The sequence below is a fragment of the Dendrobium catenatum genome, unplaced genomic scaffold (genome assembly GCF_001605985.2).
Source record: "Dendrobium catenatum unplaced genomic scaffold, ASM160598v2 fragScaff_scaffold_1520, whole genome shotgun sequence".
In the NCBI taxonomy this organism is placed as follows: domain Eukaryota; kingdom Viridiplantae; phylum Streptophyta; class Magnoliopsida; order Asparagales; family Orchidaceae; genus Dendrobium; species Dendrobium catenatum.
In genome coordinates, this window is record NW_021319982.1 from 927117 (window position 1) to 987927 (window position 60811).

At 33.4% G+C, this 60811-nt stretch overlaps 3 protein-coding genes across 8 annotated transcripts; 1 reads left to right on the forward strand and 2 right to left on the reverse strand.

The window, feature by feature from the left end:
• Positions 1-951: 951 nt before the first annotated feature.
• Positions 952-15334, reverse strand: LOC110110471 (flowering locus K homology domain-like). Of its 2 annotated transcripts, none has more exons than XM_020841960.2 (7): positions 15179-15334; positions 13103-13392; positions 5893-6139; positions 3375-3523; positions 2983-3255; positions 2690-2884; positions 952-1343 (listed from the first exon to the last, which is right to left on the reverse strand). In XM_020841960.2, the coding sequence occupies exons 2-7, from the start codon at positions 13379-13381 to the stop codon at positions 1152-1154; spliced, it is 1335 nt and encodes a 444-aa protein (XP_020697619.1). In that variant the 5' UTR covers positions 13382-13392; positions 15179-15334; the 3' UTR covers positions 952-1151. The 2 variants fall into 2 exon arrangements, with proteins under 2 accessions (XP_020697619.1, XP_020697620.1); XM_020841961.2 differs by having other exon boundaries at positions 15058-15190.
• A 9193-nt stretch (positions 15335-24527) lies between these two features.
• LOC110110475 (putative glycerol-3-phosphate transporter 5) lies at positions 24528-34083 on the reverse strand. The gene is made up of 2 exons (XM_020841968.2): positions 32983-34083; positions 24528-25489 (listed from the first exon to the last, which is right to left on the reverse strand). The coding sequence occupies exons 1-2, from the start codon at positions 33974-33976 to the stop codon at positions 24942-24944; spliced, it is 1542 nt and encodes a 513-aa protein (XP_020697627.1). The 5' UTR covers positions 33977-34083; the 3' UTR covers positions 24528-24941.
• A 4570-nt stretch (positions 34084-38653) lies between these two features.
• Positions 38654-50504, forward strand: LOC110110476 (F-box/LRR-repeat protein 14). 5 transcript variants are annotated; one of them, XR_002304715.2, is made up of 3 exons: positions 38654-38774; positions 38992-40514; positions 50246-50504. XR_002304715.2 is itself a non-coding variant. In XM_020841970.2 (2 exons), exon 2 carries the CDS (start codon positions 39021-39023, stop codon positions 40413-40415), a length of 1395 nt encoding a protein of 464 aa, XP_020697629.1. In that variant the 5' UTR covers positions 38654-38774; positions 38992-39020; the 3' UTR covers positions 40416-40667. The 5 variants fall into 5 exon arrangements, 2 of the variants coding, with proteins under 2 accessions (XP_020697629.1, XP_020697630.1); XR_003702922.1 differs by lacking the exon at positions 50246-50504 and adding an exon at positions 44393-44408; XR_003702921.1 differs by lacking the exon at positions 50246-50504 and adding an exon at positions 43425-43776.
• Positions 50505-60811: the final 10307 nt, after the last annotated feature.

Consider the following 60811-nt stretch of genomic DNA (forward strand, 5'->3'; position numbering starts at 1 on the left):
CCCCCCCCCCCTCGAGTTCCGTCCAGATTGGATATATAATAAAATATTCAAATATTCAGTATATATATTAGCATAATCAATATATATATATATATTCGGATTTTAGCATATTAACCAAATTTTATATTGGAATGCACACATTATATTAGCCCATAGATTACAGTTGCGTAATGATTCATTCGAATATCATTATTGGAGATTGCGTGGGTTGACTTGACTTAAAGGTTTTCTCCTAAAGTCTTTACTATATTTAAAAAATAAATATAATATTAATTATATATGTATTACAACAAATTCAAAATAATAATACGAGTTTTGAGACTATCAATATTAAAAATTTTAATGAGAATATATCACCCCAATTTCTCATTAATTCATATTTATAGGCTATAAAAATGTTTAAGAGACCTTATATTAAATTTACAAAGACCAGTATAAAACAAGGGTTATTTATTTTATGTTATTATTAATTTTTTATTAAAACATTTTTATTTAATCATAGTTATTATTTTATTCATCCTCTTATAAAACTTATTTTTATATGAAAATAAATTATGATCTCAATCATTAAAAAAAAATTTTGAAGTAATTATATTAGTTCAAATCAAGGTGAAGATCTCGACAAAAAAAACCACCAATTGCATCAATACATAGTGACCTTACAATTAATTGAAATACCACAACTTCAAAAATAATTACAATGTCTGTGTTATAAATGTCAGTAGTGTATAAATCTTTAATTTAATTGAAACCTTTCACTCTATTTAGGCCTTGTTTGATTGCGGCATTCCTTTTACATAAGTTGAGTTTAAAGAAAAGAGTAAGAGGAATTTGGGTAAACGGTATTTTTTTTTCTTTTGAGATCGGCAGTATTACGGAGATATTACAAATGAAGCTGCAACCAAAGCTTTCAGAATTCAAATTGTTTTAGATGCAATTTCACATTATGTATAAGAGAAAACAAACGATTGGCAATCACAAGTTTTAAAAAAGCTACATATTGCACACAAAGACAACTAAGCATAAATGTTCAAGACTCAATTAAGACACATTAGCATTCCCCTAAATTCATTCATACAGTTTAATCATATATTGTTCGATAAGTTTCTTCAATCATCTTAAAATAGCATTGATCACATCTCATGCCTACCTTAATAGCCATAAGTAGAACCATAAGCAGACGCATATCCTGCTGCAGCATGAGCAGGAAGCCCAGCATTGGCTGCCGGAGATGAATAAATATGACCATGTTGGTAGGAAGTGTAACCCTGATCAGCTTGGCCCAACACGGTCGGCGCAGCTGCAGCAGCAGCGGCTGGTGCGGCAGCTTCAGCCATGAAATTCTGCAATATAAATATGATCAGCAGAATTTTTACCTGTAAATTAGAAATTTCAGGAACTAAAAGTCTACCAGAAAAGAACTTCCAGTTGATGCCTGTTCAAGGTAAAGAATCTATTGCTGGACAAATTTTCATTTTCAACCCATGTTTTGACTTTTATAGAGAGAAGATCTAAAGCACTGCAGCTGCTACTACGCTAGTTCTAAAACAATTTTGCAAAGGTCCACGAAACAAAGGCATTTTCTTCATATAATTATTTCTTTTACCTCACAGATAATAATGTTAAGATATTTACAGCAAAGTAAATGCAGCAAATAAGTCAATTTTACTATATATTAAAAAAAGGGCAACACAGAAAGGTAATCATATCAAAGCAATAAGCATCAACTATTAAAGGATGCAGAATAGTGACATCAACAACGACATTAAGCTTTTGTCCCACTACGTGGGGTCGGCTACAAGAATTTTTTTTCTCCATTAAAAGTCAAATTCTCGTTTAAATCTAATAATGAAAGATCATTTCTAATATTCTCTAACCGAGTCTTTTTTTTTAGGTCTACCTCTACCTTTCCTAACATATGTCAAATCTAATACCTCTACTTTCTTGACTAGGTCATCGGCAGCCCGCCGTTTTACGTGACCAAACCATCTAAAGACGACTCTCTAAGAATATGCTCATTTTTTTTTATCTTCCACTGGAGCTACTCCAACGTTTTCAAGAATATGCGCATTTCATATCATATCTCTAAGAGTAATGCCACTCATTCACATGAGCATCCTCATCTCTGCAACACTTAGTAATATGCTTCTCTTTTAATGGCCAACATTCGGCACCATAAAGCATTGCAGGTCTCACCACCATAAGTTTGAGGGGGACTTTTCTATCACACAACAAGCATGATGCATTCCTCCACTCAACCATCCAACTTGAATTCTGCTGATAATATCCCCATCTATTTCACCATCACTCTGAACAATAGATCCAAGATATCTAAAATGTGTACTCTTATTAAAGACTTGATCGCCCAAAGGCCAAAGTCACAATCCCCTCACTAGGCCTATTACCACTAAAATTACACTCCATATATTCAGTTTTAGATCTACTCAAGCAAAAACCTTTAGACTCTAAGGTTGACCTCCATAATTCAAGTTTAATTAAAATTGGCATATAGCTTCACAAATGTCCCAAGCAGGCTGATATAGTAAGGTATTTTAAAAACAAAATATAGACCCATTAAATTTTTTACTAGACCATAGGACCCTAATTAAAAAGTCGAAACAGATCAGAATATGTCTAGGAAACATCATAAGGCACATGCAATGATCAGCTGTGTGATAGAGCATCAGACCTGTATCAGTTGCTGAGCGGTTTGAACTTGTGTAGCACTTCCAATAACCTCCACAGTCATTTCTCCTGGTACACCCCTTGTTTCCTGTATAGTTACAGTTGCTCCACTGGCACGACGGATATAGCTGATATTAGTTCCAGCGGCCCCTATTACAGCATCTGCATAAGAAAGGGGAATTTGCATATGCTGGGTGACCTGAAAAAAATATGAACAGTTTAGAAATTACAGAGCACAGAATAAACTCCAGAAACCTACTAATCTAACAATATCAAACAAATAAGAGTATTTTTCACCTGCGCAACCATTGTTGGTGCTGATTGTTGATTAGCTGCAGAATGAATGCCCATGGATGGTGCGTCGCGTCCGTACGTAGATATACCATGGTGAGGTTGTTTTTCCAATGAAGGAAGGTCGGGTGGATGGTAATAACTGTCATGAGGACGAGAAGGCATGAATTGAGGATTGGTACCGTAGCCTGAACCAGCATTTGAGGGAAGGCCTTGAGGATGGCCCCAAGGTTGAGCTGGTGCAATGCTGTGTTCCAAATGCAGATTCTGAATTGAAGTCTGCAGTGAAATTCACATAAATTTTGAATATTTATGTACATAAATCATGTACTAAAGTCACAGATGCTAGGCCAAACTATTTTAAATGACGTTAATCTTAAACTGAGGCAATTACTAACGTGCATCTCAAATAATGGAAGCACACTACGGTCAACCAGAAACTTCCTTAAATGATTTGATACCATCTCCAACGCCCTATGCACTGAAATGGGTTCGCCTTGTATTTCAACAACTCTGTCATCAGGCAATGCAACAGGAGGGAGATCTTCTGCACAAATTTAATCCATGCATTAGGAAACACACCAATCAAGCTAGGGATTCCTTTTTTTTACCAAAAAAATTCATAAAGTCTCACTTTAAAAAAATCCATGAGCTCAATAGTTTTCTTGATATGCTTAAAAGTTAAACCAACTTTATCTGGTATGAGATGAGCCCTTTATAACTGTTTTATTTCTCCATTTAAAAAGACATAAAAACACTATTTTACGAACAATCTCACACTGAAAAATAATGAGCCAAATAGCATAACCTAAAGCATAAGGGATGATAAAAAAGTACCTCTAAACAAATAAATTACAAACTACACATTAGTTGGGCTTTAAGTCACTTAATTTAGTGATACCAATTTCAAAAGTAAACAAATTTAATAAACAAATAGTAGGTTAATTCATTGAATACTCTTTGCTGACCACCCATTCTGACAAAATAAAAAAGTGGAAAACAGAAATTGACGGAAAATGGCTAAATAAAAGAATTTGAAAGAGAACAACAAATTAATCAGCAGGACCCCTCATATCAACAGATCTAAATAAAAGAAGAATTAAAAAAATGCTAATTCCAAATATTGAACAAACATAAACTCAATAGATACAAAGAAATAAATGTTTGAACATACACCACAAGGACTTAGTTTAAAATCACCTAATTCTTTACATTGACATCATTAAAGCTAGGGACATTAATGATTTTCATAACTTATGATAACATTGGATAATTGATCGTATTCATCAAAATCTCAATGGATGTTTTTAATGCATTAGAAGATAACCATGGTTTCAATGTATAGATTCCTTCAAATGGATTTGAAACGTGGTTGATCTGATTGATTTACTGGTAGGTATGATCTTCAATTATGATTAAATAACATATATACTCTTATACAGATTATTTACTATAGAAAGAGAGAATCTGACTACTTAGATTGACGAACACAAAGGATAAAAACTAAGGGACAATTGGATCATTTTGTCTTTTTATTTTTAGTTTATAAATTTATTTTGTTTTGCTCATGTTTTGTCATGAAATAAAACATATTTTGAATTTAAAAATATGCTCTCTTTTTTTATTTATGCGGTCGTGGTAACTATCGCTAGCAAGCCAACTATGATGTTCGACAAGCTGATGAAGGAGACAAGTGCCGACAGAAGCAACCGACTATTGTAGACAACATCGATGGTGGCACTGGCCCGACGAAGATGATGGTAGTGACCTGTGGTGATAATTATTTTTTAAAACACTCAAACACCTTAAAGTTCTTTTGGTTATTTTAAAAAATAAGTTGATTTTTTAAAAATTTACTTAAATATGAACTACAAAAATGTTCTTTGAAAATAAAAAATAAAACTGGTCCAAAATAATCCCTAAATATTTCTGTTGGCTTAAACATGTAAGCAAATCATTCTTTTGCTCTTTCGCATACTTGATGGATAGTTAAATTATTATGAAACTCAAACTTATATGTAATTTTCATGGCATAAATATCAAACATGCCATCTTTAGTTTGAAGAAAATAAAAGATGATTAACACGAGAAAAATTAAAAAGAGAATGGTTATTTTGCTCCTATAAGAAGAAAAAAGTCTATTTCCTAAATAGATATGTACACACAAAGTTAACCTCTCTAATCTAATACATATTGCATAGATTACTATGAAAATGTTGCAGCAGATAAATATATATTTATATATTTCAGGTAGGCATTTAAGAACTTGAGCATAGCATATATGCCTTGCTCCATGAAAGATAAAACATCAAACAAAATAGCATTACAAAAAATAAAAGGAAACTAAGTAACGAAAAACATAAGCCATTATCCCCTCCAGCTTAACAAACTCCGTGTGGGCTCCGAAAATTCGGCCCCGGCCTCCGCTCGCTTTTCTTTTATTCGGCGAGGGAGTTTTAACGAGCACTCCGATAAGTGGGACCTAAACTAAATTTGATAATAAGGTATATTTAGTTTGAAGACAATAAAAGATGATTAACACGAGAAAAATAAAAAGAGAATGGTTATTTTGCTCCTATAAGAAGAAAAAAGTCTATTTCCTACATAAATATGTACACACAAAGTTAAGCTCTTCTAATTTAATACATATTGCATAGATTACTATGAAAATGTTACAGCAGATAAATATATATTTAGATATTTCAGGATAGGCATTTAAGAAATTGAGCATAGCATATATGCCTTGCTCCATGAAAGATAAAACATCAAACAAAATGGTTATTTTTTTAATTTGCCCATTCAATTACAATACTACAAACCAAATACTGCAAGAAAGAAACTAAAACCAGATAGTGACCACAATAATTTAATAAGAAATGCTTGATTCAGTAAATAAAAGGAGAAAGGGTCCCATACCAACAACACGAACAGCAGAGTTACAAGTTTCTTGGATAGATTTGATGGTTGATCCTTGTTTTCCAATGAGGAATCCCGCCTGTGTTGCTGCTACCAATAATCTTGTCAAGACAGCATTACCGGAATTAGGTAGACCATGAGTTGAATCCCCATCCACGCCATCCACTAAACGTTTATGAACCTTCAGAAGACCATCCATAGCAGGTGAAATTGACAAATCTGGCTCTTCCTTTGCTGAAATTATTACCTTCGAAAGAATGCCATAGAGATAAATACAATTTTAAAATCAGCCAGACAATGCTGAGAGGAAAGAAAAGAAAACCCAAGGATAAAATACATAGAAAAACTAAAACAAAAACTGACAAAATACTTATTATCCATCATATAAGCAAAAAAACAATATTTAGCTGCAAGAGTTGGATTTAAAAAAAGTTGCCCCGCATTGATAAATGTAACTGAAAATAAAATTTCAATCAAAAAGCATAGAAGTATGCCAAGAAAATTATATTCAAGTAACATAGTTAAATTTGCGTGGAGCTCAAAAACTCCTTTCAATGGGAACTTCTAGGAAATCTCTCTTTTTGTTTTGACTCATGATGTGATTGAACTAAATGCACCGGCATAAAGATAAGAGTGCATGTATGTATATGCATTGGAAAGATATATAGATAGAGTCAATGCTCAGGAAGCTTTTATAAAGATTACCACCCACCAAGTTGAAATTATCAATACAATTCAAATTCAGGGACATGATATAAATGCCAGGCTTCAAATAAAAAGGCCTGTCAATGGAAGGCAATGAAGACAGTCAACGAATGGCTGGGTTGAAGTTAATGTGCAACAACATCCTCCGAGTGGCCAGTGGCATCGAACTGCTACTCTAAAAGGAAAGATCTAGAGCTCAATCCTTAAGGATGACAATATAGGAATTTTTTTGCACGTTTAAGCTAATCAAATACTTCTAGAGATACGATTTACCTAGAAAATATCAAACATCAGAGAAACATCATATCCACCATCTTAAAATATTGCATTAATTGTCTACTATTGGTTGGACTAAGAAATATTAGTCACATACAAAACAAAAAAGGATATCATTTAAGATATCGTGTTAAGAACTAAATTTTCTTGTTTTTCCTCATAAAATTAGGGTTGTTTGGTATGTATAGGCAAATCTGATACCTATTCCAAAGTCCAAATTAAAGAGCAATTGATTAGAATGCTATACAGAATAACTTTAAATTCTCAGGGACAAAATAAAAAATAGGCTCATCATAACTTATGATACAAGATAGGGCAAAAGTATAGGCCTTGCATGCATAAGCTGGAAAACAATTGGCAGTTAGCAGTATTTTGACAATCCATTAACTGTTCTTAAAACCATGTTAAATCAGGAAACAATTGACCTAAAAGCTTAAGCTATCACATTGTAGCTTAGGAATAATCACTCAGAAATTATTGTTGAAGATAAGTTGCTTTTTTTAAGTTTGTTAAACATTTGGACCCAATGCATAGAAGAACATTCAATAAAGCTTGAAAGCGAGTAGATAAAAAAGGCATTTTGTTTTAACAATTCTAATTTGAATGCTCTTATGCATGAAGTAATCCAGAGGAGTAGGTCCAAGTTACTTAATATTCTAATTTTTAGATTATTTGTAAATTACTTCAAATTGATATCAAAGCCTAACTCATCTAGGTAAACAAATTAAAGGCCATTTTACTTAATATCTTTTTATCCTCCTTTTTTTATTATGAGCAAAAATAAACAATTAATCATTTAATCCACAAAGTTCTTGTATGACTCCCACTTATCATAGCCCCATTAACAAGCTTGCATAAGAATTAAAGTTCTTGTCGAAGTTCCTGGTAGGCAAACACATTCTCAAAGTCATGTAAATGAACTCTTAAAGCACAGTAAGTTAACTCTTAAAGCTACAGTACGTTAAAGCATTTTAAATTGAATTTAATGTAGCCATACTAGTATGTTTTTAAAGTTCAGTTACTCATTTAGTTTTTACATGAATTTTGGAATACCAATTTCCACTATCTTAAGATCATTATGCTAGCAAATGCCAACTCATATTAAAGGGTTTTTTCCTTTGTAAGAAATATTCAGTTTCTTGCAATTCTTGTTGAATGTGAATTTGAATGCTAATTTGGTGTGTATATGAGATTAGCATATGGCATTTAGTTTCATAAAGAATAGCAAATCCATCTACCCAACTTTTAAACCCCACTTATGTCTTCTTAATTACTTTAAGGAGTTTTTTCTGTTAAAAACCAACAAACCAGGATCTGAGTTTACCCGATCAAATCTTGAGCTTCTTGGCAAAGATGTTCGTCCAACATATATTGAAAGTGCTTAGATCAAATTTTGCAACACTGATGCTCAAAGATGAAACCTCGCAAACTGGATCATTGTTCTTCTATTTTCACTGACATTGAAGATTTGGGATTTGATGCCTTATGACAGCAGACAGAACCTGCACAGATCGTTTGGTAATGATGATGTAAGGTACCAAAGTTGGAAGCCTCATGTGTTCTCTGAAATAATCTTTTTTTTAGATATAATTTGTATCAGTAACAACGACATTACATTATATTATTATATAATTATTCTTATTATGTTACAATTTTAATTTAGCTGGCGTCATTAAAATTTTGCCCAATGTAAATTCACATGTTTTAAGCTGCTGACCATGAATTACTAAGAGATGCAGCAATAATAGAATATGAATTTTATAGCATAAAGTTAGTCATCAGAAGAAATGCACTAGACTACTATATACTTACAAGGATATGAGTCAATCTTCATTCATCTTACACCACTCATCCACAAAATTTGAATGGTTAATATTTAAAATACATTTAAGTATTTAAATATGGCATTGAGAATTTAAAAAGGTGGATGATCTACTTTAAATGTCAACCATTGAAATAAGTGGATGAATAGATGTGCGAGAACAAAACATCCTATCTTCTAGACTTCTATATATATAGTTTTCTTATAGAAAAAAATCATCATCTATGAAATAAAATTTTTATGTTACTACCTTCAACCGTAATAAAAAATATTTATGCTGATCTACAGACTAAGACCAACCTAGTGATACAATTTCATCACTTTTAATGAAGACTTGAATGGTGATTAGATTTGACTCGTTATACAATTTCATCACTTTTAATGAGGACTTGACTAATGATTATATTTGAATGCATAATAACTTGTAATAATCCTCCCTAAAAATATTATTTTTTTCAAAAATCAAATCAATTAGAAATGTAATAGATGTAATGTCATAAATGCTAAAAAATTAAATTTATTTGAGTGCCATATATACCATTAAATTAGTGAATCATTTATCACACAATCTTTACCATCCATTAGGGTGTTTTTTTGCATTATAGAAAAAATAAGAAAAAACAAAACCATGAGACAAAAAACGTCCCCATCCATATAGAAGGATAGTGGCCTACCCCTATAGATATATATCCTTAAAAAATAAGCTGGAAGCTAACAAATATAATTCCTCTTATTTAGATAGATAGATGCCAACGTAACATTAGCTAATAAGTGAAAAAGTATACCCAAACCAAACATAAATTAAGTACTACAGATAATTCGAAATTTATAAATTTATAATGATTTTTAGTGGTTTAAAAAACAAAGGGGAATTAAAAGTTCACATGAAGACTCTATAGCACATCAGTGGTCCTGCAGAAAGAAGACAATTCAATCTGCTGATTTGAAGCTGAAATAGCTGGCATCACAAAACGCAGCACAGGAAAATAGGAAGAAATTACTGAAAAACAATTTTATTCGTATATCCGCATGACTCTATAGGATACCAGGAAATTTCCGATAAAGTGATGGAAAAATATAAACTTTATTAGAGTCTAACTCAATTCATTTCTCTTTTTAGCAAGTCGTAAGATATTAAAAATAATCTAATCAAGATTTATACTTATTAATAATGAAAAGAAACAATAAGTTCCAAACTACCACCAATTTCAATATATCAAATTGTTGTTGTCCTATTGACCCGAGTCTATCAGCACATAGCCATTATGAAGTTTCTAGGAGCCCAAATCCTAGAGAAGAAATAAATTGGGGGGGGGGGGCAAAACTTGGTTCACATAGCAAACATAAAAATGCTGCAAAAGATTTATCTTTAAATGACTAATCAATGGAATAAATCAAGGATTTCTGTAGTTTGATAAAAAAGATTTAGATGCCATCAATCGAGGCAACAAACAAGCAAACTGTAAAGAAAATGTAAACTATTAATCTAAAAACAATTATTTATAATGGTCGATTAAAATGAAACTGTCAATTCAATTCAAATTAAAAGATATTGACCATATATTAGAAATTAAAAAAAAAATTAAGGACGTTGAAAGCCGAGCAAGCCATTTAAAGATTTGTGCATAGAAAAGAAACCAGACTATTCATAATAATCAAGCACATCAATGACCAATAATTATAAAGAAAAGGATTAAAAAAGCTAGAAGAAAAGAGAAAAAAGTAATTCACAATCGTACAAGAATATTGGATCTCTCAAAATCATGGAAGAGTGTAGTCAAGTATAACTAATAATAAACCTAATAACACCAAATAATATAGACAGCATCACGAAGAAAATCACAGGATGATAAACAGTAAAACCGCAACAGAAAAAAAACCGTAGGAACAACAATGAGTTCCCATAAGCAGCTCAGGAAGCCACCTGAGAGGAAAGTAATTAGAGTTACAACACAACAACAGAAGACAAGTGGTGGGGCGGGTAATCATTTTCAAAAATTTATAACTCATTTGACAATTGTTTGAATTTTAATCAACTAAAATTGCATAGATATAAATCAAAATCAACCGAATATGTAAAAATGCACATATATATATATTGTGTGCACACACAGACAAACAAATTATATATATATCATAAACTCAAGCGAATCAGCTCGAAATCAACTTGAAATCTATAATTTTAGACTTCTACTCTGGTGGAAATCAAAATTTTGAATTTAAGTTGAAGCTCGATTGCTCAAACTCAACTTGATAAAACCTCTACAGCAATAAAATCTCAAGAAAAAAGTTACAACCAGAGGAACACAACCGAAGAAAATAAAAACAAGAACATGAATCGCTCAACAAATAAAGAAGAATAAAAATAATAGCATGAGCTAAGGTGAACTCTTCCGTTAAATCTCTTGCATCATTGTCGGATTTCAATAAAGATATATATGAATCATCTTATCATCACATGAATATCCATCTTTTGACTTGGAAAAGTACTTCTGATATTCACCATCAATACCAATACAACTTTACACCAATACATATATTGTAAAGAGAGCTCATTATAACGAAAAAATTAAATAAATTATTATAAGAGTGCATAAATTCATACTTTGATAAGTAAGAAAACACACGAATACGTTTTATATCGTAAGGACAAAGAACCACTTTAAAGAAAACTAATTAAAATGACTTAATGATTAAACATAATGATTTATGTACCATTGAAATCAAATGCATAGATTCTTAAAAAAAGTAATAATACATGAATCCATGAAAATATTAATGTAATTCAACATGCCCAAAAAAAACGATTTTTTTTTATAAATTTGTAAAATAATAAACTGAAAACCATAAATAAAATTGATATTGATTTGAATGACCTTATCAGCAAATAATTCATCAAGATCTACATTATTAGATTGCTTCTATGATTTAACAATCTTAGCAGGTCATTTTTAAGACTAGGAATATATTTAAACCTAATTTAAGCTTGGGTTCAAATACAATTTCATATTAAAATTCAATTTTAGATTCAACGATTAACACTTTTTTAGTTTCATGCAAGGTGCATATATACTAAAACCTAATTCAAGCTTGTATATATATATATATATATATATACTTTGATAATTCATAAGTTTTGTTGCAACCTATAAGATAGGTTCTAAGGAAAATCCAAATCAAAGGAGTATTTTAGATTCCTCGAGAGAAATATTGTTATATTGCTCATTTAATTTAAGGCTCTCAGTGGTTATGACTCGCTCACTTCAAAAGTGAGGGATATATTCGGATCATAATTTATTTTTTGTTTCAAAAGTGATGTCATGTGCAAAGTTTTGTAGCCCAATGGTTTGAAGTGAAGATTATTTATCATAGGTCACAAGATTCAACCACAAGCTTTATGAATTATCGCTCATCGTTCCTCAAAAAATGACCTCATATTTAAATTCAATTTTAGATTCAACTTCTAACACTTGATTAATTTCATGTTTAGGCTAATGCAATTGTTTCATTGAAAATTCTAAGATAGTTCCTAATGAAGAGTTTTACACAAGTTCTACTTTTGGCAACAACAGTAACAGCATAATAAGCTGAATAAATAGGATAACATACAAGTCCATCTATATTATTTAAAAAAGGTCTTACACATTATTCTTCTTAAGATGAGATCGCTTTTGATCCCTCAAAATCATCTTAGCTCTGTCACCATGAGCCTCTAGTGAATGACTTACAAATTTTAGGTAATTGATTAAAATTATTTATCACAGCATTTTTTTATTATTTTAAAATAGTGTGCAATTTACACTAAATTGACAAGTAGTTCGGCTACGAATTAGAAAATTAAATGAGGCTAATTAGGAAGCACATACTACTATCAGAGTATGAAGGTAAGGTAAAGAGAAAATATCTAAGCGATAAAAATGTAATTTGTACATGAAACAAAATCTAAGCAATATCAAACATAGTTACTAAGAAAATATCTAAGCAATATAAATGTAGCTTGTACATGAACAAAATCTAAGCAATATCAAACATAGTACTAGCAGTGATGAAAATTGAGTTATATATACAATAACTGCATGCTCCTTCCAAGGTTACACTGCCATGATACCTCTAAAACAAAAGTCAAATTAAATTCCTGACATAAGTTGATAAAAAGTTTTAGTTTCAAAGGGAAACATGCAAAAAGCAATCTTGAGAGTGTTAAATAGCAATATCATCACTAGGAATACTTAACCTTAAATATTTAAGTAAACATAGAATAGCAGATTCAAACATCAAGATTGGACTAAATGATTAATCAATTAGCTATATCTTTGTGAAACTATAATCATGAACAGAAGAAAACATTGAAAAACTTTACATTGACTGGATCCACAAACCCCAAGTATGAACAAATTAATTTCTTACCACTCTTTCTGGAACACCAGGAGGCCCATCAAGAATCTTAATACGAGCTTTTGATTCCTCACACATTCTCTTGATAGATTCCCCTTTTCGTCCAATGATGCCACCTACCTTATGGGTAGGAACTAAGATACGAAAAACACTCTCACCAGGCCAACCAAACCATCTCTTTTCAGCTGCTTCAGCAACAACATTCTCCTCAACTTCTTGTTTTTCACTTTCAGAGTTATCAATTGCCCCAACAACATTGTTTTCAGTAAAATTGTCCTCAGGCGCATCCATTCTGTATGGCACTGAACATAGGAATTTGAATTTTGTCATATTTCAAACTATTATTAAAAATTCATAATAAGTTGACAGTTATGTCAACTTATTATCATTAAACAACTAGTTGTTGAAAAAGTGGAGTTTCACCAATATTTGCTACCAAAACTAAGCCAGAAAATATAATTTGCTAGAAAAGGTAAGAATCTTTTCAGTGCAGCACGTAAGATTCTTTGCATTATCAAAGAAGATCAACGGAAAGCCATTAATTTCTACAGTAAGCAAAGACCACGGTCAACAAGTAGATTAATTACTTTAAAGGCCGTCCTGAGGAAGGCAATAAAAAACGTGCTGAAAAAAAAGCAATAAAAGACACCTAACCAAAGGTATCTAACATATTACTAAGCTAGTAAACTTATATTTAAAAACGAGTCGTATATTTTTTGGAATCACTTAAAATGAAGGGGACTAGTTATAAGTGACTTGATCCGCTTCAAAATAATAATAACAATAATAATCTCTAAACTAAGGTGACAAAGAAAGAGAGAGAAAAGTAGTGTGTATTTCATTCTTTCCCCACAAATTCGTCAAATTGTCATCAACTGCCTCATACACAAGGTATAATGCAAAAGCTTTAAATAAAGCACTTGTACGCATTGTTCTAAGTGGGGGGAACATTCGTGTGCAAGGTACGCGTTGTTCCAACTTGGCAAAGAAAGTTTGTGCATTATTCCATGCAAGTTTTGAAGACATATGCATGTTTTTTTAAGCATGATGAGTATGAAGACCTTGTCGAGATGTCTCACGATATTGACCACATACATTTTTGTATTTGTAGTGGAAAAAAGCCTAGCACCCTAGAAGCCCCCATACATGGGGAAAACATCGGGAGGCCGCCAGATTTTTCAGTAAAAAAGGGACTTCAAAGGAACAAAATGAAAATGAATTTTCATACAAAAATGTGATAAAAATGAAAATTTACAAAATGTAAATTTCAAGATGATAAAATAAAAATAAAATGATATTATGATCAGAAAAAAATGTATGTGGTCAATATCTACTGTCAACTACATTACTACAGTTTAAGATACATACATAAATACATACATTACTAGTGCTCAAGAAAACTTCTGCAACGTATCAGAAACAATCTCAAATGACCATCCCAAGCCTTGCACTTGATAGGCCAGCAAACTGCACTATTAAAGCCAGTTCTCGCCGTTTTTTTTTCTCTTCCCAACCTCTACATCTAAAATTTTACAACGCCCGAAAAGAAAATTTCTGAGACCCATTGCACGTATAACAAAATACCAATTCTCCAACCAAAGAATAATGCGCAAATCTTCTCAACTGCAACAAGTACCAGTATTCACGTAATTTTCACCGGCGACCATTCCCATAGTGAATCTCCAAAGGGCTTCATCAAATCCAGCAACGGAAAGAAGGAAGCCGTATAGTTCAAAATCGAAATAACGTAACACATAATAATCAGAACCATCTTTAGCATACATTCCGCTGCCTAGCACCCTGCTTTAGGATGCTGGGAATTTGAGTATGAGAATATATTTTTAAAGAGCTCTAAATATCAAATCAATTGCTACGGATTCTGAATCAATAAACAAATCATTTGATTTTCACTTCATTTCCTTCAATTTCTCAAACCTAATAAATCCAATCGACAGAAATAATCATACCGGTACAAGCGAGATTCCAAAGAAAACTTGGAGAGACAGAGAGAAAGAGAAGACCAGCAAAAACCCTAGAATGGGAAGGAAAGAAATTGGGTGAGTGGAAACTGAGGCGAGAACGAATTACCTGATGAAAGAAGACTCCGATATGAGGTGGAGAGGGTTGACGGCTCAGCACTTCGAGGGTTTTTGAGAGACAGCGGATGATTTCCTATGGTTGGTTACTTGGTTAGCCACCCCTTAGTAAATTACAATTTTGCCCAAAACATCGGTCACGGGGTTATCAATTTGGTCACTCGCATTTTTTGTACTTATTATGTAATAAGTATAAAGTTTATTATGTAATAAGTATAAAGTTGTGTTTATGCGCTTTTATTAAATGAAAAATATATAAAGGAGTATATGCTAATATATATTTTAAATATATAGGTGTAATGGACAATTTGAACATATCACATCAGTTCAAATGGGCCAGTTGCATATGTCACATGTATCACTATATGTCTATGTGACCATGAAGATCTCTAAGGTTCACAAAGGGGCAAGTCATGTCCAACAAGACCAAGGCTTTGTGAGTACACAATACCATCCCAAGTTGTTGGTTGGTGTGCCAACGGCTTCTCATTGCATTAAGGGTGTCAATTTCGGGTCACGAGTCGGATTCGGGTCGAACCCGAAATTGACCGGCACTACTCGTGTCAACCCGAATCCGATTCATTTTTGCAAACAGGTCAATTTTTCGAACTCGGCCCGCTTCAAGTCCGAGTCAACCCAACGCGACCTGAATGACCTCGGGTTGTGAAAAATTTGTTAGTTTTTGGTCAAACAACAGGTCAATTTCCGCTTTTCAGGTCAAAAATGGGTCGAAAACTGGTCAATCTCAAGTTTCCTGGTAAAAAATGAATCAATTTCGAGTCAAATGGTCAACCTAAACTCGACCCGATTTTTGAAACAGGTCGAATTGTTGAACTCGAACCCGACCCATTTCGGTTCTAAGTTGATGTGTCAAATATTGACACCCCTACTCTGCATCGCTTAATTAAGCTAAACAAACCCATCAATCCTCATTATGATGAGTACAGTGATATAGAGAGTTGGAGTAATAACATCTTGATAACTAGCATAATGAGGTTTTGTAGGAATGTGCACATCTTTCTCAACAATTCACAGGCTATCAGCTTTGTAAGCATTGATAGATTTTCTTCTCCTTAGAGCCATTTAGAATAAATATACTTAATAAATAAATAAATGCAAACATTTATGAATTTAATGAAATATAATTATACTTATTATGAATAAGCTAAGATAATTTATCCCGCTGCTCAATTCCAAAGAAACAAGAGATATTGAATATAAAATAGATAGTTATGATAGCACTCTATTATACCTCCGATTTAAAAGGCGGTGCATCCCAATACGCACGTGACATGATGAAAGAATAAGTAAAAAATATTTGTACTTGTTGCGTCCTGGAATATTCGCGGCGGTAGAGAAATATATAGTTTGATGAAAGAATAAGTAAAAAATATTTGTACTCATAAGTAGAAATCATAGTAAACAACTCGATGAAAATAATTTTTTTTCTAATTACTATACGTCAGAATAATAATATATAACAACAACAAAATGTAAGAATGACTATGTAGCAACATATAATTATTATATCAATGTACAAATGAAATATATCATAATTCTTTCAACACATTCTAATATAATGATATTATAAGTATGTAGGTCAAACTATCATCAATGGGATTCCACAGTTTGTTTTAAAATCAAGAAAGCAATCACAACTAAAGCTTCAAAATGGAGAAATTGTGAGAAGCTGAAGCATTTGATTTTATTTTGTCGATTTATATTGTTTTCCTTGTGGTTGAATATTCATTTCCCAATATCTTTTGGATGATGTACTGGTCGTGCTTTAACTGTTGGTATCATGAGTTATCTTTTGTATATGTTGCTGGTACTTGTTGTTTGTTGCATATCATCTTTGTTTGGTTGCCTTTATGATGACTCTCTATTGATCTAGAGGAGAATTTAATCGCCTAGGACGATGATGATACCTCACTTTCCATCTCATCCCCTTAGATGGTCTTTGGGCAATTAGGGGATTTGTTGTTAGTGTTTTTGTGTTATGACTGTCAATGTTATTATATATGGTCCTGTTGGCTCGCCTGGGGTGTTTGATTTTTGGTTTTTTGGGCTATAAACCTATTTAGTATACAACATAGCCATCTGTTATAGGTCCTTTCACCATTTTGTTTGGGGTCTTATTTTCTATTCTTTTGGTTATTTTAAGCTTGGCTTCTTTTTGTTGTTGTTCTTGTAGCTCAAACAATTTTGTTTGTTAATTTCTTAACTTGTAAAATTCTCTTTTAGTAAATGAATGGGCTTTGCCCCTAATTTTTCAAAAAGAGACAACAGGCTTTTTTTTTAGAAAATAAGTAATGGAGTTTTTGTTTTATTTGAAAACTTGCTGATACATTAATGACATTAAATGCAATTAACATTATGAAAATTTTAGTTGTGTTGGGGATGGAAGTAAATCATGTGATGAAATAAACAAGAAAATAGAAGCAACGAAAAGTAAAGGACGCCAGAATTTAACATTAAAAAATTTGAAATCAGGAAAAAATCACGGAGCCATACCACATTAAGAAATCATATATGAAAATGGGGAAAAATAAGTGCAGCTCTCTCTTCTCTCTCACTCTCTCAATGCTTTTATTCTCTCTCGCTTTTATTGCTTCTCTTCTCTCTTACGCCATTCTCTTACACTCAAAAGAAAAGAGAAAGTAAAGGTAATAACACCAAGGGACACCACCCTTGAGAAAAACGAGAAAGAAATTGTCATGCTGCCTTGCAGCGTTGTGGTGCCAATTTGGAGCATTGTGACGTTCAAGCCTCTATCAACATGATGTTGAGGGACCCCCCCCCCTAACGAGTACGAAAAATTAACTTGAGGTCTGAGGCAACAATATAACTCGATTGATCAATACAATCAAATCTCACACATAACTAATAATTTTCAACTTAGAAACTGGTTATAATTAATCATTCTCCCTATCCGTAACATCTATCATAATACATGTAGTGTGGCTCAATCCTGCTTTCATCTTCCATGAAAACCATTTGAAGCTACACATAGCTTTAGTTTATCAACTATCACCGTCTTTGGCAGCATGTCTACAGGATTCTAGTTCGTGTGTATCTTCTCCAAAGATAACTGATCATCTTCCATAAGCGACTTGATTAAAAGATAACGATGTTGGATGTGCTTCATTCATGCATGGAATACATCATTCTTGGTAGATGAATACCACTCATGTTGTCACTATGCAACTTCTCATTCATTTGCCCCTTGTCAAGTTTTGCCAAGAAACTTTGTTACCAATTCATCTCCTTGCTAGCCTCAATGATAGCAATGCACTTAGCTTATGTGGTTGAGAGCACAATAACCATTAAAATATCTAGCAATATCATAATCTACACATCCCAGTATATCAATCTTAGCACCTCCAAGGTAAAGAGCTTTGTCAACTGATCCTCTCAAATACCTAAGAACTCCCAATGAAATTTGTCTAAGTTACTCATAAATATGATGACTACTCCCACTACATATGTTGTATCAGATTTTGAGCAGATCATAGTATACATCAAACTTCCAATTGTTGAAGCATATGGAGTCCTCCATATCAGTTCTTACTCTACTTCAGATTTAGACGATTGTTCCTTAGATGGTTAAAAATTACTATCCAAGGGAGTGAAAAATGACTTTGTCCCACTCATGTTGAATCTCTAAAGCATCTTTTTAACATACTCAACCTAAGACAACTTCAGTATACATACACTTCTATCTCTGTTCATTCCTAGACGAAGAATTTCTTTGCTGGATCCAAATCTTTCATTTCAAACTCCTTTGATAATTGTCTCTTCATATATTTTATTTTCTCGATGTATGACCCTACAACCAGCATGTCATTCACATACAAAAGTAGAATAACATAACACATATAAAAATGATTGAAACAATAATAGTGATATGACTGGTACATTATGTACTCATTATTTGATATAAACCTATTAAATCCCTTGTACCACTATCAACCTACTTCTAGGGGGTGTCAAAATGGATATTCGGCTCGGGTTCAAGTCAAACATGAGATTAACCCTAACCAAACATGGTTTTATAAATGGGTCATAAATTCCAACTCGGACCCAACCCGTCGGGCTATCAGGTTGACCCCACCCGACCTACTAACCCGAGTCCAAATAGTTTAGGCATGGAGCAAGCGTGCGAAAGCTAGGCAAGCGCGATGCAAACATGAGGGTGGGAGCGCGACACAGGAGTGGGAGGGCGAGCGCGGTGTGGGCACAATTATGGCCATTTGGGTACAAACACGAGTTCGCATAGGAGGGCTACGGATCCGAGTCAATTTGGGTTTATTTGAGTTTATGGGTCAACCCAAATTCAACATGATTTTATAAATGAGTCAGCATCTCGAACACAAATCCGACCTGTATGAAAAAAAGGTTGATAAAAAATAAGAATTTTTTAAGTGGGATCTAGGTCGAGTTTTGGGTCAAGTCAAATTGACACCCCTACCTGCTTTAGCCCATATAAGCTCCTCCTGAGCGGCTGAGCCTATACATCAGCTCTTTATTACCTGTGACCACATATCCTTGAAGTTGCAATATATATAACTCTTCATCAAGGTCATCATGAAGAAATGTTATATTTACATCCATCTGCTCTAGATGTAAATTCTCCATTACTTCCATGCTTCGTAAAACTCTGATTGTATTCATCTTCATCAATGGAGAGAAATTTTAGTTAAGTTCATTCATTCCTTCTATTGAAGACCTTTAACTACAAGTTTGGGCTTATAACTCTTGTTATCATCTGGTTCTTCTTTCAACCTATAAACTCACTTATTCTCTAGTGCTCTCTTGTCATCTAGTAGTTGTGTCAAATCTCTCAAGTCTGATTCAACTCAAGTGAATGCATCTAGATCATCATCCATGGCTTGCTCCCACTTATTTTAATCATCAACTTGAATGACCTCATCATAGCACTCTCATTTACCATTATTTATCAATAATATATAGTATAAGGAAAGAGAATATCTTTGTACTGGTCTTGAGATTCTATTAGATCTTATAATTTCAGTAGCAAGTGACTAAGGTATTCTTCGTACTTCATCAGCTTTGTTTTCTTGATCATCATCATCCTCCATCTCACTGTATTTGAAAGAATCTTTAATATGTAATTTCTATCCTTGTACATTTCATTTTCATTAAATTTGACATCTCTGTTTGTCACGACCCAACCCGACCGGGACGGATCCCGCCCGCACCGGGCCGCGACCAGCCAAACAAACAGACCAGGATCTGGCTTTGGAATTTGCTTCAGAACTGATTCTTCCAAATATTTCAACTCAAAACAGACACACAGAGCTACTATGAAACATCAAATGCAGCGGAACAAATCATCTATATTTTTCTTCCTCAAAAGAATCATGTACAAATACAGCTCATGGCTTTCAGACAGAAAGAAAGACAGAACAGAAAAGTCATGACTGTACAAAAATTAAAAGAGCAAAATACCTATAACAAATCAGACTCTGAACTTCTACTCCTGGACTTCCTTCCCTTTCCCAGAACCTGAAAACCACGCAGAAAACAAGGATGAGCTACAACAGCTCAGCAAGACATCAAACCTCCAATCAAAATCCTCAGAGTCCACATCAACACAATCAGACAGAAATCCGAACAGAAATCGGAACAGAATCGTATATCAAATCAGAACAGAATCAGAATCATACAGATCAGATCAAATCAGAGCAGAATCAGAATCAGATCATATCAGAACAGAACAGAAATACATCACATCAGAACTGACAGAACGTACATAAATCAGAAATCAGATTACATCATATCAGATCAGAAATCATATCAGAACAGACAGAATCATACAGAAATCATAAATGCATAATAAATCAGAACAGATATTTCAGAACAGATCTTCCTCCCAGATTTCAGAACTTCCCCTTATAGCTCCCTTGTGCATACAGCACCAGAACTTCCCCTTATAGCTCCCTTGTGCATACAGCACCAGAACTTCCCCTTATAGCTCCCTTGTGCATACAGCACCGATCGTCCTAGACGATTTGACCAATTTCACATCGGCCTGGGACGATTTCTCAGGACGATAATTAATTTCCAGGACGATTTGCTCTCTGACTTGTGCCATCCACTGATCGTCCCGGGACGATCCCAGATCGGCCCGGACGATCCCTACAGGAAATCATTCCTGGAACTTTTGTACATAATCTGGAACAAAAATTGCACTGATCGTTCCGGGATGATCCAGATCGTGTCGGGACGATCCAGATCGGCCCGGACGATCCTGGAGCAGATTTTGATGTTACACTGTTCCTAATGAATTTGTTATTCTGATAATTCCAGAATTTGTAACCAAATTCATATAATTCTTATCCAATAAATAGACACTTTATAATTTTTGGATCAAGCTTACTCCTATATCATGCATCAATAATATAGGATGAATAACCAAAAAAATTTGTGGTAAGATAAACTTACCTCCTTTCCACTCCAGGCTTTCTCAGGTAACCCTCATTTAGAGTAACAAAAGGAACATGATTGATTAGATAAACTACAGTATTCAATACCTCTACCCAGAACTACTTAGTTAGACAAGCATGTACCTCATGCTCTTGGAACGCTTAGTGATAGTTCTATTCATGCGCTCTGAAACACCACTTTATTGTGGTGTTCTTGGAACAACAAACTCATGCCTGATCCCATTCAAAGCATAATACTCTTTGAACTTCTTATCACGATACTTTCTACCATTCTAATCTGAGACACTTGAGTTTCAAACATGTCTTATTCTCAACCATGGCATTCCACTTCATAAAAATATCAACCATATCTTACTTGTGTTTTAAGAAGTACACCCATACATTCCTGCTATGATCATCAATAAATATAACAAAATAAAAAGATTCACCTATATAAGTAACTGGAGTAAGACTCCATACATTAATATGCACTAACTCCAAAAAATTTTACATTACCTTTGAACCAATATTTGAAAAATTCACCTTATGTTATTTGTCATATACACAGTCTTCACAAAAATTTAAATTTTTATATTTTAAACTAGGAAGCTTTTTTTAGTAAGAAGTGAATATATATCTTACTCACATATTCAATCCTTCAATGCAAAGACCTCCATCAACATCTGAATAAGCTACTCCAATATAATATGATCTTTTGTTGATAACATATAGGGTTCCTTCAATACTGCCACGAGCTATAACCATAGCTCCGTTTGTCACCTTTCATGATTCTCTAGTGAATTATGTCACATGGTCTGAGTTTGCAAGCTGACTCACAGAAACTAAACTTTCTCTTCAAACAAGGAACATGCTTAGCATTATTGAGTCTTCAAATTGACCAATATGATATTTTGATATCAACATCTACCTACATCTCCCTATCCAACAATGTCGTAGGGCTTGTTGTCTCTCAGATGCATCTTAACCAAATCACCTTGAGTATAGTTCTTGAATGTCTCCTTATTTGGACTTGCATGAAAAAAAAAACACTTGAATCTAAAATCTAAGATTCATAATTATACAGAGATAACATCAAAGAGAATTTGACCGATACTATTCTGCAGATACATTTGCATAATGATTTTTATCTTGACCTCCACCACTGGCCTTCTTTAAAACTTATAGTCCTTCAAGTGATCATTTTTTTCCACAACTCCAACACACTACTTTCCCTCTACCTAAAATAGACTTTCCTCTCTTTGATTTAAATTTTCCTCTAATTGAATTTCTTTTTAAACCCTTCCTCTTGCTTCAACATTCAGAGCATAATTTGAAAATTCACCGTTCATCCTCCTCTGAACCTCTTTATTAAGCATTAACCCCACAATGTCCTTATAGTTTAACTTTGAACTTTCGAAAGAGTTACTCACAACAACAATAAGCCCATCACAGCTTTCTATAAATGAAGATAATAGTAGCAACATAATCACCTCATCATCAAACTTGATGCCAATTGAACACAACTCATTACATTGTTCAAATTATTTAGGTGCTCTGTCATAAAGTGATGTCCAACATCTTCATGTTGAATAACTATTTCATTAAGAACACTTTGTTTGAGGTTGATGGCTTCTCATACATCTTAGTCAATACGACCGTGAGATTGACGATATTCTTCTCATTTATAATGTTGAATGCAGCATATGTGAAAAGTAAAAGTTGTATTAAATCAAGTGCAATATGGTCAAGAACTTTTCACTCCTCCGTAGTCATAGAATTTGACTTCTTCGTGATTCCTTCCAACGGTAAATACAACTATTGATATATCAAATGTTCAGTTTACATCCTCCAAAATGTGAAGTTCAAGTTGTTAAACTTCTCAATCTTATATCTTGCTTCGTCATTCATTACTCTCACTCGAACTGAACAACCAACGTCGAGACATTGTACGAAGAATATTTTTCGAGTGCGAGGGAGGATCCTTTGCACCCATCCAAGGAGCATAAGAAATTGACATGAAATCCAAAACAACAGTACAACCCGATTGATCAACACAATCAGATTCCACACAAAACTAATAAGTTGTATAGCATTTTTTTTTTTTTTTTGCCAATATAACTTTTAGGATTTTTTTTTTTACATGTATATAGCTTACTAAAAGAAGTTGAATCTACCTCTGGCATAAGTATTATAAATTAATAAATAACATATTTTTTGTCTCTAAATATCTACCTAGTCAAGTGAGCTCATAAACTGAAAAACCAAATCTCATCAAAGTTGAACTTGAGCTCATTTAAAATACTAGCTCGAGCTCAAACTCATTTAATATACTAACTCGAGCTTGGGCTCAAGCTTGAAATACTCGACATATGAGCTTGTTAAAAAGTCAAATTCAGGCTTACTTGGCTCATTTACACCACTAAATAATATCATTTTACAGACATTTTTATTTTTAAAAAATAACTATATACAATAAATAAGAGAAATACTATCAAATATTATTAGAATAAACTAACAATTCATTAACTCTCGCATGCATCATATGAGTTGACTTCTAATTTATATTACAACAAATGTGCTGATATTATAAGTTCAAATCATTGCTTATTTAACTAAGCAATCATAATAATTTCAATTATTCTGACAAGCAAAATATCTATGCAATAATTAACTTGACCATTACTTCTCACCAGATAGCTTACTAGCTAAATAAGATAGAACAAAATTATAGTTCTTAGGAATGAGAATTCTCTAACATTGCCAGCAGCTTTACGCAAGGGATAAAAGGAAGAAATTTCAAATAATCTCATAGATACTCTCCTGTATACTGAATTGAATAATGAATGTTGGCAATTGAAGAAATTTAAACTATTACTAATCCCAACAAGTAAATTTTCTTAGAGAAACTATGGAAGAATCAATTTGATACCCGAAGAAAAATTTACAATCAATATCCAGAATAGTATAAAAATGTACATGTCTCTGGATTAAACATTCATCGCATGAAGGTAATTCATAGTCTAATCAAGGAAAAATTACTCTGTGCAGATTCCGGACGGCGTCCGAAGACCAATCAGAACACGCCACATCACTTTTTGCTCGATACTAGTGCTCGTAACGGGTGACGTGGTGCATTTTGATTGATCTCCGGACCATCCGATGTCCACACAGAATAATTTCTCCTAATCAAGGGCATCTTTTAAAAATACATCCCTACAGTATTGTTCAATGATATTATACAAAATTTATAAAGAAAAGAAAAACACTTTGTAGCTCATTTACAAAGAAATATAATGACCATGAAAATTACCAACTCTCTGCATCAATGATGGTAGAAGATACTTGCTGCTTCTTCTTACTAGTTATTTCAGCTTTTGCAATGTGAGTAAGGCACATAACTGCAAGTGAGTTAGAAAGAATTAGCATCAGGAAAACATTGTTCCATCCCCAAGTTGAGATATATCCTGTAAGTAAGGGCCCCAAAGCAGCACCGATGGAACCTGTACCATCAATAATGGCTGTAATGGTAGCCAAAGCACGAGAATTTCCTTTAATTAAGCCTTGTGTTCCAAGATCAGCTGAAACAGCTGTGGTGATTAGGGAGTAGGGGCCATTAACAAAAAATCCAGAAAGAAACATCAAACCAATATTGAAGTGCAACGATATGCCTCCATACATTCTGTACAAAATGAGAGAAGGAACTGACAATATAAGGAACATAACTGAAGTGATTGCTCGTGCGCAAAGCCAATCCGAAATGAAGCCTGCTGAAACACCACCAAGCACCCCTCCAATGTCGAAAACAGTTGAGAGGATTCCAGAAGTTCTGTGTGTTAGGTGCTCTCCAGAAACAGCTACAACATGGAAAAAAATTTTACGCGGTGAGCAACTGTGAAAGAACTTAAGATTCCATGGCACATCCTAGATGTAGATTCTTTAAAAAATAGATTATCATAATCATCATTATCACTTGATTCTTGATAGAACAACAACAACATCAAGCCTTTGTCCCACTACGTGGGGTCGGCTACACGAATCCTTTTTCTCCATTGTGTAATGTTAAAAGTCAAATTCTCGTTTAAATCTAATTAAAAAATATCATTTCTAATATTTTCTAACCAACTCTTTTTAGGTCTACCTGTACCTTTCTTAACATAAGTCAAATCTAATACCTCTACGGCTCTACTATCCTAACCGAGTCATCGGAAGGCTGCTATTTTATGTGACCAAACCATCTAAGATTCTAAGGCGACTCTCTCTAATCTTATCTTCCACTGGAGCTACTCCAACCTTTTCACGTATATGCTCATTTCGAATCCTATCTCTAAGAGTAAAGCCACTCATCCACCCGAGCATCCTCATCTCTGCAACACTTTAGTATTATGCTTTTCTTTTAATGGCCAACATAAGGCACCATAAAGCATTGTAGGTCTCACCACCATCTTGTAGAATTTTACCTTAAGTTTGAGGGGGAGGGACTTTTCTATCACACAACAAGCCCGATGCATTCCTTCATTTTAACCATCCAACTTGAATTCTACTGATAATATCCCTATTTATCTCACCGTCACTCTAAACAATAGATCCAAGATATCTAAAACGTGTACTCTTATTAATGACTTGATCATCCAAAGTCAAAATCCCCTCACTATGTCTATTACAACTTAAATTACACTCCATATATTCAATTTTAGATCTACTCAAGCAAAAACCTTTAGACTCTAAGGTTGACCTCCATAATTCAAGTTTACCTTCAACTCCCTCTTTAGTCTTATCAACAAGAAGAATATCATCAGCAAAAAAAAATACACTATGGTACATCCTCTTGCAAATGTCTAGTGTCTAATAAAAAAAATGATTCATGCAACCGACCCTACATAGTGGGATAAAGACTAATTATTATTGTTATATCATCATTATCATTTGACTAATTCAACTATTTATGACCAGCACTATAAATACTCATTCTTCATTCATTTTCAACGAATGTTGATTGATGAGTTAAATATATTATGTGCAAGTTCTATTCATGTTAACTTCAATTTACCAATATGATGAGCACATCAGTAAGAGATTCTGGAATGTCTATCATCGGAAGCAGCACAGAGCGACAGCCTTGATCAGAAGTCTTTATTTTTATTTTGCATTTGTGTTTCTTGTATTAGTTGTGACGATTGTACCTTTTATCTATTTGTGTTTGAGTTGTAGCCCCGAGGGCATTCTTGTCTTTCTTTTCTAATTGTTTGGAGGCCTATATATAAGGTCCTCATCTTGTATGAGAGGGGATGATGATATTGAAATGAAATTTAGTTTTCTTTGCTTGATCTCTAAATGAGTTCATGAGAGGAGAGACCCTAGGTGGGTGAGAGTAATACCCGTCAACCTTCGGTGGATTCCAAGGTTCGCGGCTCCATTCTTTTATTTTCTAATTTCGTTTTACTTTCATCTCCCCTCCTAGCCCCTACCCGCCGGCCTTCCAAACCCCCATCCCCTTTCCTCCTCCCAAATACCGAACCCCACCCAACAACTCACCCTTGTGTCACCAGCCTCCCCTCACCCGTCCATCACCAGCCCCACCCAACCCCTCACCACCGACCTCCCCAAACCCTACAAGCCGCCGACCATCAACCCACCACCCAAAGATTTTGAATTTCAAATTTAAAAATAGTCCATAATTACTTTCCTTAATCGCGTCCTCATTAATTTGGAAAGTTGCTTCATGTAAATTCAAATTCAAATTTGAATTCTAAAACTTCCCATATTAATAATGTATATTAGGAAACCTCCTAAACTCATTAAAATCTGAAATAAATTTCATATTTAATGGCAATCCTCAATTAAATCCTTTCCAGGCCCATCAAATTTCCCCTCATGTGGCCGGCCCCCCTCTCTAGCCCTTTCTCTCTCCAATTTTTGCCACCTAGACCCTCATTAAATCCCCATTAAAACCCCATTGGCTGCCGCCCAATCAAGCCACCCTTATTGGAATTAATTTGAATTTCAAATTGAAGATTCAAATCCCTCCCAACCCCATGCATGCCACCGGCCCCTCCATGGGATCTCCCTCCTCTCTCCTAATTAATCTCCCTCCACTTGAATTTGATTTTCAAATTTCAAATTCTTAATTTCATTTTCCTATTTTACTAAAATCTGAAACTAATTTCAGATTTTGTATTACTTTCCCTCTCCAAACCCAAACCCTAAGTCCACCAAAAGCAAGCCCCTCTTCCCTTAGCTGCTCCTTCTTCACTCCCACCTCTTGGAAACCTTCTTGCCTCATGAACTACACTCCAAGAAAGAGGAAAGCCTCCCTCCATCGACAACCCCTTGACTAGTGCATGGTCGATCCGGATCGGGATTGTGGATTCCTCTACAACAATCAAAGTTTAGTGGATATTCATCAATCCACCTTCTTCAACCTCAATCCATAAGTGGATAACTCCGTAGAAGATTACATCAATCACACTTTATTCACATTGGCGTCATCTATTGAAGAGAAACTATCATCCGGAAGTCGGCGGAACATTTGGTACCCACCCACGTCTCCTCCCTCTATCGGCGAACTTTCGTTGGGCTACTACCATAGGTGTCTTCTCAACTTCGGTAGCATCGCTTGGTTTGCAAAGATTCTTTTCCACTAACCCTATTAGACGAGCTTGAGTGAGGTAAACTCAAGGTGACTTTTCTATTTGTTAAGTGTGGGATCTCTGATTTACAATATTTAAGTTTATCTTTATGATTGAAATCATTCTCAAGTGATTGTTATTCTATCTTGTAATTGATTGCCTTTACATTATTAATGGCCTTAAGTCTAAGCATCTAATCTTGTGAAACATTAGTTTATATTGCAAAGCTTAAATCAATTTCTTTATAATATCTAATGCAATTCCTATTGGTTTCACATCACGATATACTCCTAATCCTTCAACATTAGTATCGGCAGCCCCCTCTTATTCTGCATTTTCTACTCTCGGTCACGCATAAGTATAACACTACCACCAAAACTTTCTATATGTTTCCTACCGCCACATCATTAGTGAGTGCAACTCCCAAAAATTAAATTTGATGAACACTAACAGTTTTGTCAAGAATTACCATGAAATGATCAAGTTATATGCTGCTTTTGATTGAATGAGTGTCACCCCTAACAAAAGGAATAAAGACTATACATCTTCTGCTATAAAAAGAGCATTCCCTAGAAGGAATCCCTGTTGGAATGTGCTTGCACAGCATGCGACTTCTTCCTGGATGGTAGTTCCTGCATGGTAGAGCTGGCAGTTTCTCTTCCTAGAAGAAACTCATGCTGGCATGGGCATAGACAGTAAGCCGCCTCTCCCTAGATGATGTGTAATATCTATCACCCGAAATTCAAGTAATTTTTTGTTAATGATCATTAATTTTAAATTAATTAATAATTATGAATATTAAAATACTTGACGATACTTGAATGAATCAAGGTTTGGGGTTGGCAAAGGGGAAAATGCAAGTTGTGAATTTGCTCTGTGAGCGCCACAGTGGCAGGGTTGGCGGCACACGGCATTGAGCTCTCAGGTTTTTAAATAAAAAATAGGTTTGGGCGTGTGCTGCGGCATCGGGTCTCAAGTGAGAATATTCTAGGAGAATCTAGAAGGTTCTCTAGCAGCGTTGTGGCGCTAGTTCAAAATAGTGAAAATGTAATATTAAAATATCTGAAACAATTTTGCCATTCTCGTTCCACCTAGCCTTGCCAGAAAAGAAGTGAGGAGAAGAGGAAAGAGATTCGGAGGCCAAATCTCAAGATTCATCCGTTGGGCATGTTCGGGATATTGTAGAGCTCGAGATAGACTCCTAAACCCCTATCATCTTATTTCGATTCCAGTAAGTTTATAAAAAGGATATGAATAAAAATATACTTTTTTTTAATTTTACGAAGTTTTCACAGTGTGATTGTTTATATGCTATGCTTATTATTAATGGAGGCATAAGTGTAAGTAAAGTTATAAGCATGCATCTAAATATGTGCATTATAATCATTGTGTTTTATGCGTCGATGTTTTTATTGAATTAAGTTTAACAAATATTCTCAAATATGCATTAGTAAATTTTAAAATTAAAAATAAAAAAAAATGCATTAGTAAATTTTGATGGGAAGTGAAAGTAAAAGTAAAAGGCAAGTGAACTCTGGAGTATAAGTATTATGTACTGCACCTAAAAACTTTTGTAAAGTGGTTATGAAAATATAAGTGCTAGCTCTAAGATCAAGTATATCCTAGAACTTTGGTAGATTAATGTTTTATTGGAATCATACTTATATTGTAGGTCTTTATGTTTTCTTTAATTCATTATTTTTAACTATTTGAATTCAATATTGATATCTATGGGGATTGAAGGAGGGAGTCCACTGAGCTAGTTGAGCTCACTTTGTTGTTTTTAAATGTTTCAGGCAAAAAAATGGTTCGGTCGAGTAGATCAAGTCTAGAGGAGAATTCTCTGAGCTTGAAGTATAATGTACTAATTTTGTAATCCAATTTTATTTATTCTGAAGTAAAAAAATTGAAAGATGATTGGATTATGCATTTATGTTATGATAAAATAAAAGTTGATAATACTGCTTTTATATTTTAGAAATTTAGTAGCTCTAGTTATTTTTATTAGCAGATGAATTAATTAATTATAGGCTTAAATAGGTTCAATCTTTCCATTAATAGTTTATGGACTTGGTTGGCATGGAAGGCCCTCATGCATTCAGTGTCTTTAAATTAAAACCAATTGCAATATTCAGATATAATTTCTTAGTAAGATATATTTATTTCTCCTTTATTTTGCATCTTTGTAAACCATCATTTATAAGGCCAGGTTTTGGCCAATATATGCAAGTGAAGAATTCCACAATTTCATCACTCTTCTTTTCTCTTACATCTTTTTTCTAAGATGATATCAGATATAGTTTCTAGCTAATCAATAGTGGACAGCTACAAGAAAGCAAAGATGGAGAGAAGATAGATTTTTACTCCACCATACCATGCCACGCTATCATTCAAAGATTCTCCATGGAGCACTCACTTCTTCAAATCACATCTTAAAAACTTAATAAGAACTCTTCATATCATCTCCCTTGGTTCAAATAGTTATTTAAGAAAGAAAAAAATTTGAATACCTAAATGATACCTAAAGTGGTTGGTCATTCCTTTCCTATGTGAGATAGCAATAACACCTTGATGATGCACACGTTTATCAATTTTACGAAAGAACACATTTGATCCATGTACGTCGTTTACACCAAGTCCAAGGGCGGAACAGGCTTCTTTTTTAAGGGTAGACAAGCATAACATATAAATAAATTAATATTTTGAAAAAATAAAATAAAAATGAATAATTCAGAGTAAAATCTTATATTTCATAATAATTGATAAAATAAGCAATACTTATAAACTTATCATCCTATTTTAAATTTTTTAGTAATTTTACATTTAAATTTCATTAAAATCATGAATGCATAATCAAATTTATTTGTTATCTAATTTATGTAATTAAATATTATTAATTATATTTAAAAAATTCCTTATCAATCCTAATTAGATTAATAAAATCATACTTATTATATATTAATATAATAATTAATTAATAAAATATTAAACTAATAAAACACAAAAAGAACTTCTACTTTCTAAATTCACATTGAAAGTCATCACTGCATATTATAAGAGAAATTGAATTTTTTTATTATCTAATTAGTTGGTTCTCTTTGATATAATTATTAATTAATAAATATTATATATTATTACTATAGTAAAAAAACAAGCAAAATAAGTAAAGCTGATAGGAGAAAAAACAAATTTGCTAAAGATGCGACTGTGTTGTACTCTGCCATTACCTGACTATTTTTTATAATTTCTCCTCTTTGTCTTGTTTATACTCTTCCTAAAGTTGTAAGCTTGCCCATGCTTTGCTTTTTCCTCCTCGCCAACTCTTCGTTTTTGCTCCAGCTTCTCTTATAGTAATCTTCTTTGCGTCCTTCGATGGCAATGTTGTTGTTGGATCGAAAGTCACTACAGGAGCCAAGCGAATTTCATGACTTGTAAGGGAGACAGGAGCGGACGGAGCTCGAACCAGTTGGAGGTTGTTTATATATTTATTTACTTATAAATATGGACAACATACAGTTTAAGGTGATAAAAATCTCTAAATAATCCTTTTTATTTAACAAAATTATAATTTTGAGGGTGGACAATTGATGTATTCAAATGTTAAAATTTTAACTCAATTATTTGAATTATGCTATCATAGTAGAGATACTAAGCATTGAAGCATAAGTTTCACCAAATACTTGACCACATTCACAAAAAATTGGCAAGAACTGAATTTTTTTTACCTAAAGATTGATGTGGGGAGTGTGCGGGTAAATGCATCAAATTTGTGAAAGAATAAAAAACTATGATTTTCTTACAAGTCTCAATAAAGATCTAGATGAAGGCATGAAGTTCATAGAGGTTCAAAGAGAAGAAAGTAAACAGAGAATAGTGCTTGGAGGTAGCAAGACTGCTCTTCAAATTGATGAACTTGCTCTTGCGGCCATCAAACGCTTGGAGCAAAACCTAAGAAATAACTCAGATGAAAGAAAAAAGAGAGAACATTTGTGCAATGTTTGTAAAAAGACCAATTATACACGAGAATATTATTGAAAACTTCACAACAATCCAACAAAATTGATCAATCCTGAAAATAAATAAATTAAAAAAAATGCTTATCAAACCAAAAGCAAGAGATTAAAGATCAATGGTTAAAACGTTGAATGCACCTCAATGCAACAAAGCAAAGGTTAAAGATGATCTAATATTTAGTCATTTAATGTTTTTCATCCTCCATATGCACCAAGGGCAATGAATCATCATAATTAAGAAAATGTACAAAAAAGAAACCAACCCATTCATGCTCGAAATCCTATTCAATATCCTCATGGATAGGGGCTCAATTTACCATAATAATGAATTTTCCTCGGGATCTCAAGAAGAAATTAAGATGGTTATTTTGCTGCTTTACTTTCCAAAAACTTTAAGTGTAGCATTTTGAGTGAAGTAATACGGATAGCCCTATGCTTCTATTGCACCTTCTCCTAAGCTTTATGATCAAAGGAAAATCACTTGTAGTGTAATTAGTTCATCTTTATGTGAATAGCAGTGATTTTCTTTCATACTCAAGCAAACTCTAGTTAGTAATGATGCAAATCACAATACTGAGTTATCAGATAAACTATTAACATTCAGAACAATCAACACCAAATGCAGTATCACATTATCAAATTGTATTCCATCAAACTGCAAGAACAAATGACAAAAGCCCGAGCTACTTGCATGAACTCCTCACATACCTGTGTGCCGAATGTAAAATGGTAGCCAATAGAGGAAAGTGTAAGCAACAAGCTTTGAGAAGAAGAGACAACAAGCATAGGATGCCACACTCGGCAGCCTCCACGCCTCAAAGAAACCAATTGGCTCTTCCTCTCCTTCCGTGCCTCTGCAACTCTTTCCTTCAGTGAGCCCGCGCTGGAGAAGAGCAGTCTCGTCAGAAATGAGTGAGTTTTTCCCATTCAAACTCTCCACTAATCCATCATCATTAACAGCAAAAGAGTCTATTGCCACATTCAACTCCACTCCACATTCCATATTCTCGAGCGCTAAATCTCTCGGATGAGGCACCAAGCATGCAAAGACCAAAACCCCAACCAGGCCAATGACTAACGCCGGCACGATAAACGACCAGCCCCAACCAAAATTGAGCACGCATGACGCAAGCACGGAACCAAGAATATTTCCGACGGAGGTATTCGAGTTCCAGATCCCCATGATAAGTCCCCGCCTTGACGAATCACCGAACCAATTCGTCACCACAGCAACAACACACGGCCAGCCGATGGATTGTAGGAAACCACCCGCAACCTGGACAAGGACAAAGAACCAAAGCCGATGCACGTCTAACCAGTAAGCGAACCCAAAGGCGGCCGTGGCGATGCAGCTTCCGAACATTCCACCGGCGAGGAAGCGGCGGAGGTCGAGGCGATCAGCAGCGTGGCCGGACAGGTACATGCCAGCGGAGTAGGCCGAGAGGAAGGCGAGGTCGAGTTCGCCGAGACGGTGTGGCCCGCGATTTCCATCGAAGGGGTGCCAGCCGGCGGCGGACGAGGAGGTGGAGTTGGTTGGATCTGGGGCGAGGACGCTCTTGACGATGCTGGGGGGTTTGCGGGAAGCGTGGAAGGCTGAGTAGGCGAGGAAAGTTAGGAGAAGGGAGCGGATCTGGTGTTGCTGCAGGCGGTGGGATCGCCGGCTAAGCGGCGGAGCCGGCGGTACAGGGCCGGAGCCGTCCATTGAAGACTACTGGCTGCTTGCGGCTTCGGCGTTGGTGCATTCAGCATGGCAGAAGTAAGCTTGGTTAGGGCTGGCACCAGTTTGGTCGGACGATTGAACGTAAATATTTAGTATCTTCTCATTGTTAATTTATTTAAAATAAAAAAATTATATGTATATATATGACATGGTGTACTAAAGGATGTTAGTCTTGACATTGAGGGGCTATTTGGCAACAAGCGGAATTTAGTAAATTCCGTAAATCCGGATTTAGTAAATCCAAAATGTGTTAAATCCTGAAAATTGTTTGGTATGCAAAATATTAAACCCTGAGAAACTATTTAGTAACATATTTCAGGATTTATAGCAGTTAGAGATTTAAATGTAAGGAAAATAATTATAACTTAAAAAAAATTATAATTAAAAAAAATATAATGTGTTATAAATTTAATAATATGTTAAGTATAAATTACTCATTAATTACTATTTAAACAATTAATTATATATTTAATAATAGATATATTAAGTTATATTAATTAATCTAATTATATTAATATTTAATTACTAATTATACAATTAAGTTAAATTAGATAATTAATTTATGGACAAATTATACAATTAATTGTTTAATTACTTTTACTTAATTGTTAATAATTTAAATTATATTAATTAAGTTAATCAATAATAACTTAGAGACGTCTATGGTTTGCTATTCATCTTCTCTTTTCGTCGTTGCTATTGGGCTTTGTTGCTTTGCAGGCGTCTATGGTTTGCCTTTCAACTTCTCTTTTCGTCGTTGATGTTCGGCTTCGTTGCTTTGCAGGTCTCGGCTTCTTGCGATGACTTTCTCGTTAACTCGGACCGGAAGTTACAACATTTTGATCGGAAGCAAGAACGGGAGTTCGCTGGCTGTGAAGTAACTTTCTCCCTTTCGCGCGCTTCTTCGAATAAATCTCGTTAAATCTGGCTACCCCTCGGATTTAATAAATCCCGATTTAATCCGTAAATCCGGGATTTAACGCGCACACAAAAATTGTTTGGCTGAATTTAGTGTAAATCCGACTTAAATCCCGCTGTAAATCCGATACCAAACAGCCCCTGAGGGTAGCAATCTTATAGTAGGGTTATTACATTTTTTTTTTTTTGGACATTTAGGCCATTTAAGGCAAACTCACACACACAACGCATACACATAGACTCGAACCTTTGACCTCTTAGCTGGAAGCCTAAGCTCTCAAGTCTCAACCAATAGGCCAAGGAGGGTTATTACATTTGAAGCATAATGTTAAATGCTATATTATAGGAGCTCTTTATTTTGACATGCTTAGTTTCTAGCTTTATAGAACTTTGGAAATATTAATGTTGCGTCTAAAATGTCAAAAAAATTTTGAAAACTAAAAAAATATATTGAAAAAAGGCTCATTAAGGCCCTTTTTTATATTTTTTTTACTTTGACATATTTAGTGTTACTAATAGAATATATGCAATCAAATTTAAGCACTTTTTAAGAGTTTTAGGGGCTGTTTGGTTGCTTAAAAAAGAAATGCAATGTAAAATAAATGTTGTGTATTGAAAATATTTTGAGACTATTAAGTTGTCTGCAAAGTAATTACTTTGTAACTATTATTCTTGTTTGATGAGACATATGCAGAGTAAAATAAAAAACATTGTATTTTGAATACATTAGTGTTGTTAGATATGATGTGCAATATCAAGTACAGTGTAATATTAAAATGCAATGACAAAAATACAATTCAATATGTTAACATAAGATATTTATTATTTGAACAATGTGAAACTAATTTAGGCCACTCTCTAGTAGCATGTCATTCAGTACATACCTTCTTCAACTCCACATAATTTGCAATTGGAATATTTAAATAAGCAAAGTCTTTGAGAAATGCATGCATCATAATACACTACACAATGTAATCCAAAAAGTAATTACAGATTAGCTAGCCCCAAGCTCTAGATATGTTGGCTTTGTTGCATCATTTGCAATTACAACAAATTGTTACATAAATATCTTTTTTTTTTTTTAAAATAAAAATGCATGCAGTTACATGGCTACCTATGCATTCCTATGAAAATTGTATTTGATTATTAGTTTTCACAACAAAATGCTCCAAGAAAAATAAATAGCATTTACTTGCTACCTACAAGGCTGAGATGAGTGACATTATCTGAAAGGGAGACAGATATTGAGGTGTCTTTGTTGACACAAGCAAAGCTAGGTCACGGAGATGCACAAGCAAAGGTAGGTCACAAGAGTGGTGCACTGGGCGGGAGAACTCAATAAGGGAACTGGGGCCAAACTATCACAGGCATGAGAAGGAAAAACCATGAGACATAAGAATAAAGCTCGGTCTGCACTTCACCTACAAAACATGAGAAGAAGGCCTACGAAAGAGACTTTTTTTTTTGGGCGAGAGGGAAGGACTGCTAGGTTAGGCAGTGTATTTGTAACTGGCTCGATTTCAATGGATTTCAAATACACCACAAAATACACTACGGAGCGAAGTTCAGAATGCTTCACTTTTACACTATAGATTTAGTTTGCGCTACCCCAAACGTGAAAATATTGAAAATGTGCATATTTGATTTGTAATGCACGCAAAATGCGCAAACCAAACATCCCCTTAAATAACAATTTTTATCAATTTTTTCTCTAAATTATGTACAAGCTTCAATGATGGTATAAATTTGTGATTAAAGACATTTTACTTGGTTCAATACCTCGAGAAAAAAGTTTATATTGAGGTCAGAGTGACTGCTACTTTTTTTTTCAATTTTGTTGTAATTTGTTTGTCAAATACACAATATATTTTCAAACGATTTATGATTTCAACATTTGAAAAATAGGGGACACATGATAGATACATCAGCAGAAATATCAATCTAATCTAGCACATTTTTTTATACAATATTCAAGTTAATAACTTTCAAAATTAAGTTTAGGATCATTAGAACTTCGATTTCAACATACTTAAAACTAAACTAAATGCATAAATGAGAATAACCCAATGACGCTAAAAGTGACTTAAAATAAGTTTAGGACCATTAATACTAAAATATGATTTGACTTAAAATAAGTTCAAATCAAATACTTAAGGCATAATTAAAAATTTCATGACATAAATTAAAAGACCAAATCATACATGACCCTTGTGTGCTTATAGTCAAAGTGAGCGTCTTAATGATAGTAATTCCACGAGTCCAATATCATTAAATTGTGAATTAAGATACTTAAATACTAAAAGAACCTTTTATGACCGAGGCAATCAACATGAGTCGCATGTTTGAGCTTTTTTTAAGATTTTGACTAAAATTATCAAAATATAACTCAATAAAATTATAAATAAACCCCTCATTCTTCATCTGAAAGGTTATTGGATATTGATTTAAAGTTCGAGAGAGCTTACATATATGAAGAACTCTATACTACATGACAATTGATGCTTAAAACCACCATCTTCTCGACCATTGTCACTTGATCATTGTTGCTTGATATCCATTGAATGATCACCATCACCGAGCTACGGTCAGCTAATTCTCATTGTTTGCTAGATATTATTCGACCACCAATGTCCAATTATTGCTTCTTAATTGTTATTCCAAGATTAACATCGTCCGACTGCAACTGCCCCATTGTCATTACATGACTTGTCATCTAATCATTGTCGCTCAATCATCATTATTCAACTATCATTATCCTTTTATTACATATCAACATCCCACCATATTTATAAAATGTCAAAATTGAATATCGGACTTTATAATTAGATATTTTCAATTAAGGGGAAGAGCATATTTCTCTAACCTCAATTATATGGTGAACTATTTTGACTGGCCCTAACTCGATTTATTTTCTATTTGGATGTCTCACGCAAATTCTTTTTTGACATGATATGAAACACTTATTTTATCCATATTCGATTGGACCTTGGTGCAAAATGAATACATAAAACTTTTTATCTTTAATATCACAAATATTATAGTGCACAACTCCTCTAATTAAAAGGGTGTTTAAGACTTGAATAACTTTAGGGAGTTTATGCAAAAATATATTTTTGTGTCCTTCCCATATGATTTACACACATTTTTTCTTATCTTTCCAATAAAATATATGTAGCAAGTTCAGTTATCACATTTGTTTCAATCAAAATGCTCTAAATACTTCTATATATTATGAGATTCCATTTGTTCTTATATCTTTAATGAGTTCTTATCCTTCTCAATGGCATTCTTTAGTGAGGGAAAGAAATAGTATTTTAAAAAAAGTTTATATGTTTATTTATCTATTGGTGATGAACGTTCGATTGGATGATGCTATAAACCCGCATGGATCATAGCATGAACTGGCATTTGAGCAAAGCTCATATGATGCTGACTCTTTCAAATCCACATGGCGTGCTCCTCGGTTTCAGGCGAGGAATTATTAGATGCGGAGTCTAGACATAGAGATACATCTTGACATCTACTTAAAATTTGACATGTGGAGTGCACTTTTTTGTTTGCTTTACTTTGACTTCACCAGACTATTCTTTATCTGCATTTTAATTGCGCTTTGATTGTCCATTTGTAATATTTTTTGCTATATTTTGACTCTACAGTATATTTGACTTAAAGTTTAACGAACATATTAAATATATAAAATAAAAATTAAATCTATTGAATATCTATGTGTCCACTTTCTATATCAAATATTTTATTGGAGTATTGGCCTCCTTGTCTCGATTCACTGCGCCACTCGCTTGCAGCTTCTCCATCTCCATAGTCATTGTAGATACCTCAGAGCAACCGAAGGAATACAAAAAAGGTACGAGAAACGCACTCGCCCTACCGGCGTTTATCTAATCGGTTTCATCGTGTTCTGTTCCCCATCATTTTTTACAATTTCATGCTTGATTTCAATCAAAGCCCGCGTATTTTATGTGATTAACACTTATTTTATGTACTTTCTTCTGTTGGATATGCTGCTATTCCTATCTATAACCCAACTTATTGCTATTTCCACAATACGTTGCGGTTTTCAGGTTAATCGAAGGTCATCTCCAAAATTTTGATGGAGGATCTTCCTGAATCCTTGCTTCTGGATATTCTGAAACGAATAGATCGAACCGCGGATAGGAATTCCCTTTCTTTAGTTTGCAAACGACTGCATAGGGTTGAGGGGGAGCAAAGGGATTTCTTACGTGTTGGATGCAGGATGCACCCTGCGATTGAAGCATTTACTGCATTATGTAGTCGGTTTTCAAATTTATCGAAGCTAGAGATTGTCTATTCTGGTTGGAAGTCGTCTTTGGGTAAGCAGCTGGGGAATGAAGGCCTGCAGGTTTTGTCTTCTAACTGTCCTTCGCTTGAAGAACTGTCCCTAAATTTCTGCTCTTTCATCGATGATACTGGCCTTCGGTATTTATCTTCTTGCCGAAAATTGTTGTCTCTCAAGCTAAATTTTGTTCCGGCTATCAGCTCTATTGGGATCCTATCTGTGATACTTGGCTGCAAGAACATATCTACCCTTCACCTTATTCGCTGCATGAAAGTGAGCAGCACTGAGTGGCTTGAGCTCTTGGGGAAGTTAAGTAATCTAAGGGAACTTTCCATCAAGAACTGCAGGCGTATAAGGGAGGATGATCTCATAAAGCTGGGTCCTGGGTGGAGGAAGCTCAGGAGATTGGATTTTGCTGTGGATGGATACCCTAAAGTTCATGACCATTTATTGCTCAGTGAGTGCCATAAGGAAGTTGTTTACTGTGACGAGCTAAAGGAATTAAGTTTGACAAACTGCATAGTCGCTCCAGGGCAAGGGCTTTCATTTATACTAGGAAGATGTGTTGCCTTAGAAAAGCTTCTGTTGGACATGTGCCTTGGGGTAACGCACAGCCATATTGTTGCGCTATCTCGAAAGTCAAGCAACCTTCGTATCTTAGCAATGCGCATCCCTTTGGAGTTTCCTGTGAATCTTTTTGACAATAGCCTGTGGGAATTACAGGAGGACAGTCTGAGGGCATTAGCAGCTGGGTGTCCAATGCTTAATACGCTTGAGCTGTCTTATTCTGATTGGGATTTTCCACCTACGTTATGCTTCACCCAGGATGCTGTTATTGCTCTGATTCAGAGCTGCCCCATTCGTGTGTTGAATCTTTGTGGTTGTGGCTTCCTCAATGACATAGGCATGAAGGCACTTTGTGCAGCACAAAGCTTGCAGGTACTAGAGCTTACAAAATGCCAGAAAATTAGCGATGAAGGATTGGAACATATTATAAAGTCACCGAGCCTAAAAACTATAAAGCTTTGCAAGTGTTTGGGAGTTACTGATACTGGCATGAAGCCACTTGTGGACTCACATAAGCTAGATTTGCTAACAGTTGAAGGGTGCCCCCATATTTCTGAGGAAGGTATAAAAGGGGCAGCAAGATCTATCTCATACAAGAAAGATTTGTCATGGATGTACTAGATCTAAGCTATAGATTATTTATTCCTAAAGCTCTGGACTTATTCTCCATAAAGTTGATAGAAGTAGCATGGGCGATGTGACTTTAATTTGAAACTTCAGGTAATTATTTTTTATCCATGAGTGAAGATTATGCATTATGTTATGCCTTTAAATTCTGTTGTATAATTAAAACACATACAATAACGACTTTGGATTAATCCTTGTGCTTCATGCAAATAGCTACATTTTTCAATTAGTATACAGTTTCATCAATCTTCTTTGCGATGTTATTGTTAATATACTACTCATGATCGTTGACGAGTGGAGTCAGGGTCTTGCTATTAGTAAAGGTCTCCAAGAGTGGCATGAATTCTTGAGATATTGAGGTGGAGAGTGGTGTCTGGCATGAATTCTTGAGATTTTTTATTCATGCTTATGTTTATATATGCTTTTTAAGGTCATAAATGCTATGACAAATCAGGTAGTTTCAGGCCTTATAATTTCCATCCAACCAGACCTCTTTCTTACCAATGCCAAGATGAAAATATGATTGTAAATGAAAATTGTAACCTTTGAGGTTCTACTTGTCAATTCCTAAATATGTAACAGATTATCAGTATCTTTAAGAATTAGGTTTAAGCAATAGCAGAACATGACGACCAATATATATTTCGAAAATCTTTCATGTAATAACTCTTCTGGCTTCTTACATTTTGTTGCATTATTAGTAACAAGTTGCATAATATTATCTAGCCGTACACAGAACAAAGAACACAAAGTGGTTTCATCTTTAGTAATATATGAAGCATCAACATATACTATCTATATAAAAGTGGCTTGGGACTTCACCCATAGTAAATCTTGATCGTTCATTTATAAATTTTAATTTAATCTACAACGTCCATCCTTGACTCTTCAAATTCTATTATTTATCATATAAATGTTTATTTAACTGATTTTTTCAAAGAGCTTTTGAGTTCTTCTGCCATAAATACTTAATTCTACATTTAATTAATTTATTTATTAGATTCCGTTTCACTTATAAATTTAATTTATAAGTTTCCGTTCTTCTGCCATAAATACTTAATTCTTCTAAACGTTTTAATTAATTATTGTCTGAACGTTTTACTGTCTGTCGAGTTTCCCTTAGGTTCCTTTTAAATAATTTAATTTATTAATTCTTCTGAACGTTTTACTTAATTAATTATTAATTCATGTATGTATTAATGTTTCGTGCAAGTCTAAAGTCTAAACCCATCCTAATATTGCCTTAGCCTCTTCGTCTTCGCGCCGTTGTCCCTAATCTTCGGCTTTTAATATCTCAAAAAGCGATTAGTAGAAGATATTATTAATGCTACACATTATTTGATGCAATGATGTGAATACAGATCTATTGCATTGAAGGCTTTAAATGCATAACTTAAAATGCCTTCAATTTCATTAATTAATTACTATCTCGTTCCCTTGAACTTCCAAAGCGTTGGCATTAAGCATCTCGCATTTCATATTTTGGAAGATGAAGGAAACCGGCTTTTTTTGCGCCTTCACTACCAAACCTCCATTTATTTATTCACTTCCTCTTCTTCCCGGAGACAGGTGAAATCAATAAAAAGTTTATTCGCTTTCTTCTCCTGTCGGATCGGAAGTCACGACGGGAGCTCAAGCTCATCTTCACATTTTTTACATCCTCTATTAGGTGTATTCGTTCAACTGCTTCGTGTGAAGAAGAGTACTTTTGGGAGAGAAGAGATTTCTTCTCATGCTCCTCCTATTTGATCGGAAGTCATGACGAGAGATACCCATGATTTCACATCTTTTACCTCTTCGTTCACCTGCTTGGCATGAAGAAGAGTTTTGGACCCTTGGCTACCAAATCGCTGTTGCTTCTCTTCAACTTCTATCATCCTAAGGTTGGAAGAAACAAATCCATTTTAGAACTTCCAAGCGTCTAGCCTGAGGATAGTTTTACAGGTTATCTCTTCTTATTAAAAATATTCAATTAATGCGTGCTTGGATTATTATTTTATTGTCTCTATAATTAGCTTTCTCCTATATCATTTCTTTCTTACTTTGATGAGAAGGATTTTTCCTCAATTTTTAATGAAAAAGAACTAAACAAAAATTAATTGTATTATCATTGTTATTATGATAATACAAATTCAATCACTCAAGATTGGGCATCTTCAGATTATTTTTCATAAATTTAATTACATGATTTTGAAATACTTGAGCATATATGAAATGATCTCTTAATCTCTATGATTATTTTTAAAAATATTCAATTAATCAAGCATCTTTGGATATAGTAATAGAGATAGAAATGTGATTGAAATTTATAATGAACATTATAATAAATTATATGATTATTTTACTTTTATATTTTTATTAACATTTAAAATATATATCTATACTACTATTATAAAAAGGGCTTGAGTTTCCTTTCTCCGGCAAATCTTGTTCATCCATTCTACTTATTTTTTAATTATCTTGGCCGGCCATTCTATTAAAAATATTTAATAAATCAAAAAATTCACATCTATACTATTATATAAAAGGGGCTTGAGATTCTACTCTTAACAAATCCTGATCGTTAATTTATAAATCCAAAATAAATATATACCGTCCAATTAGAGCTATTCATATTCTGTTCCACCAAAAGGTTTCTCCATATCATTTATAAACTCATTATACCTGCAATTTCTCAAACTCTCCATATTCTCTTGCATTTCGGTTTCAATATCCAAAGTTTAGGTTGGGTTAAATGACCCAACGGTTTGCTTTTCAAAAAATTAAACACTTAACTCTTTAATTTCTTCACAGTGCATTAAATCCATCATCCTTTATTGTATTCTTCTGAGTTTCAGTAGTCTCATTAATAGCCCTGTTCATAAATTTTTCATTAAAAATCCGATTGGAATTCCTCCTCAACGAATCGTGGCCCTTCAATTTTCTTAATAAATATAAGTTTTCACCGTCTCTTTGAATTCCCCCGCCATCCCATTTATTTATTATTTCCATTATATTTTTTAGGTTGGCGGGAGGTCTCAAAGAGTCGCTAGAGAAGTTCCTCGCTGCTGTCACGGATGAGCTCACTTCACGAGAGGAGTTCTGAAAGAATCGCTAACATATATTATTCGTTTTTGTCGGATCGAAAGCCATGGGACGGCTCGGGCTTTGCTTTTTGGTTATTCTTTGGCTTTGCGTTAAGGCAAGGTTTGAAATAGTCTTTAATGGAGCTTCTTCTCCTTTTTTCGTTTTTCTTCGATCATCCATGAACGAGCTTTGGATGGTCTCTATGAAGGAAACGATCTTTCAGCCCTTGCGCAAGGTTCTTCGGCTAAATACCCTAGGTGGCTAGCTTCTTTTTTATGAATCCTAATATGCAAATGATTAACTTCTTAATTAAAAGATCAAAACTAATGGTTGAAAGCACTATTTTTTATTTTTAAATTCACGACTTTTCAAATTCCACGCATTTGAAGTTATTCTTCTCGACCTTTCAATCAGAAGGAAGCATGTTGAAAAGCAAAAAACTTAGTATTCCTTATGATAATCAAATAACAAGTTTATTTTTATATACTTTATATTGCAAAAGTGGTTCCCTTTTACATTATTGAAAGATGATCCACAATTCTTTAAAGACTCTCCAATGTGAGTGATAAATATTGTTTAATTCAATAAATCTTGTTTGAGATATTTAATTTGTATTAATTCATATCAAAAATTCATCTTTGTTTTCATTGTCATATCTTTCTTATAGATTTATTTATTTACTTTTTATCGAGCCACCAAAATTTTTCTGCTCATAAATCACGAGTTGTTTAGCTTGATAAACAAATAAATGAAACTTCGGGGGCTCTTCAGCATTGTTGGCCTTCAACTTAGTCATATTGAATGTTGTAAGCAATGTTGATGTTTTATTTTGTTTGCATTTGTGATTCGCTTCTTAAAGATTAATGAGAATTTTATCATTTTGCACTTAATATTCAAATATGTAGGTAATTTGCATTTTCAAGAGCGATTCTTGTGAAGATCCGCCTTTCAAAGATGCTTCAAAAAATATTTAATAAGAGGTATTTTTTTTCCATAATGTTTAAGAAATTTCTGTATTTTGAATTTTCTTAGTCCTCGAAGATTTTTTAAATCTTAATCTTCTCATTTTATCATTAACTAAAAGTTATAAGTTATTGATTATCACTTCTCACTTTTTGCATCTATTTAATAAAGATAGCTTAATGCAATTTTTTTATCATGTAATTTTACAAAAAGAATTTATAAGTTTTTTTTTTTTCCATCTTTTTTGTCACATTTGAAGCACCTAATTATAGTATTCTTTGCACGAAATTTTAAATAATAATATTTTGAAAACAATAGTATTACCTGTTTGATTTATTGAATTGATGAGATATATTTAAAAGATATGCATACCCTATTTTATTTTTCTCTATTCTCCAATCATAATTAAATAATTTATCGGGACATTATTATTTTTCCCATAAATCCAAATCTTATGTCAAAAAATTTCTTCTATGAATTCAATTGTATTTATTTTTTATTTAGTGAGATTGATATAATTCAAGTATTAGCATCCATGTCAATACTGCAAGAGGGGAACTCTCTTATAGTATTGCTGCAGCAACCAACTTAGTTAATTCATCATTTTATTACTTTCTTTCTAATTTTAATGATAATTATTTCTATTTTAAATTAATTATCTTTATTTGAATATTTTTTTTTTCATATCTCTTCTCTTTTATATGATTAAGCATGTTTTTATTCTTTTACTTATTTTTAATCATATAATTTATCTAAATATGATTAAACTTTCGACATTCACGTGAATGTCAAACATCATTTGTTCTTTTTTCTTAAACTTTTCTTCTTCTAAATACTTCTCTAGGTAGCATCTCATTTGCATTTAAAACATTCCCATGCTATATATTATAGGATAGACTTTTGCATACATGGGATTCTAAATTTTGTTTTTATGAATTTCATTGGTTATGTGATTTATACACTACGGCCTTCTGACTTGATTCATTCCCAATTTTTCACAAAGATAGTCACAAGGATGTTAAAGTTAACAAAGATCTCACAAGTTATTTAACTAAATTAATGGATTCTTTATATATATATATATATATACTACTACTACTATAAAAATGACATGAGTTTCTTCCCGTATTAAATCCTAACCCTTCATTTAATATTCTAATATATTCCAAGCTCTTCATTATTCTCACATACTCACTATTACTTTTCAAAATAGAATTCAACCCTTCATTTAATTCAATTATTCTATATCTAATAATATTAATTAAAGAATTGATTAAAAGAATGATTTTGAACTCTTCATATTTCTTATTATTTATAGCCTTCAAAGGGACGACTAATGCAATTGAAACACTTCAAAGCAGATCTTGTGGAATAACAATCATTAATTAAAAAGCTTTTCAAATTCTTAAAATATTATTCATTTCAAATTAAGGCATTGAAAAATATGCATCTTTATAAATTCAATTTGTTATTATGATATTTTGTTGTAAATTTATTATTAATTTATACATATCATGCGAAAATAATTCGTCATATCTAAAAGAAAATTGTACTCATTATTTTATGACTCGTTATAGTAGATAAAACACTTTTACTTCAACATGTACATAATATATTTAATTATTTTTTAAAATGCAATTTAACATTAAAGATTATAAACTGATGTTGACTAATCTAAATGTTAGATTATTTAGATTTATTTATTTTTCTAAACTATTAACTAATAAATTAATATTCTTTAATATTATAAAATTATAGCAACGTGCATTTAATGCACGTGCATTTAAACTAGTTTAAGAAAAGCCAAATCCTGTAGAGAATATACAAGAAATTTTATCAAGGTGCGGTTTCTATTATCTGTACAACCATCAACCATTAGTGTGCACACTATTTCTTTCCATATTCTTCTGTATGAGTCAATCAATAGCTGACATTCTTCTTTATAATCTTTTAGAAGATTAATTCTCAATTTATAGTATGACGGTAGCTTATACTCAAGTCCTATAACAGTTATAGCATCTATTGTCTTCCTTGCAAAGCTAGAATTTAAAGCATTAAATGGCATGCAACTATCATAGAACCATCTTACAATGGCAAGATCAACATGATGTATGACATCTTTTGATTCCATAACACTTTTCAGTGAAGGCTGGGAGCCATATTTGATTCTTGGTGCAAAAACAATTTCCATTTCATCTAATTTTCTCTTTCCTCTATCAATCCTTTCATTGTTTGCATATGAAGATTGTGACTTGGGAAGTGACAAGGATCCCTTCTTTGCATTAGTTAGGTCATCAACGAATGCAGGTGTATTATGCTCCAACTCATCTTCTGTTTGTTATTTTTTCTTTGATATTTCTTTCAACTTCTCTTGTATATTATGGCAGATGTCATGTGGGATTTTTTTGCATGAGGCAATGTTTCCTTTGATTCCTGCACGGTGTTGTTTCATCTTATTAATGCCTCCACCTTTGTATGTGATCCCACAATACAATTTTTTTTTTTCATCTGGTCCTTCAAACTCACTACAGTGATTCCAAGCAATATTTATCTTTTCCTGCACACCATGAGCTGAAGCTATTGTAGATCCATTCTAAAACAAAGCAATGAAATGAATGCCTACAAAATTTAAAATAATCATTAATAATGATATTAAAAAAATCATTAATAATGATATACTTCATCATTATACAATTAAGAAATTTTATAAGAGAACTAGTTTTAGTTGAATTTCACAAAGGTTCATGTCATTAACAAGGGAAGATATAAGCCCACTAGATAAAAAGTTTCGATCAGTAATATAATGATTGTCTTGGGATATCAACACCACGAAGGAGTTGTGTTATCAATTTCATTCTTTAATATCTGTAACATGATGTTATGATATCAGAAGATGCCAAATTAAAAAATAATTTTATATCCTAATTCAATCAGATCAAAATGACAACTGAAGGTTTTTAAAGTTGCCCAACTCCTACAATTTCCTTTCTTCATCTGTCCACGCATTCCATTGAAATATTGCTGACTTCAGAAACAAAACCTTCAACTATTTATTTTGATATCCAAATAATTTACTTGACTTTTTTTTATGTTCATTTTTTTATTTGATACAACTAATGATACTATTTGTTTTTCAGTTTAGGGTGGAAGAATATTTTTTTGATAACCATATCCTAAACAAGGGCGGAACCATTTAGGTTCCAGGGGGGGCAGTTGCCCCCCCTCAAATTTTTTTTTTTTGATAACCATATCCTAAATATAATGGATTCTAAAGGTAACACTAAACTAAATAAGTATAATATATTAACCACATCTTCTTATATAATCACACTGAACTAAACAAATAATATTTGGAGATAGCAATAATATTTAACTAGCAGTTATCTCTAAAAAACCTTGAATTAAAGAGCTCATTATTTTCTTTAGATTTTATAATTATTGTGGTGTTTTAATATGGATTCGAATCAGTCAATATCCATTCATCCATTAATACCTAAATCTACTTATATAAGCAAACAACAATTTTCAAATCTAAGAAATACACAAAAAATACTCAAGAGACCGTCACAATCACTTCAAAGAACGGTACATTAAACAAGAATCGGGATTGAGCGGAGAAGCGCGATGTACATGGAACAAAGCATACCTTCTGGCTTCGACAATTGTCCTGTGAAATCCAAAGATACCTTTGTAAGGCTTCGACAAGCTTAGGACGGAGAACTGGGAGAGTTACGAAGACACGAATCACGTTCTTGGAAGCCTTCGAGAAGCTCAGGATGGAGAGCCGAGAGAGGAACGAAACACATTCTTGGAGAGGAATTTGCGTTTGTTTTGCCTCTTAGTGCACTTGTTTAACAAATTAAATTTCCCTCAGCAATTTTACGCGTACAATCATCAAAAGACGATTGCGATTCATTCAAATAAGAACTCAGCGGTTTGGCAGTTCTCTCGTTCAATCGAAAAATAGCCAGTTTTTCCTTGATCTGAGTGGTAAACAGTTTTCATTAAGTAATCGAACCGGCCACTAGACCGGTTCACGGTTGAACTGGCCGATCCGGTTTTTAAAATCATGCAAAATACTGAAACCAAGAATTAAACAACAGTAAAAATTAGCCAACCTATGAAAGCTTCGAACCTCAAAGGACTTAAGTTTCGGCCGGTCTGCAATGGCAGTGACCTTACGCGGATCCATGTGAATTCTGCCTCCAATAATAATAAATCCTTAAAAAAAAAAAACTTTGCGAGTTACGAACCCACATTTGGATAAGTTCAAGTATAATTTATTCTGTCGCAACGTTTTGAAAATCAGCGTCAAGCGTTGCAATGGTCCATTAAATTGGAACTAAATACTAGTATGTCGTCAAAGTAAATGATTTAGTGTTTGAGAAATACATTCCTACCGCAAAGACACACAAAATAATGTAAGTCAAGAAAGACAACATAATAGGACCTATATCTTGAAACATTAGACAATGCTTGGATCATCAAGAAAGCGCAAAACTATAGCTCAAGAAATAATAGAAAAAATAAAGCTCTTTACTTTACAAGATAAAAAGAGAGAGAGAGCAGGGTAATGATGGATGATCCTAGGAGGATAGGAGAAATCAACCCTATAAAAATGGATCTAGCTTATGGAATAGGATGATAATCCTAGGGAGAGAATTTGTCCTAGGGGAGAAAATAGCTATCCTTAAGAGATGGATGACCATCCTAGAGAAAGGGTGGACTAATCCTAAAGAAAGAGATGCCTAATCCTATAAAAGATTACTTCTAAGAGCGAAGATCACCCTAGGAGATGGAGGATTATCCTATAGAAGAAAATTAGGCTAGGGAAAAGACATCTAACCTATTTTACATGATGATTGACCTAGGAGGAAAAAATAATCTTACCTAAGAGGATCCACCTAACATAGTTAGTTGTCCTAGGGTAGAAAGATGGATAATTTAAAAGTGGGTAAACTAATAAGCTAAGAAATGTATATCTAACACGAGGAAAAATTAATCGCTCGATGAGACGAATCCAACGAGCCCAAGATCCATCAAATTTTGATATCATTAAGACATTCAAATGCCCAATAAATGGTCTATGATCAATAGAATCAGCTTTGGTCGTCCATTCAAACCACTCCCAACTTACCCTTAATCTCACTGTTATTTATTGATCATGTTAATCTCTGAAAACTATAAATAGACCCTTCATTCCTCTTGGAAGGGGACTAAAGCAAGGAAAAGAGACAAACTAGATTTCTCTTGCCACTGGACTCCTCGACCACCGCCGGGCTTCCGCCCAGCTGCCAACTAACGCTGGATTTCCGCCCTACCACCGAGCGTCGCTGGATTACTGTCTGATCTCCACTCGTCACTAAATTTCAATCCAACAGTTGATTGTTGTAATCTGATCGTCCTCAATAGAACGGAACGATCACTTGTAATCTATTCAAATACTAGTTGAATCATTTCAACTGGGCGTGGCCCAGTGGTTTTTCCTTTTCCAGGGTTTTCCATGTAAAAAAATATTATGTTTCTATTTGTGCTGGAAATTCGTGCAACACTGAGACGTAAAATTCTAACTCTATTGTCGCGTATATTCTACATATATGTTCTACGTTGAGACAGAAAATTCTAACTCTATCACCGTGTATATTCTAACCCGCAACAACAATGATAAAATCTATGATGTTTTATCATTTTCTACGCTTTTGACACTTTCAGATTTCCTTTACTTGGTTAGCATGTCATTAAAATTTTTGCATATTGTTTAGAATTTGATTCACATAAATGAAATCCTAGTGCAGCAGGGCGTGGAGACCGCACTGAGTCCAATCAATGTTGCCTGCGCAGTGGATAGAACGAATGGCTTTCTCCTTCTATTGAATTAAATAAATTAACAAAATTTGTCAGGTCATGATCAAGCCTTGCAAAATTTCGTCCAGTTCTTGTCAATTTATAGTTTTTCTTAACCATTCCCACATTTCTGTTATGATTTATTTCCTTTCCTTGAAAGTTTCCATTAATTAATGAACTTACTATGAATCTGTAGCCCTTGATTTGAACTTTCAACCTTTTTTCCTTCATTTCATTCAAATTCTCAGCTCTTGACATGGATTACTGCATTTCATTCATAAGTTTCTTTGGATACCATTGAAAAGCCAATACTGACAGGTTTCAGTTGTGGACATACATTGTGTTTGTTTCTATATACTTTGATGCCAGAAAATTTAGTTTAAGCAAAGGCTTCGTTTGGGACGACTTTCTTACTGCTTAAAACAACTTTTTAGCATGCATGCTAAAAAGCTGCTTTAAGAAGCAGTAAAAAAAGCTGTCCCAAACGAAGCTAAAGTTAAGTCTTTATATCAAAAATGACTTGAAACAGTATTTGTGCTAAAGCTTTTTGATGTAGGACTACATGCTAAATTTGAAAACTTGCAACAAGATAATTTTAAAGGCAATTTCAGATTTTTAAGTTATTCCGTGATTAAAACAACAAGTAAAACTCTAAAGGTTCAAGCCTCAGTTAGGTTAAGCCAACACAAGAGGACTAAGCTAAATCAAAACACATAAGGAAAACTAAAACATTGCAATGCGAAGTAGTGTCCAAACTTAACCAAGACTTAACATGAAATCTAATAGGCAAAGAAGTAACAATCCTACCGATTACTAGTGGATGGCGAATAGTAGGCACAGTTTCTTGTTTGGGACAAATCTCAAATAAGGTAATGTAAGAATTAAGAAAAGTAAATGGATCTAGGAAAGAAGATCACCTTCTCGGAGAAATGTACGTGAATTACTACGAAACCTTCCGTTAGTTCCTCTTCCCTAGCCTTGATCACATGAGTAGCCAATTCGGTAAGTGGCTTCTCTTTGAATCAACAACGGTTGGAGTCAATTCGAGGAAGTGCAAATGAGGAGATCCATGCAATCTTAGCCTTCGTACACCAAAACCCGGAAATTCAAACTCCGGATGCGATCATCCATCCTCAATCAATGTAGGAGATTACACCTTGAGAGGGAAGCGAAAGAGAGAGAGAGAGGTGGACGGGTGAGAAGGAGGAAGAGCTAGGGTTATGAGAGAACATAATTGGGAATGAAGAAAATATGCTATAATTCTTCGATAACCAAAATTATTTCTCAGATCTTAAGTAAAAGTGGAGGGAAAATTTTCCTGAAATTTGAATTTCAAATACTTGTAATTAAGAGCTTCTAATGAGGCATTAAAGAGGGGGGGACCATCAAGGGGGACCCCGCGGCATGGTGAAGGGGGAGGAGGTTTGGGGAGAGGGTAATCGGTTTCCTAATTGGCTTCAACAAATTAATGAAGAAAAATTTCAAATCCGTTTCAATTTAAATTTGAAATTGAAACCTCATTGAAACTTTCCTAATTTGGCAACCGGAGGACAAATTTGGAAACTTTCACTCCAAAATTTTCAATTTTCAAATTTGAAAATACATGAGGAGGCGGCAAAGGAGCCGGCAATTAACGGGAGTAGGTGGGTGGGGGAAGTGGGGGCCGGCGGTTAAGGAGATGGGCGGCGGGATGAATGGGAGGTGGCAGTTTTCGGGAGATTTAGCTTTGATGGTGAAGTTAGGTGGTGGAGATTGGTGGTGGGGGATGGCCGGAGGTGGACGTTGGGTAGAGGGGAAATAAGGGAGGAGGATGGACCAAGAGCCACCGGTGGTGACTGTTGGGTACGACGGGTGGCCTTTCCTAGGCTCCACCAAGCTCTCAAACTCTCAAGCTCTCTCACAAAAGCTTCAAGAAAACACAACGCAGGAAAAATTTTCAATATCATTCATTAACCATCAAAAGTACAAGATGAAGGCTATAAATAACCTAATACAAAGACATAAAATAAAAGACTAAAATACCCTCGAGGGGCTACAAGACTCAATCCCTCAAGCAAGGGTAAAAAGGGAAAAAATGCAGAAATAAAATACATCAAAATAAAATGACCAAACTAAAATCAGAAATACATCGGGCAGATTGTGGCCGTAGATCTACGACCACGTCGACGGTAGACTTTCCAACTGATGTCCCCATCACTTTTATGACAGGTTTTGGGATAGATCTATACTGTCATAAATTGGGCTGCAGTATAAATTGGGCTGTTGTAACTAACAATGCCAGTAGAACATACGGTTTTGCATTCAAATGAATGAAAGGGTATGTCATTTTGCTTCCACTTTGTTGAAAATTTTCCTTCTGTCTTTTCTTGCTCTTAGAATTTCCCATAGGTTTTATGGTGGGAAAAGAAAATTATAATAATTATAATAATAAAAGCTGGCTTGAAACACAATGATATTTAGGTTTTGTATGGGATAGCTTTTAACCACTATTTTTTTATTACTTCTAAAAAAATTTATACTAAAAAATTACTTTAAAAAGTAGTAAGAAAATTATCCCAAACAAATCCTTCTTATAAGATAGACCTCAATATTGTCTGCTATGGGTCTCATCATTCATGCAATTCAAGCCAATTGAGCTAATCATATTGCATGGCTAGTTATATATTATAGAACATTCATATTTAGTTCAAAGTTAGGAATGAGCTTGGTTTTAGGTTTTGTTTGGGGCGACTTTCTTATTGCTTTTTAAAACAGTTTTTTAGTATAAAAATTTCATATTCATGAAATTTTTGTACTAAAAAATCGTTTTAAAAATCAGTACGAAAGCTGTCCCAAATAAGCCTTAGGCTTCATTTGCGATAGCTTTCTTAGTTACTGTTTTTAAAGCAATTTTTTATTACTAATTTTTTGAACTAAAATTTTTTGTATTAAAAAATTGCTTTAGAGAGTATTAAAAAAAATATCCTAATTTAAGTCTTAATAAAATAGTTTTATATAGGTTTAGTAGCATAGGCTTCCAATTCTTCTTTTCAATGAACAGTTTGTTTATGAGTATCGTAACCTTGGGCCTTATTTCCAATTGTATGGGCTGGCCTTATTTCGTCCAATTTAAGTCGGGTCGTGCCCAAAAGCTGGGACCTCAGAGCCCAGGTTTGATCCGATGTTGAATAACTACTGGTGTGCATAATATAATATTTCAATGACATCATTATGTTAATTACTATTCTGAAGTAAATTTTGCATTATCTTTTATGGTAAAGAACTATTTTCTTATATTATGATGCCAAGGAAATATATATTTTATAGTATTCCATATCTTTCTTAAATATTAAATTATATTAAAACATCATTTATCATTCAATTTATTTAAAAAAATATAACACTTTTATGTATAATTTAAATATGCATTTAAACATAATTAATATTTGCATAAAAGTTTTTATGATAAATATATGGCATTTTATACTTTAAAATGTATGCATAAGCATTAATTTTCTCAAAATAAGTTCAACAAAAAGATTTTGAAAGAAAGTTTTTTAGCCGAATCTGACCATTTCATTGGTGAATCATCTAATAATAAATCCCATGCGTAGTATTAATAGAATACAAAAAAAAGCATTTTAGAAAACTTCTTATATAGTATCAAGATACTGTGCACACGCTAAGGTGCTTGTAATCTGCGGAGAAATTATTTACGTCTTTTGTCGCCGCACTGGTCCCCGGATGGACGCACGAGTTACATTCGAACTTAATAAAAAATTTTGATGTATGAACTACTGTTTTTATGTGTTAATGTATATTTAGTTATGTTTACTATGTATTATATACTTTAAGCATTACACTAATGAGCATATCAATCTAGTATATACACATTGTGCACATCAATACATAATATATTATATGTATTCATTATATAGTGATGTTATATTAACGTGTATTAATTAATACATAATTAATATATAGTAATAATCTTAATTGCTACGCTGTCTTATTTTCATTCAAATTCGGAACGTAATTTTAGTGTTCGCATGTATAATATCTTAGTAAAGGGCAAATTATTACTTATCGGATTCGTCCGAGCACACAATCAGATGTGCCCGTCACGTGAAAATGCATGGGACCCAATCATTTTGGGTTGACATGGGCGTCAAGATTGCGATGTCCGACGGTTAATAATCCGCCCTGAGTAATGGTACTGCCATTTAAGCTGTAATGTCGGTGGGATTAAAATGGGGCCCCCATTCCGGCGTCCCACAAAGTAATCTATTTCTTGTTCCACGACAATGTGTTCTTCACTTTGGATCCCATTGCATTAACTCAACTTTTATTTTAAAAAAACAATTAAAATTTACTTTTTAAAAATAATATTTGATACCTTATCAAAAAAATAAATTTATTATAACAAAAATCATATTAATTATTTGCATTTAATTTATTTGAAAAATAAATTTAAATATTTCAAGAACCCATTAACTCATTTCATAAATTTTATAATTTATCGTATGGATATTACGAATATAGAGCAATTTTTACATATTTGGAAAATATAATCGTGTAAAATTATAATTTTTGATCATTTATTTGATTTTTATAAATAATCAATTTTAAGAACCGACACTATGACATTTTTTATTAAAATTACACCATAGTCATATAAATATAAACATAATCACCCAATATTATTTCCCTATAAATAAATATTTTGATCTAAAAATTATATAATAATATTCTGATCAAAGTTAACTCAAATTATATTATTATCTGAAAAGATATAATATATCGAGTAATTAAATAAAATTATATCATATATTTTCTCAAATAATTTAAAATTTATATTGATAAAAAATTTATGTCAGAATATGTCCACCTATTTTTTCCTACAATATTTTTAATTATTGGAGCATGCCGCATTCAGAAATGAAAAATTCAGTATAAATAATTAAATATAGATTTAAAATAACATTAAATTAATAAAACAAGTATAATTTATTTCAATTCCCATAAGTTCTTTTATTCTTAACATATTTTCGCATCCATTTAAATGAAAATGAAAAGATATTATTATTACGCACCATGCTTAACTATTAATTGATCTATAGGCTTATTTAAATTAAGGAAAAATGAAAAATATAATTATTATTGACTTGTGAATATATAAATATGGTCATTTATTAGCTTTTATATATTCTTCTAAATATTTTCTATTTAAATTTTCACTTTTCGTACGTAAAGGACAAGAATTGAAATATAAGTCTTGACATTTTTAACGCTTTGTCCGGCTAAGTGAGAGGTAGACACGTGGCATTGCACCGCATTATTTACGACAATCGGCCAAAAAATTGACTAAACGGTAAAAGCGCCGGCGTAATAGCCGGAAATTTTTAATAATACAGGAAAAGGTCGGTCGTCGGTGGGGCGGGAGAATATTTTATTTTTTCATAATAATTTTTTTTATAAAAAATATTTTGATATTATTAATAATTAAGAATATGCTTAATTCTTTATTTAATATATGTTATTAAAATGTCTTTGATACAATTCTACTATGATTGCGGAATAAAATCATTTGATTTAAATTTAAAATAATATCAGTGTAACGTTACAAAAACATTTATATTGATATTAATTGTTAAAAAAGTAGATGATTCTTTATATCATTTCTATATTACTCTTGTTAAGATGTTTATAAAAATTATTATTTTAGTTAGGACATTTTCTTATAATTTTAAACCATATTAATTATTTTCCTAAGTTTTATTTTATGATTGATTGATTGTGAAATGGTTGCTTATACATGTTTAAAATCTATCCATGCTTAGAACATGCAAGAATGCGCAATTCATTAAAAATAGATTATCATAATATTTCTGTACCGTCCCTATTTTATAAATCTAACCTCTAAATTATGATATTTATTTATATATACTCTAGTTGGTTTTTCTTTTGAAGACAACTTTTTAACTGCTTTTAAGCAGCTTTTTAGTATACAATTATTGAATAGAAAGTTTTATAATGCTAGAAGCTGCTTTAGAAAGAGTAGAACATTGTATCCAAATGACAACCTTAATACATATCAAAGTATCCTCATAAACATATGTATTTCATTTAAAAATTTTGTTAATAAAATCCTATTAAATTTGGTTTATTTAGAATTGTTTTAAATGAAATATACTTAGAATTTTTTGGGTCCCATACTTGGCGATTCCTTAGTAGATAATTCTTAAGCTTTGTAATTGATAAGTAAATAAGTAAATTTTAAAACCTGTTTATATAAAATAACTTTGGGTTAGTTCTTTTTCTTTTTTTTCATTACACACAAAAAATGTGATACCACAAACATAATTTTGTTTGTTTGAAGTTATGAATGCAATAAGTACACAAGCTGTCACCAGAAGAAATGTCCTTTGGTCATTTGGACGATTTTTTTATTACATAGTTTCTTAACACCAGTTTTTTTAGTAATCAAAGTTAAAAAAATCTTATCTTCAACAAATATTTTAAGAAGCACGTAAAAAATGTATTCCAAATGATAACACTTTAGTACGTCCTCCTTGACATAAACTAAAACAATAAAAACGAATTAATTTAAGAAGTAAAACAAAATCATTAATTCCGGCAATTCACACCTTATAATAATAAAAAAAAATAAAAAATATCAAAACAGCTAAACACGCAGGACGGTACAATAATCATTTTCATACGTATGAAAATGTAGACATTATTAATTCGGCGAATATTCAATAATTTAAATATGTATTTTTGTCGGGGATGCCCCTTAAAAAATAAATTAAAAACAGCCCTAATTAAATTCACGAGTAAAATGGTATGTATTTAATAAATAATATTAAAAAAATACAAAATATATATTTATAAAAATAAATTTCTCTGCTACTGTCTTCTCTTCATCATATAAATACCCAAGCATCTCAACTGTTTCAAAGCAGTTGTATTAAATTTAGAAGCAAAGAGCCAAAATGAATTACAGGCATCAGTATATTTTATATATATAAATGAAAAATGAAATAGGTTCCTCCATATGCCTCAGTGACGTTTATTTTTGTTGATTCAAGATTTTATGATGGTAGAAAAATATAAAATTTAGCGTCCTAGTTTTGTCCTAGCATTATACGATGATCCGACAAGGAAACAGAAGAAAGATTGGGGTGTAGGGTTCATAAGAGACAAATATTTTTTTTCGTGGAAACCCCTAAAAAGGAGGGTAAACTATAGGGCCTAGCCCATTTTAAATGAATCCATAGTATTTGCCATTGATTATAAATTAGGCCTTTCCTTAGGGTGAGGCATTGGCTCAATGTAACAAATGTACATCATATATAGTGCATTTCATAATGGGAGTTTGAAGGATCGTAGTTGGACAACGATGATCGGAATGATTGTGGTAAGGCGACGATGGTCGAGGAAACCATAATCTAGAGATGGGGGTTGGAGAAAGGATAGTCGGGTCACAGTGGCCGAAAGGATCGTTGTCGGGTGATTGTGGTTAGAAAGATCGTAATCGGCTGGTGACAAAGGTCGAAAAGACAGTAGTCAGTGATGATCGTCAGAAGAACCATAGTCGGCGAGCAGCTGTGGTCGGAAGGATCCTAGTCTAGAGATGATTCATGGTTGGGAGGAAATCTTGAGACAATCAGTGGCTGGGCATACTTTCGACGACATTGGTGATCGGCAGAAATCTCACGAAAGTCCGGCGACGGTCGTTGGCCGGATGTTGGTTGAGGAGGAGTTTTGTGGCAAGAGAACTCCATGATTTATTCATTTTCTCTCTTTCTTCCTTTGCTCCTCCGGTGAAAAATGAGGGGTTTATTTATAGTCTTTCGAGAGTGGAATGATCAGAAAATAAGGAGAAGATGAATGGCAGATTTTGGGTGTTTTACATAAATGTTCGATATCGACTCCCTCAAATTTTTACCATGTATCGAGTATTTAATATGTTAATGATGTCACAATAAGAAGATCTTGGGCTTGTTGGATTCGTCTCGTCGAGCTGCTCAATCATATTATAAACATGTCACATTTGGAAATCATATGGTTGTCCAATTTATGGTTTAAACCTTTAAAAGCATTTTGGGTGCTTCATTTGGACCCATTTTGGCTCGGATTTGGCCGAATTAAGTGTTGTTTGGTCCATCTTTTCGATTCATTCAGTTCAACTATAAATTTACTGAAATCAGAGTTCAGATGATCCTGAATTTAATTTCGAAAGTTTATAATATAATTTTACCTAAAGATTCGCGCTCGATCAATATACTTTTTTATGATATATCAGTTACACCTTATTTTGGACCTCAAAGTTAGCATCGTCTAAAAATATGTGTCGAAGCTCTTCAAATCATTCCAATGCAAAATTATAATTTTCAGAAAATTTCGAAGCCAACCGCTTCGTAGACATCATTGTGGCCCTCCCATTGATGTCGTGAACCAAATAAAATGCTCTTAATTATAAATTTAGTCTGTCCTAAGATCACGGCATTGACCGAAACAAAAATTGTTGAAAATTTGCACTCCAAAACTTTCAAAATTGCTCAAAATTCTAAAATTTTATGTTAATTAAATATTACATCAAAATTTGTGCTTTAACATAAGAATTTAGTATTTGTAAGGCTGAATTGTAGATGAATGGTCATAAGATTTGGATTCATGATGAGAAAGGTTTAAACCTTTCAAATTTGAATGCTCTAAAGACTTAAATGATGTAGGCCTCAACACTATGATATGCATCTGAATTTATTCAAATTCAAACTGTTTTGCATTAACCATTTGTAATTATCCACTTAGTTCTATAGAATTTAAAAAGATTTTGAAGAAAAAAAGAATCAATGCCCATCTCTAGAAGAGAAAATTCTGGCCCTTGGAGGTAGGGGTGTCAATTTCGGGTCACGGGTCGGGTTCGGGTTGAACCCGAAACTGACATGGCACTATTCAGGTCAACCCGAGCCCGACCCGTTTTTGAAAATGGGTCAGTTTTCCTGTCACAAACCCGACCCGCTTCGGGTCCGGGTCAACCCGACACGACCCGAAAGACCCATTTCCAACAAGAAAATGCTAGTTTTCGGTTCAAAAACGGGTCTATCTCCTCTTTTTCGGGTCAAAATTGGGTTTTCGGGTCAAAAACGGGTTAGTTTCGGGTCAAAAGGTTAATCCGACCCGATTATTCAAACGGGTCAAAAATGTTGAACCCGAACCCGACCCGTTTCGGGTTCAGGTTGACCCTAACCCGAAATTTTCGGGTCGAGTTCGAGTCGGGTTTTCGGGTCATGTCAAATATTAACACCCCTACTTAGAGGTAACCCAATTCAAATACTTTCTTACTGGTGAAATAAGTTCTTTTGCCCTAGAAATTTCAAAACAAGCAGGTAGGACTTCTACTAATTAATATCAAGAAAAAAGAACAATGAAAGACAAAGTTTAATAATATTTTAAAACTAATTCTCTTTCATTCATTTGAGTGTTAAGAAAATTCTCAATGATAGAGATTAAATCTTTGCATTTTAATTTTTCATGAAGATCCAATACACACAAATAATAATAAAAAAATCATATACTCCAGAAATTTTACATAGAAAGTCTGGAAAGTGAAAAAAAAAATCACAAAACTTAATCTGAACGAGATGATCCACTATAGATCTGCTCCAGAAGTCTGATCTCACCATCAATTGGAGAAGACGAGATTACAAATTAGTATTTTATAAATGTGACGGAGGATGCTGGAGATGCAATAGTTAGTTGATATTAGTTGGAAGATGATTGTTAGATAATATCAGTCAAGTGACAATGATCTAGAGATGATGATCAGATGACGACAATTAAGTGATAGAAGTTAGATAATGATAATCAATTGACAATAATTGGTAGTCAAATGACAACAATCGAGCGATATCGATTAAACAATGACAATCAAACAACATTAGTTGGTCTTCAAATGACGGTGGTCAAGTGATAACGATAAGATAATGGTAGTCAAGTGATGGTGGTCGAGTAATGACAATTAGACAATGACAGACATACAATAGAGTCCCGGAGATGGTTTTCAGATAATGGCAGTAGGTGATGCATGACGGTGGCGGGTTGTGATCATCGGTTTCAACTTCAAGTATAGCTCTATAATTCTTCAAATCTCCGAGCTCTCTCCCAACTCAAATCCAAGCACACTTTATGTAGAGAAAGAGGGTTTATTTATAATACTTTTAGAGTGAGTATTTGATTCATTTGGGCTCATATTAAATCACCATTCGTGTGGTTGGTTTCATCTTCTGAAGATGCTCAACTTTTGGTTTGATTTCGTTGAAATCAAATTGCGGATGATTCTGAGTTTAATTTTGAAAGTTTTGTATATAAACATTATGTCAAGATTTGTCTTGATCAAAGTAATTTTTCTTAAAATATATCAATAAGAAAATTATTATTGATACGGCATCACAAAATCATCTTGATCGGGCACGAATCTCGAGGCAAAAACTAATTGGAAGCTTCAAAAATTAATTTCAGGAGCATATGAA

Bases quoted from the DNA above. Each gene is read 5' to 3' on its own strand.
- LOC110110471 (XM_020841960.2), bottom strand. From the start codon at position 13,381: ATGGATGCGCCTGAGGACAATTTTACTGAAAACAATGTTGTTGGGGCA. The intron at 2,885-2,982 runs GTGAAAAATACT...TATTTTTTTCAG, and splicing joins CACCAACAATGGTTGCGCAG to GTCACCCAGCATATGCAAAT. The intron at 1,344-2,689 runs GTCTGATGCTCT...TTTATATTGCAG, and splicing joins CCGCTCAGCAACTGATACAG to AATTTCATGGCTGAAGCTGC.
- LOC110110475 (XM_020841968.2), bottom strand. From the start codon at position 33,976: ATGGACGGCTCCGGCCCTGTACCGCCGGCTCCGCCGCTTAGCCGGCGA. The intron at 25,490-32,982 runs GTATGTGAGGAG...TCCATGTTGTAG, and splicing joins ATTTTACATTCGGCACACAG to CTGTTTCTGGAGAGCACCTA.
- LOC110110476 (XM_020841970.2), top strand. From the start codon at position 39,021: ATGGAGGATCTTCCTGAATCCTTGCTTCTGGATATTCTGAAACGAATA.